The sequence below is a fragment of the Hippocampus bargibanti genome, linkage group LG05, assembly GCF_051943395.1.
Source record: "Hippocampus bargibanti isolate YZ-2025 linkage group LG05, ASM5194339v1, whole genome shotgun sequence".
In the NCBI taxonomy this organism is placed as follows: domain Eukaryota; kingdom Metazoa; phylum Chordata; class Actinopteri; order Syngnathiformes; family Syngnathidae; genus Hippocampus; species Hippocampus bargibanti.
This window is the reverse complement of record NC_142738.1, coordinates 15,845,103-15,917,191: the sequence shown is the minus strand read 5'-3', so window position 1 is coordinate 15,917,191 and position 72,089 is coordinate 15,845,103. Positions and strand designations below refer to the sequence as shown.

General features: G+C 40.5%; 2 protein-coding genes and 1 long non-coding RNA gene across 10 annotated transcripts in view; 1 reads left to right on the top strand and 2 right to left on the bottom strand.

The window, feature by feature from the left end:
* The window catches only part of magi2b (membrane associated guanylate kinase, WW and PDZ domain containing 2b), a 150,614-nt gene extending 122,649 nt beyond the window's left edge, over positions 1-27,965 (bottom strand). For 3 of the 7 annotated variants that reach the window (XM_088996905.1, XM_088996907.1, XM_088996906.1), the window contains exon 1: positions 27,348-27,963. In XM_088996905.1, the coding sequence (XP_088853031.1) occupies positions 27,348-27,645 (298 nt within the window). In that variant the 5' untranslated portion in view covers positions 27,646-27,963. Of the gene's footprint in view, positions 50-27,347 lie in introns of those variants that run through there. The other 4 variants (XM_088996911.1, XM_088996908.1, XM_088996910.1 and 1 more) reach the window with 2 other exon arrangements.
* Positions 27,966-37,030: 9,065 nt separating this feature from the next.
* On the bottom strand, positions 37,031-65,711 carry LOC148898057 (guanine nucleotide-binding protein G(i) subunit alpha-1). Of its 2 annotated transcripts, XM_088996904.1 has the most exons (9): positions 65,448-65,711; positions 55,028-55,070; positions 52,511-52,652; positions 43,418-43,575; positions 43,205-43,333; positions 41,846-41,975; positions 40,514-40,667; positions 39,890-40,082; positions 37,031-37,814 (listed from the first exon to the last, which is right to left on the bottom strand). In XM_088996904.1, the coding sequence occupies exons 1-8, from the start codon at positions 65,563-65,565 to the stop codon at positions 39,892-39,894; spliced, it is 1,065 nt and encodes a 354-aa protein (XP_088853030.1). In that variant the 5' UTR covers positions 65,566-65,711; the 3' UTR covers positions 37,031-37,814; positions 39,890-39,891. The 2 variants fall into 2 exon arrangements, with proteins under 2 accessions (XP_088853030.1, XP_088853028.1); XM_088996902.1 differs by lacking the exons at positions 52,511-52,652; positions 55,028-55,070; positions 65,448-65,711 and adding an exon at positions 49,070-49,237.
* On the top strand, positions 56,185-57,834 carry LOC148898058 (uncharacterized). The gene is made up of 2 exons (XR_016114958.1): positions 56,185-56,552; positions 56,822-57,834. It is a non-coding gene; the product is annotated as an uncharacterized LOC148898058 (long non-coding RNA).
* Positions 65,712-72,089: the final 6,378 nt, after the last annotated feature.

The window sequence follows — 72,089 nt, the reverse complement described above, 5'->3', positions numbered from 1 at the left end:
AACGATGGAAACCGAGGAAGTGGGGGGAAGGGGGTCATATTGCAGTGAGGGGTTGTGGGGGATGTGGATGGAGGGGAGAGGGGACGGATGCGGAGAGACGATGGCCATAAGGAAGAGGAGCGGGGAGAAAAGAGGGTGAAGAGGAGGAGCGGGAGATGGGCCAGTGGGAGGCCGGCGAGTCAAATGAGACGAGAGCACCACCAGTCTGATCCTGCGGCTATTGCAGTTTTAAAATATGCATCCAAAACTAATGTATTAAAAAAAAAATATTGTATATCATTCTAAGCGTGTATAACATTACACACACTCTAAACATTCTGCTTCAATGTAGAAAGATAAAGAACTGCACATAAATGATTCTATTATAATGTACTGTATATAAAATGCAAATGGTAATTGGCCTCAAATAAACATTGAAGCAAAGCATATTTTAAAAATAAAATGACATTATATTGAAGTTGTGCTGATGGCCATTTTGTGTTTGGGAGCCTTTTGCTGAGTGAGTTGCTTGTTCTGTAGCCACAAAGGGGATGTTTTAGGTGCCTTTGATGAAGTACTTTAATGAAGTACTTTTGTACATCAGTTCTCTGCTCCTTTTTGGCTGCTTGTCTTGAACAATGAACTTCTGAACATTCCAAAAACATTTATAGCAGGCTGATCAAACACACGGCAATTCATCGGTGTGTGCCCTCCGATTCACACAGTTCAGGGTGTCCCCCACCTACTGCCTGAAGATGGCTGGGATAGGCTCCAGCAGCCCCCTGCGACCCGTGTTCATTTTTGTAAAATAATATACAGTGATATATCGGTTTACGAACGATTTAGCTAACAAACTTTTCGCCTTACGAACGTTAAATTCACGAGAATATAATCTTGGCATACAAACTATTTTTCGGGAAACACACGGAGCGCTAAAATGAGTGATGTGTTGTTTGCAAAAAAGCCAGTTCTTGGAGATCCTGAAAGGGCAGCCGGATTTTTTTCCCTCTATTCCCCGCCCCCAGATTTCAATAAAAAGTCACATAATTGCACCAAAAACAAATTAAAATTAACTATAGTGAGAACAATGAAATACAAAAGCAACAGAAATCCCAAATAAGCAGAACTCTGCTAACCAGTAGTTCACCTTGCTGCATTGAATTACATACCCAAGTCAAATTAGTGTACTAGCATAATAAACAGTTTTACACACAAAGAAACATCTATGTATTATAAATTCTACTAAAATACAGTAAAGTCTCGTTATATCGATATTCAAGGGAGTCCGAAAAAATATCGATATAACCGGGACTATCGATATATCCGACCCTGTTTGCATGTAATTTTCTCCGTGCGTGCATAGAAATAGTATCGATATAACCGGGACTATCGATATATCCGATAACGATATAACGAGACTTTACTGTAGCTAATTTCTATTTCTGTGAGTGAATGACCCCAGATGCTCCCTGATGTTCCTCAAATGCTCAGAATTACGCCAGCCATATGCTCCCCCTGTACAACCTTGAGGAGATGTCACCAACAAGAGATCAAAATTAAAGAAAAAAAAATATAGAAAAAATATAGCCCGGTGAGGATGAGCTCACAGCTGCAGACACCAGCAAGGACGCATCAAGCACCGATTTGGTCTAAATACAAAGACGTAAACAAACAACAGCAAGGAAAAAAATGAGCATTCTAAGCGCCCCTGTCGACGTTAGGTGGCTGCCGGTACTTTGACGCCGAGCACTTCCCAAGGACGCTATGTAGCACACTGCGACAAGAGGGGAACAGATGACAGCCGCACTCCATCACAAAGTCATCAAGGCAGACGGCAATCGGCTCTCGCCTTCTGCTCATTGAAGCAGTACGCCAGACCACATGGCCTCTTGTCCGTCAATTGATCCCGCTCAAAGGCAATTAAAAAGGAAAAACAAAAATACAAAAATCCTAACTTAGATTGACAGTCTGTGATCCCTGCCTGCTGTCGACAAGTCTACTTGCCTTGTATATATATTACACTTTATAGACTGTTGATAATCTACATACCTACAGGTGGCAAAACCTCAAACAATCTTTCATTACGGCACGAGCAAGCAAGTCCCTAAGATGTCATTGGACCAAGGTAGAGTTATTGAAAAAAGTCACAATTCTGTAAAACGTGCAAAAATTCAATGACATACGTACTCCTCAGGTATGGAGCTAGTGCAGGGGTGGGCAAACTTTTTGACTCGCGGGCCGCATTGGGTTCTAAAATTTGACAGAGGGGCCGGGCCAGGAGCATTTGGAGGGAGTGTTTGGGCCGGAAATACTCCGAACAAGTTATGTCCATAATTTATAAAATCACTTCAAATGACTTCGACTGAGCGTATTTTACAAAGATTCCACAGCATATAGCTATATTTTACGTTTTAAGACTTGCGCTGAATATATGAAGTCTTGTTTTCGAGTTGATGACGATCCCCATGTGACGTCACGTTTGGACCGCCCTGACCGAGAAAGCGACATACAATGCATTTTGGGTACTTTGTTTAGTCTGAAAACTTCGTGTTAATCCGTGTTGATGGCGAAATTAGAAGGAAAACACATAAATAACGCCATGGTGAATCGTTGTGTGTTGCACCAAGACAACTATTTGATATTCGCTGACACAAATTCCCAGCTGACAAATCAGCCCATTTCCAACGGAGCTTGGGCGCAATCTTCTGCTTTTTCTGGGTGCTACATTGCTGTCATTGACGGCTCGAATTGATATGGGAGGACTCCTAGAATCAATTGCAAACATTTATGCTTTCCTCTTCAGAAGAACAAGAACAAGAAAACATCTTCTCCGAATCTGAAGCCATTGTTTTGATTCTCGAGCAACCTTCTGAAACTGGCCATTTCCGGATTCATTTTGAAGTCATTTTTATTGGTGTTTTTCATTTAACTAAAAATATCAGCCTGCCTGATTTGGGTATTTTAGATGCTATAAAACGTTTTTCTGATGTCAGTGGGAAACAAAAACAAAAAATGGTGCCGGTTGTCCTTTAAATGTAGTATGTACAAACCTCATAGCACAGTAAAAACACTACAACCCAATTTATTAACTGTCTTTCAAATGTGAAAAATATCCCTGATCAGTTAATAAATTTGTCTCAAGGAATATGCAAGATATGGCATTTACAAACTATTTCGCAGATACTTGGAGGAGGAAATGGAAATAGATTAAAATAACATATGCACTGTGATTTATCAAGATTGCGTCTGTTTTTAAGTTTCCATCGAAGGGGCAAAGAAATCAACATTTATTGAAAAATGGAATCACTTTCAACATTCAAAACATATTATTACACAACGAAATATTCAAGCTCAATAATACCTACTTGTGTTAAATTCCGCCAAATCATAGATGGTTTGTCCTGACCGCGCGCTCAACAAACTCCTCACTGACGCTCTCGCCTTCACGCGCTAACAAAACACGTGTACCGTCGCCGAGCACACAAACATAGACTACCTGCAGTCGAAATTTGCATACTCGGCTCGGCAGCCAATCAGAAGCCTGCTTCTTTCTTCCGGACTTTCGCAAGCGTTACAAAGTCGTGCAATTGCATGTCATTTTCCAAAATAGATGCACAGAACCTCAAACTAGAAGAAAGATTCAAAAGAAGCTAACAACATATGTGACGCTACAAAACGTAAATTTACATTAAACCGTGACTGTAAAGTGTACATGAGACTTATGAAAGGGGCTTAGTGGCTCGTAGGAATCAATGCAAACGTTGCATTGTGCACCACAATGACAATCGACTACTGTAGCAAAATTTACAGCCATGCGCATTTGCCGTAAATTAAGCAAGGTAGCATTTGTAGTTGGTGCATTCTTGATTAAAAAAAAAACTTTATACTTTGCGACAATGTTTCTTAATGGGATTGGTCTCATTTTGCTTCAAGTTGGGAAAAATGGGGCAGGCAACTTTTCAGTTATCTGCCCTGTTGTTCGCTAGCTTTTTGTCATGAGTTTTAGACACTGTTTGTACTATAATTTGGGCAAGTTCGGCGGGCCGGATTGAAAAGCCTAACGGGCCGTATGTGGCCCGCGGGCCGTAGTTTGCCCATGCCTGAGCTAGTGCGATAAAATGCTATTCACCATTTTAATTTTACTGTTTTTTTTCTTGGGGGTGGGGAGAGGCCATGCACAACAATCAAAATCATTTTGATTGCCCATGTCATATGAGTAGTACACTAATACCAGCCTTCTCCTTTTCCAACACTTGTTAAATATTCACATCCGTGCATTTTGTGTAGTAACTGTCTTCAATCGGGTCACTGGTGAGCTGGAGGCTATCCCAGCTCGAGGGGGAGTGTGTGTAAACATCCTGGACTGGTTACCAGCCAATCGCACGGCACAATAGTGTTTTAATATAATTCGTCAAGGTGTGTGTGTGTGTGCGTGCGTGTGTAAAAACATAGGCATGCTTGGGGGATATGTAACAGCATATGTTTATGTATGGACAGAGGTCACAGTACTTAGAGCTGCATTTTTATGTATGAAAAGTGCTATAAATACAAAATAAAGTTTGATTGACTGATTGAAAGAGACAAACAAGCATTTACACTCATTTACATTGGTGCACAATTTGACATTGTGTTTTTGGAATGCAGGCGGATGCCAGAATACACAGAGAACACCCACGCAAGCACTGGGAGAACATTCAAACTCCAAGGAGCACGGTTCCAACCGAGAATCAAACCCTGTACCTGCTTGTGAGGCTACGTGACCACTGTGCTGCCAAATGACCCCAAATGTTCTTCTCTCACCTTGACAATTGTTTGTTTGTTTGTTTTTTTATCACAATACTTGGCACATAATCATGCACGAATGGTTCACTGACAACATGAGCATATATATATATATATATATGTGACGGGTGTCACAACAGTGACTGTCTTCATCTCCACGATGCTGCTGTATTAATGAAGACGAGACGCGTGGATGTGTCTTTTTATTTCTTTTATTTCTGCAACACAGTATGGCAGAAGGGATGGGTGAAGTCGCATGGGTTTCGTCTTGTGATTAACCTGAATCTCCTCGAGATTGTTCTGGAAACTATGGGCGGGACATAGTGCCACACTGTGCGCCGTTGCGTCACTTCCTTCATAATTTAATAACCTAAGTGTACAACTCCGTTACATACACCCCCCTTAAATTATGCAGAAGTGAGGCAACATACACACGGAAGACAACAGAAAGACCAACAGGCAAAATAGACAAGGTTATCGGGCAAGGATGTACAAAAATGCTGTCTAATTATGTCGCTCATCTGACCAACTACGTCAGGTGACTGGAGTAAGGGATCTGTCGCCGGTGTGTCAGGGTCTGTGCGCTCGTCGGAGATGCACTGTACTGGGTCTGGGAAGGAACTCTGTCCCCACTAACATAAGTGGCCTCAGCTCGCACCTGCCCATTCCCCTCTGTACAAACTACATCACCCTGCATAGCACTACATAACTGTGACAGACTGGAGAAAGGGATCTGTTGCTGGTGTATCAGTTGTCTGTGCGCTCGTCGTAGATGCACTGCACTGGGTCTGGGAAGGAACTCTGTCCCCACTAACATAAGTGGCCTCAGCTTGAACCTGCCCATTCCCCTCTGTACAACCTACACCACTCTGGATTGCACTATACAACTGTTACACGGTTGGGAAGCCTCTACCTCTACCAACACACTCATTCAACGGTGTGCTACTTGTTACTTCTAAGGAGCTCATTCTTAGACTTAACACACAAAAACACGTACATGAAAAAAAAGTACACCAATTGCAAAACAGCAGGTAGACAATTAACACTCTACATGTATTTCCAAAACGGGGGTCGACACACCGTCCACCGAGTGATGGGACTGCACAGCGTCTTCATTGTGCAGCATCGCGGTCCCGGTCCGAAGTGGAGAGTCACTTGTGAATCCGGGTCACGGCACCAATGTGACGGGTGTCACAACAGTGACTGTCTTCATCTCCACGATGCTGCTGTATTAATGAAGACGAGACGCGTGGATGTGTCTTTTTATTTCTTTTATTTCTGCAACACAGTATGGCAGAAGGGATGGGTGAAGTCGCATGGGTTTCGTCTTGTGATTAACCTGAATCTCCTCGAGATTGTTCTGGAAACTATGGGCGGGACATAGTGCCACACTGTGCGCCGTTGCGTCACTTCCTTCATAATTTAATAACCTAAGTGTACAACTCCGTTACATATATATATATATATATATATATATATATATATATATATACAGTAAAGTCTCGTTATATCGATATTCAAGGGAGTCCGAAAAAATATCGATATAACCGGGACTATCGATATATCCGATATCGATATAACGAGACTTTACTGTAGCTAATTTCTATTTCTGTGAGTGAATGACCCCAGATGCTCCCTGATGTTCCTCAAATGCTCAGAATTACGCCAGCCATATGCTCCCCCTGTACAACCTTGAGGAGATGTCACCAACAAGAGATCAAAATTAAAGAAAAAAAAATATAGAAAAAATATAGCCCGGTGAGGATGAGCTCACAGCTGCAGACACCAGCAAGGACGCATCAAGCACCGATTTGGTCTAAATACAAAGACGTAAACAAACAACAGCAAGGAAAAAAATGAGCATTCTAAGCGCCCCTGTCGACGTTAGGTGGCTGCCGGTACTTTGACGCCGAGCACTTCCCAAGGACGCTATGTAGCACACTGCGACAAGAGGGGAACAGATGACAGCCGCACTCCATCATAAAGTCATCAAGGCAGACGGCAATCGGCTCTCGCCTTCTGCTCATTGAAGCAGTACGCCAGACCACATGGCCTCTTGTCCGTCAATTGATCCCGCTCAAAGGCAATTAAAAAGGAAAAACAAAAATACAAAAATCCTAACTTAGATTGACAGTCTGTGATCCCTGCCTGCTGTCGACAAGTCTACTTGCCTTGTATATATATTACACTTTATAGACTGTTGATATTCTACATACCTACAGGTGGCAAAACCTCAAACAATCTTTCATTACGGCACGAGCAAGCAAGTCCCTCAGATGTCATTGGACCAAGGTAGAGTTATTGAAAAAAGTCACAATTCTGTAAAACGTGCAAAAATTCAATGACATACGTACTCCTCAGGTATGGAGCTAGTGCAGGGGTGGGCAAACTTTTTGACTCGCGGGCCGCATTGGGTTCTAAAATTTGACAGAGGGGCCGGGCCAGGAGCATTTGGAGGGAGTGTTTGGGCCGGAAATACTCCGAACAAGTTATGTCCATAATTTATAAAATCACTTCAAATGACTTCGACTGAGCGTATTTTACAAAGATTCCACAGCATATAGCTATATTTTACGTTTTAAGACTTGCGCTGAATATATGAAGTCTTGTTTTCGAGTTGATGACGATCCCCATGTGACGTCACGTTTGGACCGCCCTGACCGAGAAAGCGACATACAATGCATTTTGGGTACTTTGTTTAGTCTGAAAACTTCGTGTTAATCCGTGTTGATGGCGAAATTAGAAGGAAAACACATAAATAACGCCATGGTGAATCGTTGTGTGTTGCACCAAGACAACTATTTGATATTCGCTGACACAAATTCCCAGCTGACAAATCAGCCCATTTCCAACGGAGCTTGGGCGCAATCTTCTGCTTTTTCTGGGTGCTACATTGCTGTCATTGACGGCTCGAATTGATATGGGAGGACTCCTAGAATCAATTGCAAACATTTATGCTTTCCTCTTCAGAAGAACAAGAACAAGAAAACATCTTCTCCGAATCTGAAGCCATTGTTTTGATTCTCGAGCAACCTTCTGAAACTGGCCATTTCCGGATTCATTTTGAAGTCATTTTTATTGGTGTTTTTCATTTAACTAAAAATATCAGCCTGCCTGATTTGGGTATTTTAGATGCTATAAAACGTTTTTCTGATGTCAGTGGGAAACAAAAACAAAAAATGGTGCCGGTTGTCCTTTAAATGTAGTATGTACAAACCTCATAGCACAGTAAAAACACTACAACCCAATTTATTAACTGTCTTTCAAATGTGAAAAATATCCCTGATCAGTTAATAAATTTGTCTCAAGGAATATGCAAGATATGGCATTTACAAACTATTTCGCAGATACTTGGAGGAGGAAATGGAAATAGATTAAAATAACATATGCACTGTGATTTATCAAGATTGCGTCTGTTTTTAAGTTTCCATCGAAGGGGCAAAGAAATCAACATTTATTGAAAAATGGAATCACTTTCAACATTCAAAACATATTATTACACAACGAAATATTCAAGCTCAATAATACCTACTTGTGTTAAATTCCGCCAAATCATAGATGGTTTGTCCTGACCGCGCGCTCAACAAACTCCTCACTGACGCTCTCGCCTTCACGCGCTAACAAAACACGTGTACCGTCGCCGAGCACACAAACATAGACTACCTGCAGTCGAAATTTGCATACTCGGCTCGGCAGCCAATCAGAAGCCTGCTTCTTTCTTCCGGACTTTCGCAAGCGTTACAAAGTCGTGCAATTGCATGTCATTTTCCAAAATAGATGCACAGAACCTCAAACTAGAAGAAAGATTCAAAAGAAGCTAACAACATATGTGACGCTACAAAACGTAAATTTACATTAAACCGTGACTGTAAAGTGTACATGAGACTTATGAAAGGGGCTTAGTGGCTCGTAGGAATCAATGCAAACGTTGCATTGTGCACCACAATGACAATCGACTACTGTAGCAAAATTTACAGCCATGCGCATTTGCCGTAAATTAAGCAAGGTAGCATTTGTAGTTGGTGCATTCTTGATTAAAAAAAAAACTTTATACTTTGCGACAATGTTTCTTAATGGGATTGGTCTCATTTTGCTTCAAGTTGGGAAAAATGGGGCAGGCAACTTTTCAGTTATCTGCCCTGTTGTTCGCTAGCTTTTTGTCATGAGTTTTAGACACTGTTTGTACTATAATTTGGGCAAGTTCGGCGGGCCGGATTGAAAAGCCTAACGGGCCGTATGTGGCCCGCGGGCCGTAGTTTGCCCATGCCTGAGCTAGTGCGATAAAATGCTATTCACCATTTTAATTTTACTGTTTTTTTTCTTGGGGGTGGGGAGAGGCCATGCACAACAATCAAAATCATTTTGATTGCCCATGTCATATGAGTAGTACACTAATACCAGCCTTCTCCTTTTCCAACACTTGTTAAATATTCACATCCGTGCATTTTGTGTAGTAACTGTCTTCAATCGGGTCACTGGTGAGCTGGAGGCTATCCCAGCTCGAGGGGGAGTGTGTGTAAACATCCTGGACTGGTTACCAGCCAATCGCACGGCACAATAGTGTTTTAATATAATTCGTCAAGGTGTGTGTGTGTGTGCGTGCGTGTGTAAAAACATAGGCATGCTTGGGGGATATGTAACAGCATATGTTTATGTATGGACAGAGGTCACAGTACTTAGAGCTGCATTTTTATGTATGAAAAGTGCTATAAATACAAAATAAAGTTTGATTGACTGATTGAAAGAGACAAACAAGCATTTACACTCATTTACATTGGTGCACAATTTGACATTGTGTTTTTGGAATGCAGGCGGATGCCAGAATACACAGAGAACACCCACGCAAGCACTGGGAGAACATTCAAACTCCAAGGAGCACGGTTCCAACCGAGAATCAAACCCTGTACCTGCTTGTGAGGCTACGTGACCACTGTGCTGCCAAATGACCCCAAATGTTCTTCTCTCACCTTGACAATTGTTTGTTTGTTTGTTTTTTTATCACAATACTTGGCACATAATCATGCACGAATGGTTCACTGACAACATGAGCATATATATATATATATATATGTGACGGGTGTCACAACAGTGACTGTCTTCATCTCCACGATGCTGCTGTATTAATGAAGACGAGACGCGTGGATGTGTCTTTTTATTTCTTTTATTTCTGCAACACAGTATGGCAGAAGGGATGGGTGAAGTCGCATGGGTTTCGTCTTGTGATTAACCTGAATCTCCTCGAGATTGTTCTGGAAACTATGGGCGGGACATAGTGCCACACTGTGCGCCGTTGCGTCACTTCCTTCATAATTTAATAACCTAAGTGTACAACTCCGTTACATACACCCCCCTTAAATTATGCAGAAGTGAGGCAACATACACACGGAAGACAACAGAAAGACCAACAGGCAAAATAGACAAGGTTATCGGGCAAGGATGTACAAAAATGCTGTCTAATTATGTCGCTCATCTGACCAACTACGTCAGGTGACTGGAGTAAGGGATCTGTCGCCGGTGTGTCAGGGTCTGTGCGCTCGTCGGAGATGCACTGTACTGGGTCTGGGAAGGAACTCTGTCCCCACTAACATAAGTGGCCTCAGCTCGCACCTGCCCATTCCCCTCTGTACAAACTACATCACCCTGCATAGCACTACATAACTGTGACAGACTGGAGAAAGGGATCTGTTGCTGGTGTATCAGTTGTCTGTGCGCTCGTCGTAGATGCACTGCACTGGGTCTGGGAAGGAACTCTGTCCCCACTAACATAAGTGGCCTCAGCTTGAACCTGCCCATTCCCCTCTGTACAACCTACACCACTCTGGATTGCACTATACAACTGTTACACGGTTAAAACATATATACACCAATTGCAAAACAGCATATATATATATCGACACACCGTCCACCGAGTGATATATATATATATACAGTAAAGTCTCGTTATATCGATATTCAAGGGAGTCCGAAAAAATATCGATATAACCGGGACTATCGATATATCCGATATCGATAAAACGAGACTTTACTGTGTGTGTATATATATATATATATATATATATATATATATATATATATATATATATATATATATATATATATATATATATATAGGGTTAGGGTTTATGAACACAAACGTTATGGGAATTAGAGAAAGGCCTATCTAGAGGCAAAACAGGAACCTTAAGTATATTTCTGCAGGGATTCAAAGCAAACAGTACAGAAACAGTCACTACTGACCTGAACATGAACGCTAACATTGTTACTTTCTTCTCTTGTGCTGTGAGCATCCTGGTCCTTGACGTGGTGCCTCACCTTCCGAGGATTTGCATATTCTTCTCCTCATTTAACAGACCATTTTGTTTCATTAACTTCTTTCAACCACATTTTATCTAAATCCGGATATACTGTAAGTGACTTCTTCTATACCTCGTCCTGTCCTTCTTGATAGAAGCGTGGGGTTATTTTTTGACATGCAGTATATATACATTGGACCTCAAAATTATTAAACGTTTGATCATATTGATTTTTTTTGGTGAAGAATGCAGAGCACGAGTTCTGCACTTAACAATGCTTTCTTGTTCAACTGTTTTGTGCCGTCCTTCAAGGTTATTTTATGCAAGAGAGCCCTTTGCACCGGAGAGAGGACAAAAATCAGTCTTTTGGGATTTACTTCACAATATTTGTTCTAGAGTAAGTTGGGTGGAGTTTTTTTATCCGTGCAAATGTATTATGAAAATTTTAATATAATAAGAGCTTGTATTTTACGTAGATGCTTGTATTTTCGTCCACATTTAAAATGGTACATGTATCAATGTGGCAGGAAGTGTGCATGTGACCACCAGGTTTACACGGATGGGAAACTTAAGTTGCCCATTTATGATCCAAGCAAGGTGTCCTTTGGTGTGAATGTGTCCTTTGGTCTGAAAGTGAGAGTGAATGTTTGTTTGTCTGTCTACGCATTGCAACCCTCACCCAAAATGAAATGTGAGTGCCAACTGTACCTACATTCCTATCTACAATTACTGTACATACAACTCTAAACAGTAATGTTAGCACTAATGTAATGACGACACTAGACACGTCCTGGCTGATCCCCCAATTTTTAAAGCCCAACAGAGTGGATGGTATCGTGGATAAATGACATTGAAAACAACTGAAATACATCCTACGGTTGTTTGTGGTTTCTGTACTTTTTTCTCAACTTGCTGTTCGACCAAAGGGCAAAATTCACAACAGTCTTTGATCTCTGACAGCTTCCACTTAAAAGCTTTTTCCGAGACTCTTCTCAGTCTCTCTGTTGCAACCTGCTGATGACATTCTATGATAATCTGGGCTTTGATCCATGAATCAGACAACAAATCTTATTCTTCAAAAGAGTTCTCTTTATCCCGCCGTTCACATTTTGAAATCATGAGACCGCAGCAAAGAACTGGTTAAAAAAATCTCACCATTGTGAGGCTTTAAACAGGATGTTGTAAAAGGGAAGCAGCCACTGAGTTTCAAGTGTTCCCAGTGTTTTCCTGGAGAGCAAAATCTCTGGGATCGCTTGCCTGTACTCCCGTGGGAAGAGAAACAGGAATAGGGGCGGGCCCGGTTCTGGGGAACGTTCAAATAAACCACTCAGTGAAACCCATTGCAGCAAAATTATTTCTGTAAGTGTTTGACAGGAATTCGAGCACACATCAGTTTCTTCATGATAGCCCTCAGGAAAAAAGGTGGTGAAGAAAAGGTTTTCCATGGAGCTATTGTAAATGATGTGCATGTGAAGCTAATGACTTAATGATTGTTCATGAAGTCTGTGCTTCTTATTATATGCTTTCTTATTATAGATTATGATTTCCTTGCTAAAACAGGGTGCAAATTAATTCAATTGTTATTGATTTGAATCTAATGTGTGGGCTTCCGCACAGGCAATTTAAGGAATCATATTTTCATAGTGAGCGCTTTAATAATTAACTCATTCACTGCCATTCCCAAATTTATTCGGGAATTGAAAATATGACGTGCTGTGCCATTCCCGAATTATTTTCAGGTTTTGGTTTTTCTTGCGTGGGGTGTCGGCAAAGTACTGGCTAAACCTCTGGCAATGTTTTTTCCTTCTATCAGGGGGCAGCATTTGTCTTCTGTACAGCCGCCCCCACTTGCACCTTATATTATTTCAGACCCATATAATTTAGGAATTAACTCATTTTTTTTCTGATGAAAGAAGAGAGACTAAGGTTTCCTACGCTGCATTGATTGTTTATGTAGTCCTAAATCTCAATACAATTCTGTGGGTCCTAGAATTTGAGTGAACATGACAAAAACCTTGACACTGGAGCGGACACATTTTTGTACATGTCTGGTATGGCAGTAAATGTGTTAATCAATAAAGAAAAAAAATATAGAGGAGGCAATGTTCCCCATTTTGAGAGTCTCTGCGGTGCTTCAACACATGAAGACATAATTAATCAACAAACTGTTCCGCGCAACTGACCCACTTTAACGGTCACTTAATCAATGAATCAAATCTTGTGGCCGTGCCTACTCCCTGGCGGATATTGATGGAAATTGTGGTATCAAGTTAAAATCGATTTGGACAAAAGCTTGACATCAATAAATTACTTGATTACTTTACCCGTCCGTCTCAGGAGAGTAAAATTGGAGATGTAAATATGGTTGAACTGTGGCTCTACCATCTCTTTTTGAGCCTCACCGCCTGAACGTGCATGGTCAGTGAAACAACACTGTAAAACACACAGGGTATAAAACAATGACAGCAGGCTCATGGCTATAGGGGAACCTGTGGGCAGTGGAGCCAAATAAATAAATAAATAAAATACAGTAAAGCAAATACAATAAAACAAATACAGTAAAATAACTGAATACATAAATTGTGGATATTTGAATCCACGCTGGAGCTCCGAGGAAGAATCCACGCAAATATGTGACCACCTGACCACTGTTACGACTGACAAATGGGCCCTTAAAGGACAACCGACACCTCCCAACAACTTGCGTCCATAATTTGTAAAATCACTTCAAATGATTTCTACTGAGCGCATTTCACAAAGATTCCACCGCATATAGCTATATTTTACATTTTAAGACTTGCGCTGAATATTCATGAAGTCTTGTTTTCGAGTTGCTGATGATGCCGGAAGTGACGTCACATTCAGAACGCCCCTGACTGAGAAAGCGACACACAATGTATTTGGGTCCTTTTTTTCGTCTGTAAATAGCGAGTTGATCGCGAAATTGGAAGGAAACTACATAAATAACGTGATCGTCAATCGTTGTGTGTCGCAACCAATTGCGGTGACACGCATAAAGAAGGTGTAAGTTCACACAAATTCCCAGCTGACAAATCAACCCATTTCCAAGCGAGCTTGTGCACCATCTTGTGCATTTTCTGGGCGCTACATGGGAGTCCAGATCTTCACCGGTTTCATCGCTTGCAGACGGCTCGAATTGATACGGAAGGACTTCTTTAATCGATTGCAAACATCTATGCTTTCCTCTATTTGAATCATATTCATAACTGGATGAGGAACAAGAAAGCATCTTCTCTGAATCTGAACTCTCTGAAGCCTATGTTTTGATTCTGGAGTGTGTGGCCCACAGTGACGTCACAAACAAGGGGGCGGGACTTTCTGAATCTTCCCAGTTTCGAGCTCATTTGTGGCAGTTTTGGGACACTCATTTTTATTGGTGTTTTGCATTTGACTAAAAATATCAGCCTGCATATTTTGGGTATTTTAGATGCTATAAAACGTTCTTCTGATGTCAGCTAGGAAACAAAAAAAAATGTGTCAGTTGTCCTTTAAACGACTATAAATAACATTGTTACACAGTTACAAACACACACAGGTACAAATTATGGGTACAATCTGAATGTACACACAGGCACACGCGCACACACACACACACACACACACACACACGCGCACACAGAAAAGAATTACTGGTAACATGGAGGTAGCTTGCACACAGATGCCGTCCGTCTCTGGCATTTTCATTGCAGAGCAGTAATGCTGGAGTGGTCAGCAATTATACCTCTGCATGAGGGAAAGAAGAACCTCAGTCCCTGATGCACTTTTCATCTCTTTATTGAACACCAGGAGCTGCTGTAGGCCACAGCTGACACCCAGAGACTCACACATACACTCACTGATTTCATACCACCAGGACCTTCCTCTCAAAGGCACAACATTGTACACACATTGCAATACGTAGTTTTTTTTCCATACACGAACGATATGATTGCAATTAGGTATTTTGGTGGTCAAATATGTTGACAATGTTTAAAATGTGAGTTTCATAAAGCTTAAAAGAACAGCGCAGAGAGGATTGGACATTTTTGTTTCACTCCCAAAACAAAAGAAGAAGACAAATCTGAAAAATGACAGAAACTTGCATTTTGATTTTTAACAATTCATTTTGGAGAAACACAGAACTACCGTATTTTCCAGTGTATAAGGCATACCGGAGTATAAGGCGCACCTTCAAAGAATGAAAAGCGTTTTCCAAATATAATATATAAATATACAAGAGTTTTCCAAATATAAGTCACACCACATTATAAGGTGCTACAGTAGGGGCTGGGGTTTCGTACTACTTCTTCTATGGAGTCAGTGGCTGCTGACAGTAGTTGCCAGACCTGTTGTGGCTCAATATGACTTCACATATAAGGCGCACCAACGAATAAGATGCAGGGTCATTTTTTTAAGAAAATCAAGGCTTTTGGGTGCACCTTATACACCGGAACATACGGCAGTCTTATAACGCCCTTTTCACATCTGTGATCTACCCACAGCACCTCTATGCGCGACATTGCTTACACCTTCTGGGCAAAACCCAAAGTTAGCTTGACCATTTGGCACTGTTTAGCATCAGTCACACAATCCGAGACTTTTGTTGACATGAGAAAGAAAATGTTGCGCATAAGATCCAGGCGTAAATATCGCGAACACAAGACCTAAATTTCATTTGACCACGACTACTTCTTCCCATGTCCTACTTTGACAACACCAAGTTTGAGCTTCGTGCCCTAAAAAGCCTGCGTGGGCCCTGCGTGTGGGCGATCATTGAAATGTATGTGTACAGTTTGTGTTCTTAAGCTGCGAATGGACAATCTTCTTCCAGTACTCCTAATGGGGCTATTACGGCAAGCAGCCGGGGTCCATTATTAATAGTAAATGACACAGTAAAGGTCTTCATATTGATCTTCCTCCACACACACACCCCCTCCCGCACGCTGAGACTGATCGTAATGATGATGCTTGTCCATGTGTTGTTCTCGACGGCGGCGTAATCGAGAACAGACGCATATTTACGACGGCCGAGCCACTGCAACAACAAAAGATTGCCGCAAGCCAAACTTAAAGGGTGGGGTGGTTACAGGAATGGCCGGCCTAATATTCTTGATAATGTTCTCCTCTGTTGGCCGGCCAATAAAAACTCTCCCGTCACTCCCTTAATGTATGAGCTCAGGAGACAAATTCAGTAGGAGGTGGCTATCTATGACGTTTGGCTTTCCAAGCACCTTCACAGAGATCAACACTGATAGTTTTAATCAACACTCCTCACAGGCGATGGAGCCATGTGTTCCTGAAAACAATGACTCGCCCAACATTTGCAAATCATGCAATCATCATCAAACGAGAACTATTTTGTTTGTGTTTTTTTTTTCAAATACTTATCTTCATTATTTTTGATGCAACAAGTGTGTTGCTTAATAATAATAATAATAATAATAATAATACATTTAATTACAAGCATCTTTTAGAACACCCAAGTACACTTTACAATTAAACTTCAGTCATTCACAAATTTATTTGGGAATTGAAAATATGACGTCGAGCGCCAAGACCGAATTTGTTCTGTTTTTTTTTTTTTTTTTTTTTTTTTTTTTTTTTTTTTTTTTGCTTGGGTGCTGATAAAGCGCTGGCCATGGCCTCTGGCAATGTTTTTATTTTCCACAAGGGGGAGGCATTTCCCTTTTTTCCATGTTAGCACTTTGTTCCAGCTTCAGTTGTTGTTAAAGCGCTATATAAACCAATATGTATGTACAGTATTGCATTGTATTTTGGACATCCACCATTATTTCAAGCTCATATAACTCCAGACCCATATAATTTATGAATCAACTCTTTCTGATGAAAGAAGTCTAAGGTTTCTAACGCTGTATTGAATGTTTATGTAGTCCCAAAACTAAATATTCTGTGGTTCCTGGAATTAACATGACAATGACAAAAACCCTGGCACTGAAGTCGACACATTTTTGCACGGCTGGCAGTGAAGGAGTTAACTAACAAAAAATGTGTTCTTATGATGTCAAAAGTAAAGAGAATTCGATGTAACTCAAATATAACTTTGGATGTCGTTATTAAAACAAAATATGTTCTGTGCCCTTTGGTGCTGTTTTTTAGGAACAGAAATCTGCCAAAATCTGTGGGAAAATGCAGGCATGGACAAAGACGTAATCTGTTTTGTTGTCTCAAAACAATATATTTTGCTTTTGCTCCTTTTAACAGGACTGTTTTTTCACCTTTTGAATTTCATTAAAAATATACTGAGTGAATATGGGGAAGAGTGCAAACGACAAAAGTACTCAAGGAATCAATCAAAAAATGGTTCCTCACTCAAAAAAAGTCTGTTCAGACACTATTGTTAAGATTTTAGTTTTTGATAAAAAAAAATCTCCCAAAAAATGGACACTGTGCTGGCAAAAGAAATGTAAAAAATTAGATTTTCATTGGCTTGTAAAAAATAAAAATAATAATAGAAAAGCCAATTTCTACAATCTTATTTTTACCCAATGAGCCTGCAAATGTGAGGAAAATCTGCAAATAAATGACACTGCCATGGTGGCGAAAGAGGGTACATTTTAGAGATGACCTAAATATAATTGCAAGTCCATCTTAAGGAGAGCCACACTGATTCAACTTTGCGATGCCTCATTGAGTTGCTATGGTCCAGATTGTCTCATCAAGTCTGTCCGTTGAGATTAAGCCCCCGTTGACGCATCTGAGTCCAAACTCCAATGACTCGATATTTGAGTCCACTGTGCCGACCCATCGCCTCCTTTCTACCCTGCATCAATTACATGAGCTTGAATGCGACAGTCAGCAGATAATGTCCGGAAGGGGAGACGACAGATTAGTTCGTAACAAATCAAGCAGAACCTTTTACTGGAGAACACAATGTGACAGTCGTTTCTTTCTAACATATATATTATATGTTACATTATATGGACCAATGTGCTTATTGTGTTTCACATTCAAAGTTCGCAATAAAAGGAGAGTTACGAGTTGAGATTTACACACGATGACAGGGCACGGTGTCATAGGAGAACACATTCCTTTGAAGAATCGTTTCTGCTTCACAGTTAGTTGCGACTGAATACTTTTTGTGAAACCTGTTGCTTTTGTTGAACTGCACTCCAAATACGTAAAGTCTCGTTATATCGATATTCTCGGCAGTCGGAAAAAATATTGATATAACCGGACTATCGATATATCCGATCCTGCGGCATGTAAATTTTCTCCTTGCGTTCATAGAAATAGTATCGTAATAAGCAGTACTATGGATATAACCGATATTGATATAACGAGACTTTACTGTATCTGAGGAGAAAAAAAACATAGTGTATTTTTATAATGTTGTCAAAAGAGAAGCAGGGGCTAGCGAGCCCATTGCCAACATTTGTTGAACAGTTAGTCGAGACAGATTCTCTTTTTTGCATGATTGGCATGATTTTTGAAAGTTTGACAAATCTACACAAAACAGGAAAATTATGCTGGAACACACTTTAAAGTACGACACGATGATGAGTGTTAATAGTTTCCTCATGACTCAGCATTACAACATTTGTATTGTGAGGTAATGTGAGTTAATTTCATCTCTACATCTCTTCAACTACTACATGGACACATTTTACATTTCCTGAAGTGTGCCCAGACAGACAGCATAAGGTAAAAACCGCGTTTCGACGGCCCGACGGGCCATCAGTTTGGCCTGCTACTGTCCTCTGCTGGTGAGAACTATCATCTGCAGATGCATATGCAGATGTGTTCAGAGTCCATTTAAGAGTGGAGGTCGGTTTTTGGCACTGAGAAATGAACACAGATTTAGTGAATGTTTCTAGCAAACTGTACATCATCTTCAGCACAAAATCTGAACACATTTCAAATCCAGAGATGCTAGTAATGGATCCTTTAAGGAAGGTATTTTATATACATTTGATGCTTTCCTGTTTTTTTTGGGGTGAGAGTTGAAATAAGCATATAATGTGTTTAATAACTGTGCTTTGTATTTCACAGTATATATCACCTGAGCAGAAATCCTCACATCTACAAAATCGTTATTTTTCAGGGGGAAAAAAGGCCAATATTGCTTGAACTGCCAAACCCCGCACTGTTGGTAATCTACTTCATCGGGTTACTTTATTGTTATTTACCATTACAGGCGAATATCAACACAACACCAACCAAAAATCATGTGTACTTAGCGTATTTTCCAGTGTATAAGGCGCACCCAAAAGCCTTTTCTTCCAAAGATGACCCTGCATCTTATATGCAGATGCTCCTTAGATGTGAAGTAATATCGAGCCACAACAGGTCTCGCAACTCGGGTCAGCAGCCACTGACTCCCTTTCCCCTTGTAGAAGAAGTTGGGCAAATATAATTCCTAATTCATGACAGTGTCTTTGACACAAAACGGTACAAACACATCGCTTCACCAGCAATCCATGTCAAATTCTTCGCACACAAAGACCATCAAACCAGACAAAGAACCTTTACTACTTAACAGAAGCAAATAACAGCGGTTGCATCGTCTTTGCAACACAACATGGGGTATGCGATAAATGAAACGGCAAAATGACTTCATTGCGTTTGAGGCAGAAATTAAATTGCATTGATACTTGCCTTCATGGCTCACCAGTTCCTTATGCACTGAAGCATGAGAATGATCCATTTAAACATAACATATGGACACAAATGTACAGTCAAGTCTCGTTATATCGATATTCACGGGAGTGGGAAAAAATATCGATATAACCGGACTATCGATATATCCGATCCTGTGGCATGTAAATTTTCTCCTTGCGTTCATAGAAATAGTATCGTAATAAGCAGTACTATCGATATAACGAGGCTTTACTGCATATCAACAAACAACATGTCATTCGTTATTGTCTAAAAAGAAAACAAAACTTAGACTCATCTTGAGGCGACATAACACTCCACGACTCGCACAAAGTGACAGATGATTAGATGCCGCACATCAAAGATGCTTCAAGAGAGTTGATAGATTTGTCCTTTTCTGCGTATTTTATATTCATTCCCATGGTGACTCCATCGCCACCTCTGAAGCACATGGCGGTCATCCCAGCAGCGTTGACACTTGCGCTGACCCAATTCTCTCAACCGGACCACTTGGACGTTTGCTGGCAGGCTGGCTTAGATGTCAAGCTTGATCCTCCGGGCTGAGCCATTATACGTTAAGCTTCAATTATTCTTATTATTATGATTTTGTACGGCATATATTTGTTAAAAATAAAGTCAAATCTTCCTCTCATAGCTGGGTGGGTTATTAATACGAGCAGAGTCGACAGGATGTTCTGCACTGATTCGCGGGACTGCTTAGCATTACCAGAGTGAAACGTGAAGGGAGGGAGGTGGCCTCCCTTCAATTCCATCTGTTCCTCCATCACATTAAGAAAGCCTTGGAAATATATGCAAAGCATTTTTCACCCGAAATAGTTGATATCCAACATTGACTCCATGTACTAATCGGCTCTTTGTCCTCACTAGGAAGACAATTCAATTCACTAGAAAACATTTTCCATGACTGCCTCTTTGCACTGACCAATATGCAATTAGCCGGACAAGCAAATAAATGTGTGATTTTAGTGACACTACTAGATCCAAATAGTGGGCATATATCCTGAACTGACAGCCTTTTGGACACTATTAGTAGCACTGAAACGAGCACAAGTAGTTTTGCCTCGCTCGTAACATGTGCTACTCATATTCCAAAGCCATGCCGCAAGTGTGCAGAAATGTCATTGTGTAGTGGGAGGGTAAATGTTTATATTAACTCATTGCCATTCACGAATTTATTTGGGAATTGAAAATATGATGTAGAGCGCCATGCCCGAATTTGTTTCAGTTTTGTTTTTTCATGCTTGGGTGCCGAAAAAGTGCTGGCCAGAACTCTGGCGATGTTTTCCCTTCCACAAGGGGGCAGCATTTCCCCTTTTCCATGTTTGCTTTTTGTTCTAGCTTCAGCTGTTGTTAAAGCGCTATATAAACCAATACGTAAATGCAAATGTCCCCATTGTGGGACGATTAAAGGCTTTCTGATTCTGATACATGTATTGCATTGTATTTTGGACAGTCACCCTCATTTCAAGCTCATATAACTCCAGACCCATATAATTTAGGAAATAACTTTTTTTTCTGATGAAAGAAGAGAGTCTAAGCCTTAGACTCTAAGGTTTCCTATGCTGCATTGAATCTTGGTCCTAAAACTGTGGGTCCTAGAATTACAGTGTTAATGACGAAAACCTTGACACTGGATTGATGAGAAGGTTTCTTCAGCCGTCATCTGTACAAAAGTGAAGGTTTCGGACGTTTCGCCTCCTATCCAAGAGGCTTCGTCAGCGAACTAAAGTCTGACTGGTCGTATCGGCCCCATTTATATATCCCTAATGTCCAGACCTGGTGACGCCGGACACAGCTATGATAGGTCCCTACTCTCAGGTTGGGGGGGGCGCGGGACCCCCCCCTGTGGCCCCACTGATTGTTCCTACATTCCTGACTAACGATTGGCCTATTACCCCCACTCCCCCCGGTATCACCTCATCAGCATAACGACCCTCATCAGCATTGCGAAAGTTGCCTAACCTGTTTTGCCTGAGCAGGCTATTGTATGAACGATCCAAATTGAACCTCACACCACCAGACCGGTTTAATGAAGGATTTTGTTGTTTTATAAGAATCGCCTCTTTTACCCCCCTTTCAAACCATCTATGTTCTTTCGCTAAGATTTTAACCTCATTGTCGTCAAATGAGTGGTTGCTAGCTTTTAGGTGCAAATGTACTGCCGATTGAGGCCCACTAGTATTATCCCTGCGATGTTGATAAAGTCTTTTTTTGAGAATTTGTTGAGTCTCCCCAATGTACTGCTCTTTACAATTTTCATTCTTACAATGTATGGAATAAACTACATTACTTTGTTTTTCATTTGGTAGCCTATCTTTTGGATGCACTAATTTTTGCCTTAACGTGTTTATCGGTTTGAAATAAGTAGGAATTTTATGTTGCCAAAGGACTCTTTGTAATTTTTCAGAAACTCCTGCAATGTACGGAACTGCTACTCCTCTCCTTTTAGAATCTTGAGAATTATTGGTTTCGTTCGCTATTCTTTCTTTCTGATATTTGTTGAATGACCACTGAGGGTACCCACAGTTAGTGAGTGCTCTCCTGATATGTTTTGACTCCTTTTCTCTACCTTCAGTGCTAGTTGGTATTAGTTTAGCCCTATGCTGGAGGGTTCTGATAACTCCTAGTTTATGTTGTAAAGGGTGGTTAGAGTCAAAAAGTAAGTATTGGTCAGTGTGCGTAGCCTTCCTAAAGACTTCTGTTTTTAGCGCTCTGTCCTCTTTTATAATTACTTTACAATCCAAGAAGGCTAGTTGGTTCTCTTGAATGTCCTCACGAGTAAATTTAATGTTGAAGTCTACAGAGTTGAGATGATCTGTGAAGGATTGAATTTCTTGTTTCTTAATTATGACAAAAGTATCGTCCACATATCTAAACCAGTGTCTAGGTTTTGTCCCTGGGAAGGATGTGAGGGCCTGTTTCTCCATCTCTTCCATGTAAAGATTAGCCACTATGGGTGAAACTGGTGAGCCCATAGCACAACCATGGATTTGTTTATAAAATTTTTCCCGAAATTGAACATACGTAGTATTAAGGCAGATTTCTAATAATTGGCAGATGTGATCCGGTTTCAGTTTGGTTCTTTCATGCAGAGCAACATCCGCCAGCAGCCTCGTCCTCACCACTGAGACTGCTGCTGGGGTTGGGACAGATGTAAAGAGAGAAGTCACATCGTATGATGCCAAAGTTTCCTCAGGTTCCAATATGAGGTCTTTGATCCTCTCTACAAACCCTGTGGTGTTCTCTACGTGGTATTCTGTGTTACCAACCAACGGAGCTAAAATAGTTTTTAAATATTTGGCTACATTGTATGTAGAGGAGTCAATGCTACAAACAATGGGTCGGAGGGGGAACCCTTCTTTATGTATTTTTGGCAGGCCATAGATACATGGCGTGGCCTCTCCAGATGTATTTTAGATTATACCCGGGAGAGGCCACGCCATGTATCTATGGCCTGCCAAAAATACATAAAGAAGGGTTCCCCCTCCGACCCATTGTTTGTAGCATTGACTCCTCTACATACAATGTAGCCAAATATTTAAAAACTATTTTACGACCAGTCAGACTTTAGTTCGCTGACGAAGCCTCTTGGATAGGAGGCGAAACGTCCGAAACCTTCACTTTTGTACAGATGACGGCTGAAGAAACCTTCTCATCGATGGACCACTCCTGTACGACTGAGAGCTTAGACAGACGTATTGACACTGGATTGGAAACATTTTTTGCACATGTCTCGTGCAATTTTAGAACAAATGAGATTATTGTGATAGGATTAGAATTGTTTTATTCATGAAAAGATAGAGTGGTCTAGTCTATGTACATTTAGTAGGATATAAAAGAAGCAAAATTTAAAAACATGAAAAGGCTTTTCACACTGCTGTTTGAGGTCCACGAAACTCGAATGCTTTGTCTCCACCAGTAGAACTATGATGTGAGTAGTGAGGCCAAATTGCATACAAACGGACATGTGTGATATTGGTGACATGATAACATTCTATGTGATTAGCATGTCACGAGTAATACTAGTATAGCGCCGTTGTCAACAAGTGCAAAATTTTGCTTCAAGAGTGACAGGTCGTTCTTAGGCGAAAGTTGTCTTACTCTGAAGAAAAAGTGCCTAAGAGTGCAGGGAGAGCATTGGTGGTGTTCATCCAATGTTTATGATATACAGCCTTTTCAAACTGATTTAACGAATAACAAGTAAAATATGACATAAACAATAAAGCAATAGCCATCTTAGATGTAAATGATATTTAAATGAGTCACCATTTTTAGGCTGTGGCCCCCCTTAAGACGCGACAGCTGGCATTTCCAAATCAGTTCGTTTCTTCTCTTTAATCAGCACATACATAGTTTACTTACAAAAAACCTCGACGCCAAAACGTAAATTAAATGAGGGGAAGAAAAACTGACAATTTGCCATATGGTGTGCTTTTTCTCCACACTTTGAAAGCGAAGTGGATCAATGTTACCGCATGATGTTAAGATTGCTAAGAAATGTGACTGCGTTTGGCAATGAAAGGTCCAAGAATAATTGGAATAAAAAAAATTAAAAAACAAAGAAACACCAAAATAGCTAGGAATTTATTTTTATCACTCAGGCTATTTGCGAAGGAGAGAAATGGCTGTTTTAAGTCGTTTTTCATTAAATTAAACTCATTTTTCTCAGAAAATCCCTGCAATATGAATACACAGCAATTCTTCCCAACTTTCAGAAGCAGCTATCACAATTTATAGTACTTTTGTTCATCTTAAATGTAAAATATCCCAAAGGTGATGTGTCCTTGCTCTCACGTTTCTCACCACCTCCTTCACACCATCTCCATCTATAGTGCAGGAGTGGGAAGTGTGTTTGTGTGCGCGTGCGTGTCCGTGTGCGTGTGTTCTGCATGTGTGTGTATGTGTATGTACGTGTATATACTGTATATGCTCAGATTTGAACTATAATTTGAAAGGAAAGAACCAAAGGGAGAGAACCCACAACAACCCCTGCACCAAAATATGTTGTGATACCTCAAAGACATTTTAACTGTGTATTGTTTTACATTTCTTTCTTTATTTGTACAAGAGCTGTATTTGAACAGTAGCAATTTGCTGTTAGTATCTATCGTACCTTATAGCTTGCTCTGTCCAAAAATGATTTGACAATACTGTGTGAAATGATGTTGGGCTACATTACAATGCTTAAGCAACGGAAGTCTCGCTTTCCTTTAACCAAGCACCCTCTGTATTGATCAGGTTTACCTCGTGAAATGTTCAGTGAGAGTAGGTACCATCAAGCTCAAAGAAGAGCAGAGAGTATGAGGAGGCAAGTTCAATAAACACATCATGGTTAACTGGCTAAGAAAAGGAGGTGAGAGGGAGGAGAAAATAGACCTGTGTGAGATAGATGCGTATTAGCATTTAACCCCTTCGTGTACGGCAGGCCGCTCTTGCTGTCAGCAGCTCCAACTCAATAATCAATCATACGGAGGCGAGCGGCGCAAACAGCCCGCGAAGGCAAATCCTTGGCTCGCTCCAAAAATAACCGGCCTGAGTGTTTGATTTGTGCTTTTCTCGTGTCCCAGAAAACAACACGCTGTCGGAATGCTGCTTTCATTCCACAGACGAGGACACATCTTCACCATCACCAAATCATACTTTTAGCCCTGTTTGGAATCGATTGTGTCTTGATAGCAAGTTTACACGAACCAGCCATCACATTAGGTACGCCTCGTCATCAGATGACAGCCAAAACTAACATGCTTCCCTATATAAGGGAAATATTGCTCAATGTCACAGTGGTGTTAATTAGGTGAACGCAAAAGAGCTTCACACCATAAAATAATGGAATTCAAGGGGAAAAAAGTTCTATATAACCATGGTTCATTCAAACTTCCATCCATTCTGTTCGAGTTTGAGTGTTAAACCGACAAGCCCATCCATTCCTTTATCCATATATCCAAATACCCCTTTATTGATTCATCAATCCACCATACATCAATTAATCGATTATCTAGCCATCTACCAAAAAAAAACCCTCCTTAAGTTGTCAGATAGAAAAAACATCAAAATGTTAGTTGTATGACTTTTCTTAATAGCTTCAATGTTATGGCACACAGCTGTTTCCAGGTGATTGATTGGACAACACACAGAAGTGAATCAATACAAAGTCATCATACAATTCAAATGTGCAGTTGAAAATTTAATCTAACAGTCATGAAAATATATAAAGTGGGTGAATGCAAATAAGAAACACTAGTAGTTTGTGAAATAAATCAATCAATAATAACAAACCTGTAAGTATAACTATTTACATGAATGAAGCGCCTTGAATGTCTGCTGGGTCCTCCTCTGAACTACAAAAGGCTCACACAGCAGTTTGCATTTTGAGTCACATCAAAACCCAAACAATAGGAAATTTAATAAGTGTCTGGAGAGAAAATTACTCGAAATGATTGTTTTGGCATCCCGTACGTCAGCTGAGAGGAGTTGCCGAGAAGATTAAAAGTATACCTGTATTCATATTGAGAATAAGTTACTAAGAACGTTTATGGACTTAATAGATACAATTTTACAAAAGGGATTAATTCATTCATTTTTCTGAACTGCCTTATCCTCACAAGGGTCGTGAGGGTGCTGAAGCCTATCCCAGATGTCTTCGGGTAGTCGGTCGGTTGTCAACCAATTGCGGGCAAATGGGATTTGTTTCCAGTACATCATGCAGAATTTTGAGTTTAACTTTTAAGATCTGCCCAATGTTCTGAAATGTGCATTAGAGTGGAGATCATCTTCTTATGTTGAACCATTATTTTTGTATGGTTCTTATTCAGAATGATATACATTTGTACAAAATGCGGAGGCTATTTTGCTACAATTTGATACAGTAGCGCTACTGGACGCAATTCTCATCTGACTGTCAGCTTTGATGCCAGTTGAAAATTAAGTGAGAAAATGGAAGCAGGAGTAGTGGGTTGTATTTTGGGAGGATGGGGGGATATGCTGTTTTAAATGGTCCCGTGTACTGTTTATATCATAATATTATTTGCCTATCACTCAGCAAGACTCCAGTTAGACTATTCACAACATCTTTCAATCCATCCATCCAGCTATCCACCCATCCATGCATCTTTCCACCTATCATCCATCGATCGAATACCCATGCACCAATCGGTCTGTTTAGCTTGTGTTTGTGTTAAATTTGGAGTTTCCTTGAAGCTACATTCACTTCAGCTGCAACACTCAATAAGACTCAGGCCCTGCGCTAATTAGACAGCTCTATGCTTGCAACAACCCTTTAATGGCAGCCATATGTCTCTCTGTCTGTCTGTCTGTTTGCAGCAGAAGTCAGTGACTGCCTCCTCTTGCATGGCCATCCGGAGCAAGCCACAAACACGCCGGAGACAGACACGCCCCCTCAGGATTGATCTCCACAACTGTGGTCCGTTCTACTGGTTCCGGTTCTGGAGGTCTAGTCATCAGGCCCGACTAGCATCTGTGTGTGCTTTGCGAATCCCCCCACAGGGGATAAACAACGCTCAGTTCCTTTCTCTAAATTGTGACAATAATCAATAATCGACTAAAAGTGCAGATCACGTAATTCACGTAAATCCACACATGCACACTTATGCGTACACACATCCGCGTAAATACGTCAGCTGCGGATGGCTCACTCACCTTGTTTGACACATTTGAAACGGACCGGGTCCTTGCAGTGCTTGATGACGGCCAGCACGTCCCGGCTGGTGAGGCCGGCGACGGGCATGTCGTTGACTTCCAGGAGCAGTTCATCCTCAGCCAGTTTGCCGCTCTGAACGAGACCCTTCCCCGCCTTTACCTCGCCCAAGTAGGGGAACTGGCCGAGCTCGGCGCCCCCTTTCAGCTCGAAGCCAAGCTCGCCGTCCTTGCCTCGGCTGATCACCGCTTCGTGGACTTTGTTGGTCCAGTGGTTTTTCTTCTTGAGGCTTTTCGACATCGTTATAAGGGGAGAGTCGGTTCACCGCAAACTGGCCAGCTGGCTCGCTACGATCACCACCAACGACACCACCACCAACGTCTCATGCCCGCCTCAGTGCAACTCGCTGCAGCTGGGCGACATCATCGACTCACGCCAGGAGCTGTGTCCACTCTGCGAGACGTCGGGTCGGGCGAGAGGTTGCCGCACGTCGCGGTGCTCGTTTCTGTTCGAGAGAAATGATTCCAGCCACACAGACGTAGGAGACAAACACTGGCGCGTAACCCGGATGTGAAACCCGAAGGAGGGGAGAGATGAATGGTTCTGGTTCGGTCTTCGGAAGACGAGGGGAGGGGACAACATTTTTACTACTCGGTTTGCCGGGGGCTTCGCTTCCCACCCCCGTCATCGAGCCTGGATCGGGGAGGGAGGAGGCCATGAAGACACCACAGGCACCAAACTGCATTCAAATGGGAAACTTTTGTTTTCCCACCATTTCCTCAAAGGTAATAATAATTATTTGTTTCATGCAGTGTCTGGAACTCATGACAAAACGTTAGCGGACACCAGGGCAGACTTGCCTGCCCGGCCATAAAGTTGCCTGCCCCATTTTTCACAACTTGAAACACATGAAGACGACTAATCGCAAAAAAAAAACACCACTATTGCAAATTATAAAGGATTTTTAATTAAGGATGTACCTACCACAAATGCTCCCTTGCTTAATATATGGCAAATAACCCTTGCTGAAGATTTTGTTCCAGTTGTCGTTTGTCCATACACTGTCATGGTGCGCAATGCAATGTCTGCGTTGGGTTGTCTGCTACAAGCAACCTAAACTCCTCTTTCAAATCGCTTTTCAAAACTCTCAAGTACACTTTATAGTCACTGGATAATATAAGTTTACGTTTGTAGCGTCATAAATTTTGTTAGCTTCTTTTGAATCTTTCTTCTGGGGCTGAGGTTCTGTGCATTTACTTTTGGAAATGATATGCAAATGCACAACCTTATAACGCTCGGGAATGTTCGAAGCACAAAACAGACTTCTGATTGGCTGCCGTGCCGAGTATGGAAATTGCCAATCGAACCGTGGTTTGTATACCTTTAATTTTCGGTTTTGATGAATGAAAGTACAGGTATTTGTGTTTTAGTACGATGGTGATATCGTGTATGGTTGTTGGCTGTATGAACCGTTTTGTGAAAGGATCCGGGTTGAAATTTCACAGAATACCGAGATCGCTGAACGAAAACAGGTTAGTTTGGCAATTTGCATACTCGGCACGGCAGCCAATCAGAAGCCTGCTTCGTGCTTCAGACTTTCACGAGCGTTATAAGGTCATGCATTTGCGTATCATTTTCCAAAGTAGATGCACAGAACCTCAGCCCCAGAAGAAAGATTCAAAAGAAGCTAACAAAATGTATGACGCTACAAAACGTAAACGTACATTATCCCGTGAGTGTGAATTGCACTTGAGAGTTTTGAAAGGCGCTTAGAAAGAGGAGGTGTGTAGCAGTTTTTTTGTAGCATTTGCAAAAGTCGTCGGCCATCCGGGCGGAGACCCCCCCGGCGGAGATGCCCCGGGCAGACGCTAAATTAGACACCCATCTACAAAAATAGCTTCCCGCTGATGGGACATTGTGATATTCTCAGTTGACACGATTGTTTGGGGGAATATGAATGTGCAAGGTAAGTCAAGCATTATAAAAATGTTTGGATTTCTGAGAAAAATAACACCATCAAGGGAAAAAAAGACAACTTTACCACATGCTCTATTGTTATGACTGGGGCCAAATGGAGCAAAAATTAAACATAAAACATAAACTACTGTATATGCCTTAAAATTGAGTGTGTATCCAAAGTTTGACAGAAACACATAACTACATGCACAATCACATCTTGAATAAAAGAATTAAACTTGGCCTTTTAAATTCTTTGCTACCATGATTTGGGTAATACTATCTAACTGACTAGCTCAAATTGTTGTCATGAATTCTTTTGCACCTTTCTGCATCATCCAAGTCGCTTTTCAGAGGTTCAATCAAACTAACAAAGCAACAAAAATACAAAAAGATATATATTGAAAAAAGTGTATAAGGTCACTAAGCACTTGTGTGTATCACACCATCAAATGAGGTACTGTCTAGTCAAGTGTCTTTACGATAAATCACAATTCTGCTCATGAGTGATCAAATTTAGCACGTGACGTGAATGACGTGCACATTCCACCATGATGTCCCTGATCCACTGGTGGAAAGACACTTTGATCCTTTCCTCTTTCATCTAGAACTGCTTCATGTCATCACAAAGAGGGTACAGCAAGTCCTAAAGAATGAATGTCTCTCTGTGTCTTTGATTTGTCATATTGTCGGCGCCGCGAGAGTGGCTGCCTTTCCAGCAGCTCATGTATTTTGTTTTTCTACTTTCATTCCTTTCATCACTTTGCTGCTGTGAAATGTAAATTTCTCCACTGTGAGACTAATAAAGGCAAATCCAATCCAATCCAATCCAAATTTAGGCAAATGTAATGTAGTGAAGTGGGGAGGAAAAGATGAGAAAGGAGAATATGGGAAGGTCCACAGCGTATGTTATATTTCATATATCAAAGTAAACGGCTTTCATATTGACTGACTTGGCAGGCTTTTTAAAGTTGGGCTTGTAGCTAGTACTAAATGTTCATACTCCTAGGGAAATAGTGTTTGCGATCTAATCAGAATCAGAATCAGAATACCTTTATTCGTCCCGCAATGGGTAATGGGGAATCGTGTTTGGCAAATGCACTGTCCACACTCAGCGGTTAACCACATAAACAACAACAACATATTTTTAAAAATCCATTTCTGACCGTCAATCAAATAGCAACTTTTTTCTCACCGGTAAATCACACACATTCCAACCCTCAAGAAATTTGTTGACATGAGTGTGGGAGACAATCGTGTTTGGTGGTGTCATCTCCGAAAAAGACTAAATTAAATCACAAAGTTTAATTTGGTGAATTGGTGACAACGTGGTACATTCATAAATGGAAACAAAATAAAATCTGCATTTGTGCTAATTTTATGGTGCTGTAAATATGGTTTTAGTGCTAGCAATAGCAACAACTTCAGAAGTAATGTTTGCATTGTCTGCTACAAGCCACGTGAACTCCTCTTTCCGTTATGCTTTTAGTAATAATAGTGATACATTAATTTCTAAGCGCCTTTCACAACTCTCAAGGACACTTTAGGGTCACAAGATAATGTACGTTTAGGTTTTGTAGCGTCATACATTTTGTTAGCTTCTTTTGAATCTTTCTTCTGGGGCTGAAGTTCTGTACATTTGCTTTGGAAAATGACATGCAAATGCACAACCTTATAACGCTCGGGAAAGACAGAAGCACGAAACAGGCTTCTGATTGGCTGCCGTGCCGAGTATGCAAATTGCTAAATGAACCGAAATTCCAAAATTTCCAAACCGAACGTAGATTTCAAAATCAGAATAATTTATTCCGATTTTGAAATCTTCGTTCAAATGTCGTCCGGGCAGACATTATTTCAGACGCTGCTGATGTTCAAAAGTTCAATATACTTGGTACAAATAATGTCTTTTGAGATAATTAAAAAAAAAGATGCTTTCCCACCTCCAAGGATAAAATAAGTTAACATTTGGTGGGCAAGCCTCCGTGAGAACAACTATGTTCATAACTATGGCTAAATGGTATCAGGAGATGATAGTATCAGAATAATGAGTGTGTCATAATAGTGTCACCCTTGACTATAACAGTAGATGGTGGGAACAAATAATGAGAAGAAGCGCCATGAGAATGACCGCCACCCGGAGGAGATTCCTGAAAGCATCCTCCAAACTAGTAGTGTCGAGGTTGGGTAGCACCTAAGGATGGCCCAGGTGATTGGCGCCAATAAGGTGCCCCACTCATGCACTGGGACACTGCGTCTTTGAGCAGTCTTTCGCATGAGTGGGACAACCCGGCCACGGGTGGACTTACTTACCCACTCCAGCAGTCGTAGCATTGCTCATCGCTGTGGGCGGTGAGGAGGGGGGTTTGAAGGATCACCTGGGACCACAACAGTGTTGGATAACATTGAAGACATTTCTGACAACGGAAGCACGGTAATGGGAGCAGGATCATCATTCGCCAGGGCAGCAAATTAAAATTTCAGGGCCAACTGGGGGAGCAAAGGGGATGTGGTTCTCTGCTCTTACAGTGAGACACCACCTCAACCCAGCTGGTACCGTGTTGCGGTTTTGACCAGGATAGCCCGGGCAAGGAGCTGGATCCCAACTCACCGTGTCCGTTCGTGGAGTCTTTGTGGTCCTCATTGTTGTCAAGATCCCGCTTGAGTGCCCACACACAATGACAGCGGAGTGTTGGGGGAAACAAGTCGTGAAATAAAAGACAGGACTTTTTAACCATAAGTTCTTCTGACATTTGACAGACATCCTCTCAAAGGTCTAAAATTGTTTTATTTGCAGTTTCCAGCAGGCCTTTCCAGTTGTCACTGTGTTCGGCATCCATTATGATGCGCGAGTCCGGAATCAATTTGGGCCAATGTATACTGGCTGTATGCTAGCTGGCCAGTTCACAGTGGAGAGGGAGTACTTAAAGTCAAAAATCAGTGTGTGCAAAAGTAGAAGTCACAAATCATTCAGTGCAAAAGTGCAAATGTGCACAGTTTGACTGAATTTTAATCATGTGAAAGTGATGTACATATTTGAATCCCACCCCAACCCCATCCCTCTTCAATTGCTGCTGTAGACTGCAAATTTCCCCATTGCGGGACGAATAAAGGTATTCTGATTCTGATTCTGAATAAAGTACTGTCTGTATGGTATGGGAATATTAGATTGATTCATTACAATCAGAGGCTACAGTGGGATGAAACACACACACGCACGCACGCACACACACACACACACACACACACACACACACACACACACACACACACACACACACACACACACACACACACACACAGAGAAATGAAATACAGTAACTGCCTCCAGTGCGACTTTACGAGTACGGGGCCCTTATAGCAGGGGTCGGGAACCTATGGCTCTTTTGATGATTGCATATGGCTCGCCGATAAAACTAAAATATGTATTTACTTTTTCGTTTCGTCGTTTTTTTTCGCCGTTCATTTTTCCCGTTGGGGCTGCAGTTGGCGGAAAGAGCAATTTTGATTGGATGACACTGACCTAGAATGGCCGTCATGTTGAAACGGGTAAACGCCCCTTTAACTGAGCCCAACGAGTGCACTTCAGCGTGAATACACGGTGTGTGTGCGGGGAACCGCATCGGGTGGGAGTGAGCTGGGGGGTGACGCAGCCTCCCTGGAAGTGTGACAGCGGGCGTCTGCGGAGGTCTTCAAGCCGGCTTTCGATCACCGAATGCGGGCGTGCACGGGGGAATCTCGGCCTGTTCCTTTTGAAATATTTTCAAAGTGTTTGAGCTCCAGCAAGACGGCGAGGAGAGAAAATGTTCTGATTCTAATTTGCAATGAAACAATAGCATCGATGAAACAGTCGAATGTCAGTGACATTTTAACAAGCCCCATGTTAACGTTAGCATCGACATACTTCTGCGAGAAGTATATTGCAGATAGCAAGTGTGGAAGCTTATGAGCCGTGTGCAGGCGAGCTAGCAGTAACTTCGCCTCTTGACCGGCAAATTGAATTTCATTCCGATCGTTTTCCGTGAATTTTACCAAACACGAGGAACGGAAAACCATTCATGTTAACGGTGAGTACTATCACAGTTATTTTAAATAATGAATTCTGATATTTTGTTGAAAAGTGTCCGCGCGTGCGCGTGCGTGTGGCTCTCGCTGAAAAACATTTCTAAATATTTTACTTTTATGGCTCTCTTAGTCAAAAAGGTTCCCGACCCCTGCCTTATAGGGACATCGAAGAAAATAAAATAAAAACTTTGCGAGATCTAACTACCTGTGATTGCAACAAGATGGCAGCAACGTTTTACTTTGGTCAAAATCACATCAGCGACATACCGAGGCCACTTGAGGTACGAGCTTACTTTCTTCCTGAATGTGTATATCAAAACAGTCGTATCTCAAAACAGTCGCATCTCAAGTTATCTTTACTTTTAAAATGAATAGAAATGCAATTAATCCGCTCCAGCCAGCTCAGAAACACAAACATTAAATGAAAATACAAGCACAAAACACAATTGTACACAAACTATTGTGCTTCCTTTTTCTTCTTGTTCTTCAGTCGGTTTTGATTTTGCAAACCATTTTACGGACGCGTTACTGTCACCAACTGGTAATGTCCTTCCACTGGGAGCGACACCAATTGCAATCGACAAATCATATATTCATCATTACCGGTACATTAAAAAAATAATCCTCTTCAGTACAAGTCAAGCAGAGACTGACAACCCTTTTGTAGTCATGACTTTTTAATGCCTGACTCTCCAATTCAGCCTGAGAAAAAGTTGAATGTAATATTTATTATGCCTGTCAAGAGCTTGCCCTCTGCATCTAACTAATGATCTCAGCAATGCAGTGTGTATGTGTGTGAGGGAGGGAGAGAGAGAGAGAGAGAGAGAGAGAGGGAGAGGGAGAGGGAGAGGGAGAGAGAGAGAGTTGCTGTGCATAGTTTACCATTGAATGATTGCTATTGTTTTTCCTGCTTGTTTATATTCAGTGACAGCATAAAATAAATATGGCGGGTCAGTGGAACTCTCTAATCTACTGTAAATTGTCCCGATAGGTGTGATTGTGAGGATGGATGATTGTTAATCTTTGTGTGCCCTGCGATTGGCTGGTAACCAATTTCGGGTGTACCCTGCCTGTGCTGCCTGAAGACAGCTCGCGATAGGTTGCCACCCTTTTGACCAGTGGCGGTCCGTGCATTTCACACCTAGGCCTTCAGTGAAGTCCTGCTTAGTCCGACTTGAACAAATATCCCTCGTAATACCATAATTTATGACAATGGCTGGAAATATCATTTACAAAAGCACACGCACGCAGTACTGGGCGTGGCATCACCTTAATCGTCTACAACACAGGCTATTTTCCGGAGCAATTACACACCAATAAATCTGCATCAGCAATTAGAACTTGTCACTATACGTGATATTGCAAACACTTATAAATAAAAGGAAATTTAAAATCATTTGTCCACAAAGTTTTATGAAGTCCACCAAGAATATGCAATTTTTAACAAGATTTTACGCCAAATTACAGAATGTCAGTTTAATATAAGAAAAACAACAAGACGTTCACAAAACGAACTATTTGTTGAAAATAAAAGTAAACAAATCTTTTTCATTTGTTCTTGAGAATAGGCTTACCTACATGCGACAGCGAGTTGTCCTCTCCTTCAGCCATTGTGGGTTAAAAAAGCGAGTAGATATACTTGGTTTTTCTGCTAAAGTTTCCGGGTCTGATCTGTTGTAGCTTGGTTGATTTGCATAGCGCTGCCTCCGCTGAGGGCTGAGGTAAAGTGAGTATCCAATCACAGGACGCGTACATGTCATGTTCAACGCGAGGCCCTCTAGCTGGCCTTACTGTGCCAACTCGTGATCTGATTGGCTATCGCAACTGTATATCAACTACATGTGCCCGTTCATGTACAGCGCACAGACGCCCCTCACTGTTGATTCTGAAGGCGTCTGTCAGATTTCATACAGCCTGGATTAAAAACTCTGACCTAAAACTACAACACTGAAAGGAGCATAACCAAATGGATATAATATAACATCAAGAAAACAGTATGTAGAATAATTATATATATATATTTAGAAAAAATACTTTAATGAAATTGACTTTTATTATAATTATGATAATGATGTCTGATTATGTTAGGCCAGCAGAGAAGGCCTTGTTGGCCCTGACGGCCCACCACTGCTTTTGACAATAAAGCAAATCAGAAAATGGATAAAATTGTGTGGTTGTCTTGATGTGCCTTAATTTAGTGTAGACTCTGGTCAGTAGTTTTGCGTTTGAAGTGGATGATACATCATCCACAAGAGTCCTTTTTCCACCCTATTCTGCTCCTTAAATCCATACCTTGGCTTTGATGAGGCGTCATATGTGCGCGGTTTGATCTGCCTTGCAGGAATTAAAGGATTAGCATGATTGTGCACTTAGCTTTATACATGTCACAATACTACACTAAAAATAGGTCTCCCTGATCATTATGCTTAGACACACTGGGTTTAGCCTCAGCGCATGACACGGCCTTGGTTCTGCTGCAAACAGTTTCTTTAGAACGGTAGGATGGATGGATAAATAAATGCATGGACTTGATGAATGGATTATATATAAATGACATAATAGCACCGGACTTAATTAGGACGGGTTAGTTATTCAACTGAATTTGCGCACATATTGTTGGGAGAAACTAATGGTTTCATGATGAAAATGTGTTATTGCAATTAATTTCGGGAGACCATGATGAAGTGTACTTACTTTTTATGCCACTGGAGATACATACAGTAGTGTATCCCCCCCGCCCCACACACACACACACATTTGAAAATAATTCCCAGCTCTCGGCAAAACACTTTTGTGACATTGTTGGTGTGTACTTTGGCTTTGTATGTTGTGTGTTTTTGTTAGACCTGCCACTTCATGGTATGTTGCACAAGGGCAACTTGACGACAAGAACAATTCTGGTCAACTTGGAAGCCCTGTTTTTTGTTTTGTTTTCGGTCTGCTCCTTGTTAAAGAATGGAGATTTGTGCAAAAAGTAGGGGAAAATATTGAACAGCTGAACATTCAAAAGAGACGTCGCCAACACGTTGCCTGTGGGTACCTGTTCAACCCTAATCTATAAAATATCTCTTTATCCGTGCATTTCCTAGACATGTGGCAGAAGTGATCATGTAAAAAAATATGGTGGTCATGGGAAAAAGTCCAATTTAAATACACAGTAATGTATTTTCTTTTCCATTGAGTGTATCCCTCAAAGAATGTAAAACAGCTGTTTCTTTTGATGACCCCCCCCCCCCCCAAAAAAAAAAAAAAATCAATGTGACTAGTTTGTTGCATAAGTTGCTGTGATTCAACACAGCAGCTCTTTTATTAGCAAAAAAATCATGGAGATTAGTACACAGATGTATCCCATGTTTGTGTGTGCGTGATATATATATATATATATATATATATATATATATATGTGTGTGTGTGTGTGTGTGTGTGTGTGTGTGTATGTGTATGTGTAGGGGGATATGTAACGTCAAATCATCACAGACATTTCGGCCGTGTACCCCGCACACCATCTACATGCGCGTCTGCTTGGTGTGTGCTACAAAGACCTTTCAAAGCTTCTTCCTTCAATCGGGGAATGTTACTCATCGTTGGTCACTTAGAAAAATACAACTTTGAAAGAGGAGGATGAGACGTAGAGGAATAAAGTCCCTTTGTTTAGATATTGTGCATACTCTCACTCTCTCACACACACACACACACACACACACACACACACACACACACACACACACACACACACACACACACACACACACACACACACACACACACACACACACACACACACACACACACACACACACACACACACGCAGGCAGGCTCAAACACACTCACAGGTTTTGGGCCTCAAACACACATGCAAACCGGCTGAAAAGATTAAAATGGCTCTCACAGTATGTCAGAGGGGAATTTGGTCTGTGGAGCGAGTTGGTCGTACTTTGTTCGTCCAAGGAGGAGCATAAGCAAAAAAATAATTAAAAAAAATCCAAGGAGGAGCATAAAAGTTCCCAAACTGAAATAAAATGAACTGCAATGGTAACAACAGCTAGTACATGAAGCTAACATTTAAGTCAACAAAAGGTAACAAAGCCATGCTGAAATGAAGCAATCATACATTCATCCAGAGATGAAGGGGGGAGGAAAAAAACAAACATGTATCCTCCTTTTCATATATGTATGTATATATATGTATAAAATAAAAAACAATGATAGGTCACAGGAGCTCATTTTTAAAAAGATCGAAAAAGCCCCAGCCATAGACAGTTGTACAAATATTTTACACAAAATGTTTCTCGTCTACACGCCGCCATTAAAATATTTGAGAGATGAACATAAGTTAATTAAACGCAAAAAGTGACATTTGTCAGCGCGGGGATGGGGGTGGGGGCGGGTGGTGTCTGTGAAGGCCAGACACTTGTTGAATAGTCAGACGGCAAGAGGACCGCCGGGGTGCCTGGACACAAATAACACCAACGGGCTCAGTTATACCAAAACAATCAGTATTAGGAACACTACAAAAAGACAAAGAAAAAACACTTCAGAGGAGATTTGATTAACTAATCTTATGGAAGAAAAAAAAATTGATACCCCCCCCCCCCCCCCCCCCCAAAAAAAATGCTGTATATCAAAGTTAATTAACAAAAATACAGTAGTGTAATGTAAGGGAATGTCATCATTAAAAATGTATATACAGGGATGATCTGGGAAATTAAAAAAGTGGGCCAGTTGGCCCCCTTGTGTCTGAAAAGGGGGCCAAATTCTAAAATTGATGGGCCGATTTAACTAGATTGTCAAAGTATACAAAACTTGATTGAAATAAACCAAAATACATTGACGGTAGCATATTTCTACATTTCTTATACAAAAAAAAATATTATTTGACAAATCTATTTTTCTAATACATAAACAATTTTAAGTCAAATAATCTATTCATACATACAATATATATATATATATATATATATATATATATATATATATATATATATATATATATATATATATATATATATATATATATATTTTATTTTTTTTTTCTAATCCCATGCTACTTTGATAGTCCATATTACAAAGAAGACAAAGAGAACAGACTTAGCACAAACATTTCTTATTGGTGTCTACTTACACACATGTCTTTGCTTTGAAGATTTCCAATGTGCTGCAACAGCCCTGAAATAATTCCCATTATCCACGAAATTCGAATCATTAACTGCAGTTTGCTGATACGAATTGTTATTACCCTCCGTTGTTCCTTAAAAAACAAAAATATGTTTGTTTGCTGCCCGTTTTTAATGTCTTTTCGAGTTTTACGCTTGTTCTCTCGCTCCATATTGCAACCATCAATGTCGATGTGGTTCAATGCAAATACTGCAAAGCACCATGGGTAAATGAATATTCAATTATCTCTTTCGGCAGTTTCGGGCAGATCACGACAAAACTTAAAACCTCTGAAGAAAAATGACGTTTTCAATTGCCGTTTATCTACATTTGTTTCTTTCGCTATTGAAGGAAATAAACAATTTTAACAAAAGTATGTCATATGTGACAGATCATGTAGCAATATGCGGCAATCATAATAGACGTGCGCTGGTGCTGGCGCAGTGAAGTTACAAAGTTGCACCAGTGGCTGTCAAAATACGTAAATGGCGCAAGGGTGTGGCCCAGAGGCATCCCAGTCTAATTGAGAATCACATTTCTTTTGAGAATTTTACAAATATTTGGAGGTTAAAGTTATACGGTAATATTATTAGAAAGTCAAGTTTGATTAAAAACATATTTTCAGGATAAAAGTAGTACTATACGTGATATTCGTATACTTGTGAAAATGCACCACAACATTTTTAAGTCACAATAATAGACGAATAAAGGTGTATATTTAACAACTATATATTTTATAGATTGATGATGCAAATTTACTGAATTTTCAGGATTTTAAGGTGCACTTAAAGGCCTTAAATTCTCTCGGCATGTGGCGACTAATAATGTGCTGTGTGTATACATCAAGTTCCAAAAATGCTATTGGTTGACTTGAGCACTGCGGTTAACTGACAGATGTAGCCAAAATACTGCGCACTATCGAAGACAAGGGCAGAACTAATTGAACAAAAAAGTTTATTTGTTTGTGTGTTTGTTTAGTTATTTATTTTTGGGATGGGGGGGCAAGTGTTGGGCGTTTTAAATATTGCTGTAATTTGAACCCATTGATATCTCTGAAATTTTGCCCAGTGCAAGCAATTCTACATATTGAACTGAAACTTGACGGCCAATCAGAGAGGAGGGTATAAAAAAAAAGAGTAGAAGGCAATATGAAATGTTTGAGAAGAATGTTTGATAAAAAGTTAAGATGTTTTACTGTAATTTAGAATTTTTGGAGGGACACGAAAATATTAAAAAGGAAACGTACTTAAGTTGAAGTGGCCATTTCAAGCACGAGGCATTCTTGAGATTGTTTCTTTAGGGAAATATTGTCACATCACTATTTTCAGTGCGGCTCTACTTTGTAATCAAGAATGTGAATCATAGGGTCACCTTCAGAAAAGGCCACAGTCCTTCAAGTTGTTTTTGATGATCACGTCGGTGACAGCGTCAAACACAAACTGCACATTCTTGGTGTCGGTGGCGCAGGTGAAGTGGGTGTAGATCTCCTTGGTGTCCTTCCTCTTGTTCAAATCTTCAAACTGACATTGGATGTAGGCTGCCGCTTCCTCGTAGGTGTTTGAGCCTGTGGGCAGGGACAACGTTTGATTTGGGTTTATTTTAGACTACTACTAGCTGAAAAATCGACAGAAAGGCAATTGTATATAATTATATGCCACAGACGGGGTGCAAATGCAGACTATATATAGTACAGAAAAAAAATCCTAATATCATGATTAAGAGGTAAACACACAGGTGAATGATTCCGAACACAGTCAACAACTGCCAGGTGCCGTATTTTTAGGACCATTGGGCGGACCGTTTTATTAGGCGCAAAATTGCTGAGTAGGTATATTTCAAAATATGTTCATGCATAAGGCACTCTGTGTTACAAGGCGCATTATTTTTGTGTGTATGTTGACTAGTTCATTGTAATTGTTTATGAGCCCCAATCAGAGTATACCTCATACAGGATAAATTCATGGTCACTGGCAGAAGTGTGTTTGATATCGTCACCTGCATATTCTGGGTAGCAGATTGTAAGGGTGCTCTTTTTGATCTTTTCCTCAAACAGGTCTTTCTTGTTGAGGAAGAGAATGATGGAGGTGTCTGTGAACCATTTGTTGTTGCAGATGGAGTCGAACAGCTTCATGCTCTCGTGCATTCGGTTCTGTGAGAAAGCAAAGAGACATTAAAACGGGGATGAAGACAACAAACATGTTTCATATAAATTATGGATATTAATTAGACAAGTTGTACAAAAGGCACAGAAATACTAATGTTGGACAACTGTGTTAAAAATTTAGAAAAGGTTGAATGAAGTTCACCTGTACAGATTATAGTTCAGTATTAGGTTCATTCTGTAATTTCACTCGGAAGATCAAATCGAAAGTGCAACCATTATGCTCGCAAATGCTGACATTTTATCAATGTGATAATGCTGATAATATTTCACCCAGTCGCACAGCATGATGTTTTAATCATGTTCCGTGTAGATCTGCTGAGAGGAGGAGGGGGGCTTTAAAAGATTAAAAGTATATTACAGCAACACAATCAATCGTTGATAATATAAAAACCTCAGTCGCACACTGGTGAAATTTTAATTGCTTCAGCTGTAAGACTGGGGACAGGAACTACAGAAACAACATCAACAAAGTACATTACACAACTATCTATGCATTTACTTTCCAATCCATCAGCAAAATTATTATTATTATTATTATTATTATTATTATTATTATTATATTTGAAACACAGCCAGCAGAGAGCCGTGGACTATCCAGTGATGAGGCACGCTTCGCTCGAGTGGTGTGGCTACAAGCAAAACCACAAACATAAATGCGTGTTTGTTTAATGTTGTCAATTAATATCCAGATTAATTTGTCCTTAATTTTCCGGAGGAACTTCCATGAAAATTTTGAATATTCGGAATATAACAGAGTACCTTCCTCGGTACATCATTAATTATCTGATCAATTTGGCTTCACTAATGGGGCACATAGAAAGTGCCAAAGAATGAATGACTCTGTGTCTTTGTTTTGTCATATTATTTGTTATTATTATTTTATTTTTTTACTTGATGTTACTTCCGGGTAGAGTGAACGCTGGCGCGTGTGGCAGCCGCTGCTCACCTGCAGAAAAATATCCTGTGACTGTAAAGTGTCCTTGAGAATTTTGAAAGGCGCTTATAAATGAAATGTATTATTATTATATAGCTAACCTGTTCGGTCATAAATTTTAAATTTGTTATTTAATTCTCTTGATTTTATATTATTATACATGCCATAAAAGGTGCAATTTATACAGTGGATGGATGGATGGACGGACGGCACAGCCCCACATTCTCACCATCTCCTCATCCTCGGCCAGCACAAGGTCGTAGTCGCTGAGAGCTACACAGAAAATAATGGCAGTGACGCCCTCGAAGCAGTGGATCCACTTCTTCCTCTCTGATCTCTGGCCACCAACATCGAACATTCTGTAAAAATCACACCAAAAAAGCCTTGAAAAATTAAAAAACCAACTAAGAAATATGTATGCAATAGTACCACTACTCTTATATTTCTTCATGCACAATTGCCTCAACAGGAAAATATTGCCTCTTGTTATGAAATTAATTTCACAATACAAAAGGTAACAATGCTGAATGGGTTGCTACTTGCAACTCCAAGTTTCCTGTAGGCAACATACTTATAGCGGCTCTGCCATTGACTATTGCCAAGCAACAACTTGGCATCTTATTGGCTAAGAGGGTCCTCCAAATATGTGTTTCTGCAGCGTCTTTATCATTTTCCTTTTGAGAGTTTTACGGAAATGTGAATAACTCAGAAAAAGTGTTCACCAGTCGAGCGATCGCTCACAACGCTGATGTTTGCCAAGGACATTTTCGAAGGATTGTTAAAAGCCATCAAAAACAACCAGGTTTGGAACCATTTTTTCACAAAAAGACAGTTGTACAGGCAAAAACCATTCCTGAGAGAGAACATGAACACATGAGAGCAAAAACAATGATGACACAGGAAAAAGTTAAATGGCTATCATTTTTATTCTTTACTTTTTGCATGATGCACAACTCTAATTTATCGTGCAATAATCTCATTGTAACATGTATTTGTTCCACGTTTTGATGCATTTTTAAGCTTAAGGAATCATTCACGTCTGAATTTTCGGGATCTTGCAACGAATTATTGCATTTACATACGTAGAAAATATGTCCCCTTACAAAATTGTCTAGCTAAAATGTTTCTTTCAGAACTGATTAATTTCTTAAGTAGAGATAGCACTGTATACATATTTTTCCAATATTGTCCTATCTTAATTTAAGAATTGAATTTGTTCCATTACAAAGTTCGAAAATGAGTTAAGCTCCGTTTTCCCCAATGTCATGAAGATAATTGAAGTCATTTTTTGTGTGTATATTTATCGTATATATCTAGATACCGATTGAAATCAAATGCTGATTCTTTGAAGAGAAGAAATTTCACTAATGATAAGAAATGTCACTAAATAAATACGGTGGGATGCAAACATTTTGTCCCATGGGAAATAGTGTTTTAGTTTTCCATAAAATTGGGTTTTAGTCATACTTTTTGTAACCGTTTAATCAGAATGGGTCAATTGGATGCAATTCAGACACCTTCAAGTCTCCGAGGTATTCAATAAAACGACATGATTCAACAAAGGAAGAACTTAAAAAGGCAAACTGACTTGAAATGCAGATCCTTGAAAGTGAAGTGTGTCTCCACTATGCCGGTGGTCTTCACTCGGGTTCTCAGCACGTCTTGCTGGGTGGGCACATAAGCGCCATGTGATATCCTGTCCAGGTCATTCAAATAGCTGTTTAGGAAAAAAAATCGAGAGAGAAATGGGAAGGGGCAGTGGGCCACACCCTCTCTGGAACGTTGCAATACGACTACTCACTATGCCGCGGAGTCGTTGAGTTGGTACTCTCGGGAGCGGCTGAAGCACGCTTGCACTCCTCCGTCCTTCCACAACCGCTGGATGACCCCAGCGAGCTCACCCGTCATGAAGCCCTCCTCAGCGGAGCCGGCCAACACGAACAGCTGCCGTGCGTCATCCTAAAAGGACAAACCTCTCATTTAACTCGCTATAAAGCAGCCGAAAGCAACGCGATTGTGACAGAGTTGCATTTCATAAAAATACTAAAAGTGTAAAGACCGGAACATTTGGCTGGCTGTGACTAGGTTAAGCCATGAGTCATGTGTTTTTAGTACAATAACAGACCAACCTAGGGATACAACAAATTAGCAGGGCGCTATTTCAATTTGATAGCCCCGTGTTGTCATTCACTGCCAGACATGTGCAAAGATGTGTCAACTCCAGTGCATGAATGGCATTCGTGAATGGCAGTGGAGGAGTAATATCCAGTGGAATACTGTATTTCAAACCAATGCCCCAAATTGCTGCAGTCATTATCAATGATGAACAAGACACATTTTTGATATAGAGACCCCGTTACGATGAGGTCAGGAAACTATAGAGCAGGTGTGGGCAAACTTTTGGACTGAGGGGCCACATTCATTTCTAAAATTCCACAGCAAAGCCGGGTCAGCACAAGATACGGGACATATAAAAAACCTGCATGTTTTTTAGTCCATATCAAACATCAACAGAACAAAACCATTAAGGTATAAAAACGTTTTTAATGAGAACATATGAAACTGGTGGGGCTCGGTGCCTCCAACAAGATTAAGAACCACTGTTATAGAGCATATATCCAGTGCCTTGCAAAAGTATTCGCCCCCATTGAATCTTGCAACCTTTCGCCACATTTCAGGCTTCAAACTTAAAGGGCAACCGACGTCTCCGGACAAGTTGTGTACATAATTTGTAAAATGGCTTCAAATGACTTCTACTGAGCGTATTTTACAAAGATTCCACCGCATATAGAGATATTTTACGTTTTGAGACTCGCGCTGAATATTCAGTAAGTCTTGTTTTTGAGTTGGTGACGAGTACTCACCTTACGTCACTGAAGGAACGCCCCTGACCGAAAAAGGACACATTGCAGCAGTCCTTCCATCACGTCAATGCATTTTGCTGTACTCCTTTGGTCTGAAAACTTCGTGTTGCACCAAAAAGAGGCAGAAGAGGGTGACAAACCTCTGTGTAAGGAATTAATCAGCCTGTGGAAACGGGCTGTTTAATTCCTTACACGGAGCTTTGTCGCCCTTTTCTGCCTCTCTTTTAGTGCTACATTTTCCCCCCCTATTGCCTCAAAATGGCACGGAATACATTCTTTAATCGATTGCAAACATGTATGCTTTCCTCTTCAGAACTATTTGAATCATATTCATAACTGGATGAGTAACAAGAAAGCATATTCTACGAATCTGAAGCCATTGTTTTGATTCTCCAGCAAGGCAAGACGTCTTGGGGTGACGCCACGAACAAGGGGGCGGGACCTTCTGAAACTGGCCACTTCCGGGTTCATTTTTTTGGCAGATTTTGGACGCACTAAGTCATTTTTACTGATGTTTTGCATTTTACTAAAAATATCATACTGCATGTTTTGGGTATTTTAGATGCTATAAAACGTTTTTCTGATGTCAGTTAGGAAACAAAAAAGTGATGTCAGTTGTCCTTTAAAAATATGAAGTTTAATTCTTTGGTCAAGAATCAACAAGTGGAACCATCGTGAAGTGGAACAACGTTTATTGGATAATAGTAATTTGTAACAAAGAAAAAACTGAAAAGTGGGGTGTGCAATATTATTCGGCCCCTTTACTTTCAGTGCAGCAAGGAAACTCACTCCAGAAGTTCAGTGAGGATCTCTGAATGATCCAATGTTGTCCTAACTGACTGATGATGATAAATAGAATCCACCTGTGTGTAACCAAGTTTCCGTATAAATTCACATGCCCTGTGATAGTCTCATGGTTCTGTTTGAAGTGCAAAGAGCATCATGAAAACCAAGGAACACACCAGGCAGGTCCGAGATACTGTTGTGGAGAAGTTTAAAGTTGGATTTGGATACAAAAAGATTTCGCAAGCTTTAAACATCTCAAGGAGCACTATGCAAGCCATCATATGGAAATAGGAGGAGCATCAGACCACAGCAAATCTACCAAGACCCGATTGTCCCTCCAAACTTTCTTCTCAAACAAGGAGAAAACAAATCAGAGATGCAGCCAAGAGGCCCATGATCACTCTGCATGAACTACAGAGATTTACAGAAGAGGAGGCAGAGTCTGTCCATAGGACAAAAATCAATCGTACACTGCACAAATTTGGCCTTTATGGAAGAGTGGCAAGAAGAAAGCCATTTCTCAAAGATATCCATAGAAAGACTCATTTAAAGTTTGCCACAAGCCACCTGGGAGACACACCAAACATGTGGAAGAAGGTGCTCTGGTCAGATGAAACCAAACTGAACTTTCTGGCCACAATGCAAAACAATATGTTTGGCGTAAAAAGCAACACAGATCCTCACCATACCCACTGTCAAACATGGTGGGGGCAGCGTCATGGTTTGGGCCTGCTTTTCTTCAGCAGGGACAGGGAAGATGATTAAAATTGACGGGAAGATGGATGGAGCCAAATACAGGAAGATTCTGGAAGAAAACCTGTTGGTATCTGCACAAGACCTAAGACTGGGATGGAGATTTAGCTTCCAACAAGACAATGATCCAAAACATAAAGCCAAATCTACAACGGAACAGTTCAAAAATAAACGAATCCAGGTGTTAGAATGGCCAAGTCTAAGTCCAGACCCGAATCCAATTGAGAATCTGTGGAAAGAGCTGAAGACTGCTGTTCACAAACACTCTCCATCCAACCTCACTGAGCTTGAGCTGATTTGCAAGGAAGAATGGTCAAGAATGTCAGTCTCTCCATGTTCAAAACTGATAGAAACATACCCCAAGTGACTTGCAGCTGTAATTGGAGCAAAAGGTGGCGCTACAAAGTATTAACGCAAGGGGGCCGAATAATATTGCACGTCCCAATTTTCGGTTTTTTATTTGTTAAAAAAGTTTAAATTATCCAATAAATGTTCCACTTCACGATTGTGTCCCACTTGTTGATTCTTGACAAAAAAAAATCATATCTTTATGTTTGAAGCCTAAAATGTGGCGAAAGGTTGCAAGATTCAAAGGAGCTGAATAATTTGCAAGGCACTTTAAACAATACAAAATACATTTATATGTATATATATATTTTATAATAATAATACATTTCATGGACATTCATTTCAAACTGTGAAAAGTGAATACAGGCACGACCCAAGTTACGAACATTCGAGTCACAAACAACGGTACATATGAACATTTTTGCGGGTATATCGAAAAATGTTCAGACAGAGATGCTCTAAGTTCGATTTTGTATTGCGCGCCTTTTTCCGGCCGAAATCGCTTGTGATTGGCTGCGCACTGTACTTCATGCACACACATAGACACAATGGAGGCTTCACGCGCTGGATGTTTATGTTTCGGACACCAAGGCCGACCCATCAGCGCCCGGCTATGCTGAAGTGTTGCCAACGAGTTCAGGCCCCGATCCGCCGAGATCGCTTACGATTGGCTGTGTGGGCGGGGAGGAAATCCCTCTTCCCAGTTGATTCTCCAGGAGGATGTGAGACATGACAAAAAGTAATGGCTGCGGACACGTAATTCAGTAATTATGTGCCAGCAGCTTCAGTAATGGCTTACTGAAGACCCAAGGATATATGTCGCCGTACTACAATCGGTGTGAATTTATTTTACGACTGTTAGAGCGTCTGTGTTTTATGCTTCTCCGTTCAGTGTTTACTTAAAGGAAAACCGACGTCTCCGGACAAGTTGTGTCCATAATTTGTTTCAAATGACTTCTACTGAGTGTATTTTACAAAGATTCCACCGCATATAGCTATATTTTACGTTTTAAGACTCGCGCTGAACATTCCCGAAGTCTTGTTTTTGAGTTTGTGACGAGTCCTAACCCTACGTCACTGAAGGAACGCCCCTAACCGAGAAAGGACATACCTTGCATCACCTCAATGCATTTTGCGGTACTTTGTTTGGTCTGAAAACTTCGTGTTGATCTGTGTTGGTGGCGAAATTAGAAGGAAAACACATAAATAACGCAATGGTGAATCGTATGTTACACCGAGACAACTCTTTGATATTCATTGACAAAAATCCCAAGGTGATGAAAACTATTTCCAACGGAGCTCTGCCGCCATCTTCTGCATTTTCTGTGACCCTACACCTCAGTCTTGATCACTCAAAATGACCCTGAAGACTTTCTTTAATCGATTGCAAACATTTATACTTTCCTCTTACTAACTATTTGAATTATATTCATAACTGGATGTGTAACAAGAAAGCATATTCTCCGAATCTGAAGCCATTGTTTTGATTCTCGAGCAAGGCAAGACGTCTTGGCGTGACGTCACGAACTGGGGGCGGGACTTTCTGAAAATGCCCAATTCGCAGCTCAATTTTTTGCAGATTTTGGACACTTTAAGTCATTTTTGTTGGTGTTTTGCATTTGACTAAAAAAACGTTTTTCTGATGTCAGTTAAGAAACAAAAAAAGTGATGTCGCTTATCCTTTAAACATACATTCCATCCAAAATATAGCACTGAGGCAACTTATGAACAAATTCACCTTACAAAGGACCGCTCGGAACTGACCACATTTGTAAGGTGGGGAGCATCTGTAAACTACAAATACCAGATATATTAGAACTCATGGATGTTCCTGGAATTTATTAATTTTTTTGTGCAAAATAATTGTGGTGAAATTGAGGTAAGTCAATTATAAGGTACTTTTGACTCGATGGGTTTCCCAATCTACTCTCTGTCACTTATATCGTACCTCTAATATAGTAACTAACTCTTGTGAAAGTTAGATGTCATTCTTCTGTTCTCAACTTGATGCAAGACTTATTTTAACATTTTTGTGAATAGCATCAAATATATTTGACCTGGTTCTGCAAAATATAAGCCAGCACAGCAAACTTTGAAACCACCCTGGTCAGGCTGGTTATCCAAATGTATAGAATTAATTGTATAGCTTTATCGTCATTATTGACAACAAAGTGTTTTAGGTGGCCTCGAAGGTGGCCTCGACAGTGGCTGAGCCGCAGTTAGTGTTGCTGATCCTCTGCCTTCTGAAGAATCAATCGATGAAAACCATTCCTAGAAAATGAATTACTGGGATCGGTTAATTACTGCCAGCACGACTTGTATGACACTTAGGTTTGATTAAGACATTGGCAACAGCTCGTTCATTTTTAGGTGGGTGAAATCATTCCTGACTGACTACAGCATGTAAGAGGAAGTTCGATTTGGAAATTAGAACAAAGGTAAAGCCTCTTTCATTTCTTAAATGCACAATTATGTAAGAGTGCCTGAAGGTGATACTCTTCGTGGGGTAAAGGACAAGTACAGAAATAGAAAAGCATCCAGAATGTCATTCGTATAGTGCTTTCCTGCTGAATCACGTAGTTCATCATTCTGGGGTTCCATTTTATATACCCCAGCATTTTGGGTGCGCCTTGTAGACCGGAAAATAGGGTATAGATATAAATATTACGTGGTGGTAGATTGACACTTCAGCAACCACTCACCGCTCTGGCTGAGTCAGCAAAGTCGATCTTGAGGCGTCCCATGGCTCTGATGATGGCAATAATGGACTGTATGGTGTTGCTGTAGACAACCGCCTTGTACTGCTTACACTCCTCCTCCGAGTAGCCTGCTTCGTGGATGATCCTGGGACACATAACTTGAGGTTTACCACGTGTTACAACAGTATCTTAAACTCATGACAAAAAGTTAGCGGACACCAGGGCAGACAACTCTGAAAAGTTGCCTGCCCCATTTTTCACAACTTGAAACACAATAAGACGACTAATCGCAAAAAAAAAAAAAAAAAAAAAAAAAAAAAACATTGTTGTGAAGTTTAAAGGATTTTTTTTTAATTAAGGAAGTACGTACCACAAATGCTCCCTTGCTTAATTTATGGTAAATGTGCCTTGCTGAAGATTTTGCTCCAGTTGTCCTTTGTCGTCATTGTGCACAATGCAATGTTTGCGTTGCGTTGTCTGCTAAATGCCACGTGGACTCCTCTTTCTAAGCGCCTTTCAAAACTCTCAAGCACACTTTACAGTCACGGTATAGTCCGAAGCACGAAACAGGCTTCTGATTGGCTGCCGTGCCGAGTATATGCAAATTGCAACAGTTAATGCAACAGAGGAGTCCATGTGGCCTGTAGCAATTTGCTTGCAGCTTTTGCCTTATTGAATAAAACAAACATTTGATTTGATATTTTTTTTTTTCTTGAAGAAGTTGTCGGCCACTCGAGCCGAGACGTTTTGAAAGTTGTACGCCCAACGAAGTTCTATCTATCTATCTATCTATCTATCTGTCTGTCCATCTATCCACCTACCTACCTACCTACCGGCACTGTATATATGTATATATCTATATCTATATGACAGAAAATCGTAAATGTTCCACTTCACGATTGTGTCCCACTTGTTGATTCTTGACAAAAAAAAATCATATCTTTATGTTTGAAGCCTAAAATGTGGCGAAAGGTTGCAAGATTCAAAGGAGCTGAATAATTTGCAAGGCACTTTAAACAATACAAAATACATTTATATGTATATATATATTTTATAATAATAATACATTTCATGGACATTCATTTCAAACTGTGAAAAGTGAATACAGGCACGACCCAAGTTACGAACATTCGAGTCACAAACAACGGTACATATGAACATTTTTGCGGGTATATCGAAAAATGTTCAGACAGAGATGCTCTAAGTTCGATTTTGTATTGCGCGCCTTTTTCCGGCCGAAATCGCTTGTGATTGGCTGCGCACTGTACTTCATGCACACACATAGACACAATGGAGGCTTCACGCGCTGGATGTTTATGTTTCGGACACCAAGGCCGACCCATCAGCGCCCGGCTATGCTGAAGTGTTGCCAACGAGTTCAGGCCCCGATCCGCCGAGATCGCTTACGATTGGCTGTGTGGGCGGGGAGGAAATCCCTCTTCCCAGTTGATTCTCCAGGAGGATGTGAGACATGACAAAAAGTAATGGCTGCGGACACGTAATTCAGTAATTATGTGCCAGCAGCTTCAGTAATGGCTTACTGAAGACCCAAGGATATATGTCGCCGTACTACAATCGGTGTGAATTTATTTTACGACTGTTAGAGCGTCTGTGTTTTATGCTTCTCCGTTCAGTGTTTACTTAAAGGAAAACCGACGTCTCCGGACAAGTTGTGTCCATAATTTGTTTCAAATGACTTCTACTGAGTGTATTTTACAAAGATTCCACCGCATATAGCTATATTTTACGTTTTAAGACTCGCGCTGAACATTCCCGAAGTCTTGTTTTTGAGTTTGTGACGAGTCCTAACCCTACGTCACTGAAGGAACGCCCCTAACCGAGAAAGGACATACCTTGCATCACCTCAATGCATTTTGCGGTACTTTGTTTGGTCTGAAAACTTCGTGTTGATCTGTGTTGGTGGCGAAATTAGAAGGAAAACACATAAATAACGCAATGGTGAATCGTATGTTACACCGAGACAACTCTTTGATATTCATTGACAAAAATCCCAAGGTGATGAAAACTATTTCCAACGGAGCTCTGCCGCCATCTTCTGCATTTTCTGTGACCCTACACCTCAGTCTTGATCACTCAAAATGACCCTGAAGACTTTCTTTAATCGATTGCAAACATTTATACTTTCCTCTTACTAACTATTTGAATTATATTCATAACTGGATGTGTAACAAGAAAGCATATTCTCCGAATCTGAAGCCATTGTTTTGATTCTCGAGCAAGGCAAGACGTCTTGGCGTGACGTCACGAACTGGGGGCGGGACTTTCTGAAAATGCCCAATTCGCAGCTCAATTTTTTGCAGATTTTGGACACTTTAAGTCATTTTTGTTGGTGTTTTGCATTTGACTAAAAAAACGTTTTTCTGATGTCAGTTAAGAAACAAAAAAAGTGATGTCGCTTATCCTTTAAACATACATTCCATCCAAAATATAGCACTGAGGCAACTTATGAACAAATTCACCTTACAAAGGACCGCTCGGAACTGACCACATTTGTAAGGTGGGGAGCATCTGTAAACTACAAATACCAGATATATTAGAACTCATGGATGTTCCTGGAATTTATTAATTTTTTTGTGCAAAATAATTGTGGTGAAATTGAGGTAAGTCAATTATAAGGTACTTTTGACTCGATGGGTTTCCCAATCTACTCTCTGTCACTTATATCGTACCTCTAATATAGTAACTAACTCTTGTGAAAGTTAGATGTCATTCTTCTGTTCTCAACTTGATGCAAGACTTATTTTAACATTTTTGTGAATAGCATCAAATATATTTGACCTGGTTCTGCAAAATATAAGCCAGCACAGCAAACTTTGAAACCACCCTGGTCAGGCTGGTTATCCAAATGTATAGAATTAATTGTATAGCTTTATCGTCATTATTGACAACAAAGTGTTTTAGGTGGCCTCGAAGGTGGCCTCGACAGTGGCTGAGCCGCAGTTAGTGTTGCTGATCCTCTGCCTTCTGAAGAATCAATCGATGAAAACCATTCCTAGAAAATGAATTACTGGGATCGGTTAATTACTGCCAGCACGACTTGTATGACACTTAGGTTTGATTAAGACATTGGCAACAGCTCGTTCATTTTTAGGTGGGTGAAATCATTCCTGACTGACTACAGCATGTAAGAGGAAGTTCGATTTGGAAATTAGAACAAAGGTAAAGCCTCTTTCATTTCTTAAATGCACAATTATGTAAGAGTGCCTGAAGGTGATACTCTTCGTGGGGTAAAGGACAAGTACAGAAATAGAAAAGCATCCAGAATGTCATTCGTATAGTGCTTTCCTGCTGAATCACGTAGTTCATCATTCTGGGGTTCCATTTTATATACCCCAGCATTTTGGGTGCGCCTTGTAGACCGGAAAATAGGGTATAGATATAAATATTACGTGGTGGTAGATTGACACTTCAGCAACCACTCACCGCTCTGGCTGAGTCAGCAAAGTCGATCTTGAGGCGTCCCATGGCTCTGATGATGGCAATAATGGACTGTATGGTGTTGCTGTAGACAACCGCCTTGTACTGCTTACACTCCTCCTCCGAGTAGCCTGCTTCGTGGATGATCCTGGGACACATAACTTGAGGTTTACCACGTGTTACAACAGTATCTTAAACTCATGACAAAAAGTTAGCGGACACCAGGGCAGACAACTCTGAAAAGTTGCCTGCCCCATTTTTCACAACTTGAAACACAATAAGACGACTAATCGCAAAAAAAAAAAAAAAAAAAAAAAAAAAACATTGTTGTGAAGTGTAAAGGATTTTTTTTTAATTAAGGAAGTACGTACCACAAATGCTCCCTTGCTTAATTTATGGTAAATGTGCCTTGCTGAAGATTTTGCTCCAGTTGTCCTTTGTCGTCATTGTGCACAATGCAATGTTTGCGTTGCGTTGTCTGCTAAATGCCACGTGGACTCCTCTTTCTAAGCGCCTTTCAAAACTCTCAAGCACACTTTACAGTCACGGTATAGTCCGAAGCACGAAACAGGCTTCTGATTGGCTGCCGTGCCGAGTATGCAAATTGCAACAGTTAATGCAACAGAGGAGTCCATGTGGCCTGTAGCAATTTGCTTGCAGCTTTTGCCTTATTGAATAAAACAAACATTTGATTTGATATTTTTTTTTTTTTTCTTGAAGAAGTTGTCGGCCACTCGAGCCGAGACGTTTTGAAAGTTGTACGCCCAACGAAGTTCTATCTATCTATCTATCTATCTATCTGTCTGTCCATCTATCCACCTACCTACCTACCTACCGGCACTGTATATATGTATATATCTATATCTATATGACAGAAAATCGCATCACACCATAAACATTTTAAAAACCATTAATAATAAAGGGAATGAAAGAGGATGTTAAACATCTGAAATTGGTTTTAAATAAATAACGGTGGTGATCAGATGTTCTTAATCTTGTTGAAGGTACTAAAACCCAAACTGTTCATTTGTGAAAAATAAAAATATAATTTTTGATGAACGCATTTATTAAAAACAGAAAAAGTAAACACAGGTTGCATTAACATGATGAGTCCAGTGGTCTTAACCTTCATGGCAGAGGCTCTATTGAACCCCTGAGACTGATTCACCGAACCCCAAGGTTAAACACTGGTGGTAATCAATGGCTTGCACCTTGTTGCGGACTTCTGATGTAACGTCTGTTATTGTCTTCCCTGAATATAGACATTTTATAGTTGCCCATTGTGCCAACTTTGCTTTGTCGTCAAGTAACACTTGGGCTTTGAATATTAATTGTTAGACTACTCTTCTCCAAATCTGAAGCCATTGTTTTGATTCTAGAGCAAGGCAAGACGTGCTGGCGTGACGTCACGAACAAAGGGGCGGGACCTTCTGAAACTCTGCATCTGCGGGTCATTTTGAAGTAGTTTTGGGACACTAACTAATTTTTATTGGTGTTTTGCATTTGACTAAAAATGTCAGCCTGTGTGTTTTGGGTATTTTAGATGCTATAAAACGTTTTTTTTATGTTGCTGTGCCGATCACCATTTTGTGTTTGGGAGCCTTTTACTGAGTGAGTTGCTTGTTCTGTAGCCACAAAGGGACATAAATCTTCTTGTGCCGGTCCCAAGCCCGGATAAATACAGAGGGTTGTGTCAGGAAGGGCATCCGACGTAAAAGCTTGGCCAAAACAAACATCCGAAAGGAAAAGAAGAAGACTACATCAATTATTTGAAAACATGTTTGAGTATGAGTTACACAATATTACTGTTCGAGCTGATTGTGTGACTTTGGTTCATTGTACATTGAATTTGTTGCCGAAGTAAAGATCCTGCTGATTTATACCTTAAGTAATTGTCAGAGATATGACAGACAGACACCGTGGACAGAGACTCAGAACCAGAAAGATTGTCCCCACTGCCGGCAGGAGACGCAGTCATCAGATGACATACGTCTGAATTCTGCGCCCCTCTGCCAAGCTATTTATTGAGAGTATATGTAAATTACAGTGATATATTAGTAAAAAACAGTTTTCTTGATTATAATGCCACGCCTCTGGGCGTTCTGAGCACCAACAGCTGCAAGCAGTAAAACATAAGACATTTTAATTGGTTGTCTTTTCCAAGAACTGATAAGTTTGTAATCTGGCGCTTGTGCAGGATGTTTAAGCCGTAAATAACTTTGGTGGAAAAGGAGTATCTCAAGCCCTAAATTCTGTGCAAGGCCGGACCTTCTAGAATCTTGATGGAGACGACAGTTCACCTTGCCGTGTCTGTTTCACTCAGATTTACTGTGGCCATCTGCGCTTTGACTGTAGGCCCATTGTTTAGTTGGTCAGCAAAGCACGGCACTTTTAAACATGATAAATTATTATTCTCCATCAGTAATGCATTAAGTAATGTTTAATAGCTAATCGTAAGTGAACTGTACCATTTTCTTTTAAACATTTGCATCGATTTAGGATTACGGGGGAATTTTTGCTTACTTCATCTGTTTGACAATTGTACTCTTCCCAGACTCGCCAGCACCTGAAAATGAGAAAAATGTTATATCAGTCACATGATTTGAATCACAGACAAGTGCATGCCGGGTTGAGATGGAGGGAGGAAGATCAAATGGAATCAAATGGAAATTAGATGTTTGGTAAAAAAAATTGTTTCTATGGAAATACCCAGATTACATTAAAGAGTGAAGGTAATGACTGATCATGGCTCAGTTCCAGAAAAAAGATGAGCCGTAATTGTGATTACCTGAGCCTCATTTTGATCCGATACGAAGTGTCAAATTGGCTGCTCCGTGAGATGGTGAAAAATGATGGATTGTATGAAAGTGACATGCAAATTTAGACTCGATATCACTATGTAAAACTACATTTGGCTGCATGTTGTTACTCAGCAAGCATTAAGGTGCCATTTTCTTTTGATAGCCTTCAAAAATGATGGGATTGTTCTTGCAAATAATTTTTCTAAGTAGTAATATTCATTATTTGCATTCACCCACCAAATTATAAGTTGTCATTGACTGTTGAATGTATTGTATAACTGCATATGATTCATTTTCATGTATTATGGTTTAATTGAACATGTAATGATTTGTGGACTAAGCAAGGTGAATGACATTTTTGATGAAAAGTGTATATATATATATATATATATATATATATATATATATATATATATATATATATATATATATACAGTAAAGTCTCGTTATATCGATATTCTCAGGAGTCGGAAAAAATATCGATATAACCGGACTATCGATATATCCGATCCTGCGGCATGTAAATTTTCTCCTTGCGGTCATAGAAATAGTATCGTAATAAGCATATATATCGATATAACCGATATCGATATAACGCTGGGGTGTCAAAGTCATTTTTTGCCGCGGGCCACATTGTCGTTATGGTTTCCTCCCTTATTGTGGTTTACATCCCAAAATATGAAATTTTGGTTAGGATTTTAGCAAGCATCATGGAATTTCCCAAGTTTGATTTGCTTTCGCGGGCCGAAAAAAAAATGATGTGGCGGGCCGGATTTGGCCCCTGGGCCTTGACTTTGACACCATGATATAACGAGACTTTACTGTATGTATATATATATATATATATATATATATATATATATATATATATATATATATATGTAACGGAGTTGTACACTTAGGTTATTAAATTATGAAGGAAGTGACGCAACGGCGCACAGTGTGGCACTGTCCCGCCCATAGTTTCCAGAACAATCTCGAGGAGATTCAGGGTGAGTCGCAATTTTCTGTTGGTCTTGATTAACGCGCATTTTCATGACAATATCTTATTTTGTTTCCCCTTTTGTACTGTCTAGTGTTATCTAATTAGTTCCCTTATTCATTTCGAGTCCAGATTACTTTTTGTGTCATTATTTACTTCACGTTTTGTCGAGTGGAATTTAGGAATATGCGCTTTTCTATCGCAGTTAATCACAAGACGAAACCCATGCGACTTCACCCATCCCTTCTGCCATACTGTGTTGCAGGTAATAATTGTTTCATTTCGTTTTTATTGAACAATATTTAGTTTCTTGTGTCGTGTCTCATTTGCCCGTGAGTGTCCGTGGCTGGTTGAACTGTGCGCCAGCCATTACAAGCGCACCGCGTGTTCTGCTGAGTCTCCGCCCATGATGCGTTCAGGGACATCTTGTAAATAACAGTGAACTTGTGTTGTATTCTCTTTTTCTGTAAATAACCACAATACGATCACATGTTGTTAATTCTGTTTTGTTATCTACAATGTTTTGCATTTGAGAACAATCTCGAGGAGATTCAGGTTAATCACAAGACGAAACCCATGCGACTTCACCCATCCCTTCTGCCATACTGTGTTGCAGAAATAAAAGAAATAAAAAGACACATCCACGCGTCTCGTCTTCATTAATACAGCAGCATCGTGGAGATGAAGACAGTCACTGTTGTGACACCCGTCACATTGGTGCCGTGACCCGGATCACAAGTGACTCTCCACTTCGGACCGGGACCGCGATGCTGCACAATGAAGACGCTGTGCAGTCCCATCACTCGGTGGACGGTGTGTCGACCCCCGTTTTGGAAATACATGTAGTGTGTTAATTGTCTGACCTGCTGTTTTGCAATTAGTGTGTTTTTTTTCATGTACGTGTTTTCGTGTGTTAAGTCTAAGAATGAGCTCCTTACATTTAACCAGTAGCACACCTTTGAATGAGTGTGTTGCTAGAGGTAGAGGCTTCCCAACTGTGTAACAGTTGTATAGTGCAATCCGGAGTGGTGTAGGTTGTACAGAGGGGAATGGGCAGGTTCAAGCTGAGGCCACTTATGTTAGTGGGGACAGAGTTCCTTCCCAGACCCAGTGCAGTGCATCTACGACGAGCGCACAGACAACTGATACACCAGCAACAGATACCTTTCTCCAGTCTGTCACAGTTATGTAGTGCTATGCAGGGTGATGTAGTTTGTACAGAGGGGAATGGGCAGGTGCGAGCTGAGGCCACTTATGTTAGTGGGGACAGAGTTCCTTCCCAGACCCAGTACAGTGCATCTCCGACGAGCGCACAGACCCTGACACACCGGCGACAGATCCCTTACTCCAGTCACCTGACGTAGTTGGTCAGATGAGCGACATAATTAGACAGCATTTTTGTACATCCTTGCCCGATAACCTTGTCTATTTTGCCTGTTGGTCTTTCTGTTGTCTTCCGTGTGTATGTTGCCTCACTTCTGCATAATTTAAGGGGGGTGTATGTAACGGAGTTGTACACTTAGGTTATTAAATTATGAAGGAAGTGACGCAACGGCGCACAGTGTGGCACTGTCCCGCCCATAGTTTCCAGAACAATCTCGAGGAGATTCAGGGTGAGTCGCAATTTTCTGTTGGTCTTGATTAACGCGCATTTTCATGACAATATCTTATTTTGTTTCCCCTTTTGTACTGTCTAGTGTTATCTAATTAGTTCCCTTATTCATTTCGAGTCCAGATTACTTTTTGTGTCATTATTTACTTCACGTTTTGTCTGCGACTTCACCCATCCCTTCTGCCATACTGTGTTGCAGAAATAAAAGAAATAAAAAGACACATCCACGCGTCTCGTCTTCATTAATACAGCAGCATCGTGGAGATGAAGACAGTCACTGTTGTGACACCCGTCACATATATATATATATATATATATATATAGTAAAGTCTCGTTATATCGATATCGGATATATCGATAGTCCCGGTTATATCGATACTATTTCTATGCACGCACGGAGAAAATTACATGCAAACAGGGTCGGATATATCGATAGTCCCGGTTATATCGATATTTTTTCGGACTCCCTTGAATATCGATATAACGAGACTTTACTGTATATATATATATATATATATATATATATATATATATATATATATATATATATATATATATATATATATATATAGTCATTCAAACCAGCTCTAGTCCCTGAGAGTAAAACAGTAATGCAATGACTTAGTATCTGTAACTTTTATTGGTCGCCATCACGAGATCTGATATTAAAAAACAAAACAAAAAAACATTGAACTAATATCTGGTAACGGTACTCTCTTGATTTCAGAGGTCTTTTCACACCTTTCAACTATGAACCCAGAATTATATCATTTTCATTTTCGATCCAGCTCAATGAGAGACACTTACCTTAATTGCACCAGTGTGCAAATTGGGTTCGGCAAACGTTAAGTGTTACTATCTCCAGCTTATCTATCGACATGCGAACAGAATCTTGTTAAAGATGCGATTCAATCCGCACTTGAGCTGTGTCTCTGCACAATTGGATTAATCAACTCGATCCTGTCTTCGAGATTACGCATGGCTCAGGCATCCCCGGGGTTACGATTTAATGCAGGTTGAACTCGCCAGCAAGGTGAACAACACATGTAGTATCCTGATAATCAGGATGAGTTTGGGAATTTTTACAGATTAAAATGAGCAAAGGCCATATTGTCTAAGGTCTCTGAAAGAGCTTCCTAAATAATTATCTTGTGATTTTGGGTGTGTTTATTTTTTTTTTTACACAGTCTGTTAGAAAAGCAGTGGTGACCGACAATTGTAATTGTCACATATGGTCTACAGTAAAACGGCAACACAGAATATGACAGACCAAGCCGAAACGATAGCCAATCAGGAAGCGATACTAAGTTCAAATAGAAGAGCAACTGGTTCTGTTGAATATTTGTTTAACGTGTCTTACAAGTCATTCATCACAATTGAAATGACATAAATAGCTTCCAACCGCAACGTAGTTACCAGACAAGCTAACATTTATCAAGGTAAGCTTCTCCTGCTACGATAGATATTCTTTCGTGTCCTTTGCGTTTTCTGTCTGTCTGGATTCCCTTGTGACACCATGCTGCCTCACAGGTCAGTCTTTGTATGACCTCAGGTATCTGGTTTGGGGGGAGGAGAGATTCAGAATTGCCTGTGGTGATGTCAATTGGCAAATGGTGTGCTACATTGATTACCTTGCGTATAGCACACACACGATGAGGGCAAGAAGCACAGATGAGTTTTCACTTGTCACGTATGGTGTTTGTAATATGTCAAAAACCTGTTAAGATGTTAAAAATCAATATGTGCATACAACCCTTTTGGTCTGAGAGGCAATGACCAAAACACAACTTTTTGTCAGGGGCATCCCAGTACATTCCATACGCCAGGCAGAGCATCCATTGGCCTCTGCATCTGCACCGCACGTGTTTGCAGCTGAGGAAACAGCAATTTAATTATGTTCTCTCTGCTGGGACTCCATATTCCCTGGTGAGATGTGTTCACCAATGTGGAATAAAACACAATGAGCAGACACACACCAAGCTCTTGACACACCGCAAGGAATGGGAAATGTTCATTTTCAAACCCTCCTAAATTTAAGAGGCATTTAAAGTGGGGGGGTAATTCAAAGGTGGATGTGAAGTCCATCATTTTCTTTGCAATATGTTATGTACCCCCACTACACTAACAGTATTCCGATTAATGTCACGCTTATCATATAAGAATAAACCAGAACATATTACTGCTTTTTGCCCATCTCAAGCAGCTTACATTTTGTCCTGTAATGCCACTTCTGTCAAACGAAATTGAGGTCACAATGCCAACAGGATGCCAACAGCACACGGCCATAACCAGAAAAGAGGTGAGCCCTGACGATCACAAGCTGATCCCTTGGGCACTGTGATGTCATTTTCAATGGCGGTACAGGGAAAAAAGGCAGCCCCTCAAAAACTAATTTTATCTGCTTAATTCATATGACACAAATGCAATGCTGATGAGACGACAAAGTTTAGTCTGTTTTGAGAATTGAGAGCATACCAACTCGAAAATGTCGCCTCTCCGTTGACAAGTGTACACGCTTACCCTCACCAAAATGCCGGAACTTTGGCCATACCATGGACAACAATCTCACCGTCTCCCAACATATTAAATAATTGGCAAAAACAGATTTCTATTACCTTAAGATTCTCGCCAGGCTTTGCCCTTCTCTTTCTTTCTCGGCAGCTGAAACCCTTATTCAAACTTCTATCTCATCTCGCGTTGACAACCGAAACAGCATCCCATGTGGTACACTCTCAGGCTGAAATTTCAATACATTCAAATGCCTCCCACGTCCTTATGCATATCCGTTCCTGTGTCCTCCAGAACATTCATCGGCTTCCAATCAAAGTTGAAATTATCTTACTTCACGCTGAAAAATTAACTGCATTTACCAGTGACGTGCGGTGAGGTTCATGGCTGGTGAGGCACTGACGTCATCAATGACGTCACCGCTCGTCTCTACTTAGTATTTGAACGGTAAATGTGAAAATTCAGCGATTTAGAAAAAAATCCTAAAACGGTGAAGTTAAATGGACAAGAACTTTAAAGTACAAATCACTAAATACATCTAACTGTTTAATTTATTTTTTCATTTGATATTTCCATGACAGCTTTCCATGATGACAGGTGAGGCACTGCCTCACCTCCCTCCACTGACTGCACGTCACTGGCATTTACAATATAAAATGCAATCTTGAGGTGAGTATCTGACATGCTTCATCTTTTTCGCCTTGGGAGGGAAAACAAACAAACAAAATCACACCCCGTGCATGCTACAAGAGTGCTAATGATCAAAATGTATCCTCTGGGAAAATTATATGAAAATGGTAGTGCCCTACAAAATTTTCATGGTCACATATGAAGAGGATAATTTGCCTACATGTGGCCAGATGTTTCTTTGTCTGATTTCATGAATAAAGTTGATGACAGATAAAATTATATTTAAATGATCAAGTGCGATCACTTGTAATTTTCTGCTGGCACTGCTCCTTTGAAAATGTTATGTCACATATAATTTTTTTTATGTCATTTTAGCATGTGTCAAAAGAGATCAACAAGCTTTAATTTTTATTTATTTCCCTCCACATGTTTTCTCAGACTCACATTTGAATCTGTTTGATATTAAATATTTGATTATAGAGAAGAGAGAAGATACTTTTTTTCATTTTCATCATTTGCCCGGGGGACCATGGACTGAAAATGAAATCTACTAACACCCTGCAATTTATTTCTGACCTTTGAGCTTTATTCGCGGTAAGGTGCTGTGAGGCAAAACTGAATGATGATCATTCCCTTGATTTTCTGGGACATGACACGTTGATACCTCAGCAAAAAATAAACAGCACTTTGATTCTTCATGCTTTGCATTTTAGGCAATCCACCCACTCAAAACTCTTGCATCCAGTGCTTGTTGGACTCAGACTTTTGTAACTTTATTTGCTCAGACACACTACATATGTGATGCTTCAAGGCTGACTTAATACGTCGTGGTATAAGTGACAAGTCATTTTTTTTTCTTTCAAGTGGCTTAAACAAGATATGTGTCATGTCAATGCAAAGCCAACAAAAAGAATCAAAGCGAGATATCTTCGGATCACACTTGGACTTCTTCATATTAAGTATAAACCTGATGCATAATCAGTGTTAACTCAACCCAGACGTGTCCTTGAGAGTTTTGAAAGGCGCATATAAATCCAATGTATTATTCTTATTATTATTCATCAATATCTGGCGATGTGGGTGTGGCTTAAATGCACATATCAGCCAGAGTATATAAAACAAATACTGTATGTTGTAATCAAACCTCGTGAATCGGTAGCGTCTACACATTTGCATTCACCAAAAGACACATAACATAAATACAAAATTTATTAATTAAAAAAAAAGCCCACACAATGTGTTTAATCCGTTCAACACAAAATCCCCCTTGTTAGACTTCCATTTGATATCTGTATAAATGTTCCCCATTTCCTACTTTGTAGCATCTGTCACCTCACACTAGTTCTTTGGTAATGTAAGGAAAATGTTTCCACATCTCATAACCTTGAATAGATTTCCTAGTTTAAAGCTTGTGGAAGAGGTAAAACTATTTAAAGGTCCCAGCCGGTACATTGTTGTCTCAGGAGACCAAGGTGTAACACTGCCTTGGCCTCCACAGAATGCACCGTGGCCGGCCCAGCCTGAATTTCAACGCAACCAACAAAATGATGAAACATGTTGACCACAAGACAGCCGTGGGGCCTTTACAAACGCTTGTGATGCTCTCCCCACAGTCCAGATATTCACTTATCACAAATGGGTGTGGAATCACGAGTGATAAACATCATTTCAATCTAGCCATGGAATCAGAAATGGCCAATTAAACATCCACACTAAATGATAATCCAGACACTGTTATCATTACTGTTCAATACATTCACATTCCCCATTGTTGTATCACAACTAGGCAAAACAAGATCACATTAGCTGTCACTTAGCTCACACACATACAAACGTGGAACAGCACTTTGGACTACAGAAAAAAAATCCTCCATTAAATAAATTATATTAGATTAGCCTTCATTTGTCTCACAATGGAGAAATGTAAATTTCACAGGAGCAAAAAACAAAAATTGTCGCGTTCACAAGCCCCACTCCACAAGCATGCAGTTAAAGCCACGCACTGGTTCCCTGTTCGCCGTCCAAGATTCGCGTGCATTCACATTACTGTCAGTCAGAGTGCACACAGGTTGCTATGCAACATCTGATACATACATGTGTTTGAAACTCAGACAGCAGGTGCTGGCTGCCAGCTTCCACCAACAATACAGTGTGGGTGAAATAGTCAGTTTTATGTGGGACACGACATTATGTTCACCTGCACAATCGCATAACATCCAATGTGACATCTGATCTTTAAAAAAAAAAAAACATTGGTCGATCTTACAAAAACAATACTCCTAAATGAGAGACAAATATATTATTGTGAAGTTAATCCCACTTGAAACATGAAATAAACAGTCATGGTGATAATAGTAATTCAACCATGCAGGTTCATTTAATTTGTGTGTCATTGATGTAACATCTTTCGTAGATGTCTTCATTAAAAGAAGTTCAGGAGCGTAACGCCCAATGCCTCCAGGTGATATGTACCTCCTGTCGCCTTGCTACTCTTGCGATATGAGACAATAAAAATGAGCCACTACACATTGGACCACACATACTGTATTTCCAGAAACAATGTCCCATGTGACATTTATTTGGGGGGGTTGGGGTGTCGATCAATGTTGTGCTGTGTGCGCATGTGTGTCACATCACGGACACGTTGCGTTCACATGATACATCACGTTTGTTTTTGGAATGTGAATGAGAACATAAAAATATTAAAAAAAAAACAACATTTCCCCTTGCATTGTGATCATAGTCAGAGCATTGACCAGTACTCAAAGTTGAGTGATTGATTTGAAGAAAAAAAAACATGATTACATTTGATAGTAAGATAAGAGAGAACACTTTACATGACCACAGATAAGGGCTGAATCTTTTACCGGACAGCCACAGCTTGGGCAGCTTCAATTAATAGAGTGCTTGTGTGTTAATTTTTTGTTAAAATTGTAAAGGCTCCCAAACAAACACATATTTTAGGGGTTGTATTAAGTTCATCCCGTCTACTTGATGATATCTAATTAAATTACATATTTTAGGGGTTGACAGACATGCAAGCAAAAGATTTTACTTCATTGCTCCTAAAATGTACCAACACACAAACGAACAGTCTTATTCAGATTTAGGCATGACTTTAAAACCAATTCAAATGTCACTTTGTTCCTGTCCAGGGATTTGATACAATTGTGTTATTTACAACAAACGTGGAGCCAGTTCATGTGAGACTGCGGCCAAATTTTGAAGCAAAAAAAAAAAATATGGACTAAAATAAGATTGATCATCATAGCTGGTCCTCATTAGGGGGTGTGGGTCAGCCTAATCCCTGCTGACATTGGTCAGAAGGCGGGGTACACAGGATTTGACGCTAGTCAATCGGACAGCACATCAAAAAGACAAGTATTCAAACTCGCGTATATTCAAACCTACGGACATTTTAGAGCAGTGTACCAAAGAAGCATGTTTTTGCAATTTGTGAGCAACTTGGTAGCTAAATTGAGAAACTCCGCACAAGCATATGCCAAGAGTTGAATCCCACCTCCAAAAATGTGGGGGGAAAAATTGTATAGCACGACTGCATGGAACCGCCCCAAATCTTAATAATCTATTTAAAATTTCATCCTAAACTTGTTTACATGTTTAGTTTTCCACTGACAGAAGAGATTAATTGACTCAGAAAATCTACGTCAATGATCAGCTGTCCGCATGCACAAAAATAAAGTATGAACGAAAACGAGTAAATGTTGGTAAATTCGGTAACTGGTGGAAATTCACGGTCGGGAGTTTCTCGAATTGAGCAAAAGGCCATCCACAGCAAGGGTGATCTGGTTTAATTCGAGAGTCGGTCAACAGACAGGAAGATAAAGTCATCTGATCATAATACTGGAAACAGTGCCGAGGCTGTTGCACACCTGACGTTTTAAAATAATAATAACGGCCCCTAGGCATGGTGTGTGTGTTTTTAAATCTCAGTTTGCAAACTAATCCGGGCTAGCGAAGCTGAGTCGGCTAGCGTTAAGAAGCTAATTGCTAAATTAGCTTAGCGATTAATGCCAGTGTTGGGCAGCAGCGGCTGGCTAAAGTGGTGTTAATCCTCAACCGCAGATACATTTCAAACCATTTAATTACTCCGATTGAGTTAACGAAGTGGTGGTAGTCAACAAGAGTCGAAGTTTTCGGCTATCTCCTCGACGATCCCCCGCGCCATTCAACATGAAACGACAAAATATCCCCACTTGTTGTTTCATCAAACTTAAAATGACGAAAACGGCTTCCTTTTACGTTACGTCGTTAATTAGATCGAGACAGACGATAGATATTATATGGGTGTGGATGAACTACGCAAGGCTTGGGTGTTGGCTTGGGCATGGTCCCCTCGCTTGCTTCAACCCCCCGGCCGACGGATCGGCCCATCCACCTTTCTCTCACCGAGCAGTAACAGCTTCACCTCCCGGGCAGCTTTCTCGCCGTCGTCCCGGAGGTTCCTGTCGATCATCTTGCTGCGCTCCTGCGCGGCCTTGTCGTCCGTGCTCAGAGTACATCCCATTTTTTTGCCTTTGTCACAGTCTGATCTCTCGCAAACGTAATCTTTTTTTTCGTAAAAATGGATGAAACAGAACTTTTGACAGGGAGGGCTACACGACAAGCAAGGGCTACCACGGAGCTAGCATCCAGTATGAGGTGTGGAGGGGTGGGGCGCTTGAGAAGGGTGGGTTTACTGTTTTGATGAAAGCACGCCCTTGTACAACGATCAACGTCGCAGTCACTATAAACGTATATGTTGTGGTATTGGTCGACGTGACGCGCCCAGTTAAAACAGATGTTTGGATCCTTCTTAACAATAATGTCAAATCGAAAACTGCCTCGAACTCTGGTGAAATAGTTCGTTTCCGGGTCTACTCATGTGTCTATATGGTATGCGCATGCGCATAAACGTTCGAATGAACAATCCATACAATCGGGACACTGCACAATCGAATTACAAATAATCATGTCCTGCTCCTGGGCAATGTTGTTTACTTTTTTTAAGTGAACGTACAGATTGATGATTTACCTTTGTGTTTTTAATAACTCAAAGACGGTTGTGTGAATTGTGGCTGTCTTGCAGATGAACCAACTGACAGAGTTTAAAATTATTATTGAATAATTCCTGGTATTAATTGGCTTGGGTGTATTTGTTGAAAAATGTGTATGATGATTATCATAATTGTGTTCTTTTGGGTGTAGTTTTGAGGTGCATAACTGTCGTGCATCAGAATTCAAGGCCATATGTACAATCGATAAGTATTGGTTAACTAAAAACTGGCAAACCTACTTGTTTGTTTCAGCTACTATGAGGTGTCTTCAATTATATTTTAACTTGACTCAACAGTCATATTTCAGTCACCATCTTTTGACACAATATTTTTGGTTCATTTGTCATGGCCTTCATTTTGTGTTTTTCCAAAATCACTCCTGCAGTATTTCACAAGTGAGTAAACAACAACAGTAGGCACTCTAGACAATTACTTTATACTTTAAGCAAATCAGCCGGAACATTGGGAGAAATTTCTGGTGCTGGATTTGCATTGTCGACCTGCTCATGAGCTGCAAATGTCCACGGCCATGTTTGCATGTGGTACTTAGACAGACAGGGGGGATGTTGCGACGCAGAATGAGACAGATTCAAAGAAGACAGATTCAAAGAAGACAGATATACATTCTTTTTGGGTGCAAATATAAGGGAGGCATGTTCAGGGAAATGTTGAACATAAAGCAGTTTGAATTGAAAAATAAGAAAACTGAGGAGAGTTCACATTCTCTGCCTGAGTACAGGTTAAGTTTCTGTTTAAAAATACTGTTAAATGTAGCATCATCTGAAGAGGGTTTGCAGTTTTGAAAGAAAAAAAAAAAATAAAAAAAAAATATATATATATATATATATATATATATATATATATATATATATATATATATATATATATATATATATATATATATATATATATATAGTCTTGGTATATAGAGTCTTGGTTTTAAAATCAGTTTAGAAATACGTATGTAAAATGATCTCTGAATATTGGATTGGATCGGATTGGATGTACCTTTATTTGTCTCGCAGTGGAGACATTTTCATTTCACAGCAGCAAAGTTATGAAAGGAAGGGAAAAGGAAAAAGAGAAGTAGAACAACAAAATACAGAAGCTGCTGGAAAGGCAGCCACTCTCGCAGCGACACTCAGTGTCCTACATCTTCAGAGGTTTGATTCGCATGTTTGTTTTGGCCAAGCTTTTACGTCGGATGCCCTTCACAACCCTCTGTATTTATCCGGGCATGGGAAAGGCACAAGAAGACTTATGTACCCTTGTGGCTACAGAACAAGCAACCCGCTCAGTAAAAGGCTCCCAAACACAAAATGGTCATCGGCACAGCAACATAAAAAAAAGCTAAACTATACTCACCAGTCAAAAGAACAAAAAAAAACTAAATAACAAATAATATGACAAAACAAAGACACATTCTTCAGCACTTGCTGTACCCTTTTTATGAACTGAGTATCAGTTCTAGATGAAAGAGGAGAGGATCAAAGCGTCCTTTTCAGCAGTGGATCAGGGACGTCATGGTGGAATGTGCAAGTCTACTACAAGCTAAATTTTGAAAGCAAACAAAGAAAGAAATCCGCCCTTTGACGCCATCCTGTTCTTCTGATAGAGAATAGACAGAATAGATCCGACCGAATTTATATAGATCCGAGCCAGAATTTATTTTGCAAGAAATCCACAAGATCAAACAATTACCATGAACTTGCAGGCACAGTTCATAGCCAGGACACCACTCCAGCCTTGTACTCGACTGTTTATTCTACCTTGATTGAAGGTGCTTTTCATGAAACGATTTTTGAATACATGTATCCACATCTGGCGACGGTGGAGTTAGTCTTCATTTGCTAAGAACCGCATATTTGCCTTTTAAACAGAAGGAGACCTCAGGCATCTGTGAAGATTCAGAAGTGACACGGAATAAGCAACATCTTCATACATCTCCTACCAGCATTATTTACGTGTTCTCCGTGTCAGAATCAGGTACTTTAATAATCACATTCTATTATGAATGGCCACGTTTGAGATTTGGGTTTCTGTAAGTAAGTAAGTAAGTAAGTAAGTAAGTAAGTAAGTAAGTAAGTAAGTAAGAGTGAGTGAGTGAGTGAGTGAGTGAGTGAGTGAGTGAGTGAGTGAGTGAGTGAGTGAGTGAGTGAGTGAGTGAGTGAGTAAAAAAATAATAATAATAAACACTCATAACCCGTTGAGTGAACGCTGGCGTCACTGTAAAGTGTCCTTGAGAGTTTTGAAAGGCACTTATAAATGAAATGTATCATTATTATTTATTATTATTATTATTATTATTATTATTATTATTATTATTATTATTGTTATTGTTATTATAAATACAGTTCTAAATAAATAAATGAAATCTGAAATACACTTAAAGGACAACCGACATCTGTCACGTCCGCTCGAGGAGTGGTGACAGGACTCGAGGGACGACGTGAAGTAGTAAGGGTTGGATCCGAAATACACGGTGAAGACAGTAACTTCAGAGTCTTTACTGAGACACATAAAGTAATACAGGAAATCAGCCAATGTAGGAGAACAGAGTAACAGACCTGCGCGTGGCTGGGTGACAGGGAACTTCAGAGAATACATCGGCGCAGACCGAACGGTAAGGGTGGCTATTATAGCCAGAAGGCACAATTGAGGAAGTGAGTCCGGAGAGCAGGAAGGGGAGGGGCCCGCTCCAGGAGCAGAGGATAATGAGACAGGAGGGGAGGGGCACACTCCTGGCGCTGACGAGGATGTGACAACATCACTTTTTTGTTTCCTGACATCAGAAAAACGTTTTATAGCATCTAAAATACCCAAAACACGCAGTATGATATTTTTACTCAACTGCAAAACACCAATAAAAATGACTTAAAGTGTCCAAAATCTGCAAAAAAAAGAACACTGGAGTGGCCAGTTTCAGAAGGTCCCGCCCCCTTGTTTGTGGCATCACCCCAAGTCGTTTTGCCTTGCTGGGGAATCAAAACAATGGCTTCAGATTCGGAGAATATGCTTTCTTGTTACTCAACCAGTTATGAATATGATTCAAATAGTTCTGAAGAGGAAAGCATACATGTTTGCAATCGATTAAAGAATTTATTCCGTGTCAGTTTGAGGCAATAGGGAGGGAAAATGTAGCACTAAAAATGAGGCAGGAAATGGCGACAAATGAATTAATCAACCTGTTTCCACAGGCTGATTAATTCCTTACATGGAGCCTTGTCTCCCACTTCTGCCTCTTTTTAGTGCTACATTTTCCCTCCTTATTGCCTCAAAATGGCACGGAATAAATTCTTTACTCAATTGCAAAAATGTATGTTTTCCTCTTCAGAACTATTTGAATTATATTCATAACTGGATGAGTAACAAGAAAGTCCAGCAAAATGCATTGACATGATGGAAGGACTGCTACACTGTGACCTTTTTTCGGTCAGGGGCGTTCCTTTGGTGACATAGGGTGAGGACTTGTCACCAACTTAAAAACAAGACTTTCGGAATATTCAGCGCAAGACTTAAAACGTAAAATATAGCTATATGCGGTGGAATCTTTGTAAAATACGCTCAGTAGAAGTCATTCGAAGCCATTTTACAAATTATGGACACAACTTGTCCGGAGACGTCGGTTGTCCTTTAAGTGCAAAAGTGAAAAATGAATGTTTGAACAAGACCTGTTATAAAAACTAGGTACAGTAAAAAATATATATAACTATACACTCCAAATGGTTTGTCTCTTTTATGACTTTGCATTTTGGTCTTGTTGAGAAGAACATAAAAAGCCAGATTCCTAGCTTGTGTCGTGTCCAGTGAAATGTGATCAAAACACCTTCCTGTAGCTTTGAAAAGATTTCAAACTAACCAAAATAAAAGGCAAATTGGATAATGATAATAACTCTTTATAAAGAGAATAAAACATAATGCCTGCATTAATGGCAACAGCTTTTCTCCCCATGGATGGAAAGATGTGCTGATGTTCACAAATGAGAGCTCCACCCTGTGGTTTCACGTTCTCTGTTAACCACATCCAGCAATTCAAATGACTGTCAGATGACTGTAATGCAGACGGGGAGCGCCTCAACCACTACACCTGAAATGAATGGAAAACAACATAAGTAGGATGCCAAGCAAAGACAGCAAGAATTTGAAAAGTACATTCCAATATCACTGTTTTGTAAACAACACTTGCAGTGTATCTTAATCTAACCAATATGTGAGTGCCAAGAAGAACATCACAAAAAGCAGTTCACTTCAGTCAAATGGTTAAATGTAAATTAGATTTTTTTTCAGACTGCTCTCAGTGGAACAAGACAACACAATTGCAAACTATGAGCATACATGTTCAATGAACATGTATTGTTCATGTGTGATAGGACAATAGTGTTTCACCAAAAGTGGTCCATAGTGTTTGACCGAAAATGCCCCAGTCATATTCTTTGGAGCCTACAGTATTTGTCAAAATGGGATGGAAAAGGACTGAGACACAGTCAGATTACATCTCCTTGCTTTGCATACAATTTCCATTGCAGTTGAAACAACCACGACCGCCTGAAGGGTGAAAGCGCTTTTAAAAAAACTATACAACAATCCTGTTTTGAAATCCTCACAAAAGAAAGATCACATGCACTTTGGGGGTGTTTTGCACAGTGGAATTGGTGTCTGAATGTCACCATGACACAACCACATTACTGCACTTCCAGGCAACCAGAAATGTTTTCAATCATTCAAGCGACTGATCCTAACAAGACTGAGTGTTAATTTAGGACAGACATTCAGCACTTTGTTGTTCAATCAGGCTGCACGGCCTCCGAGTGGGACCTATTATATTGTGTGTTTGTGTGCGTGTGTGTGTGTGCGTATACTGTACTGTACTGTATGTGTCTGTGCACATACACACACACACACACAGGCACACGCACGCACACACCCACGCACACGCGTGCGCACGCACGCACACTCACACCCACACAGAGGCGCACCCACCGCACACACTCATATGCACGCAGAAACACACGCATCTTCTGCCAAAACTATGAAAATAAACTTCGGACAATTCATATTTATTGATTTGAATGTTTTTGTAATTGTTTCAACATTTACAATACAATACAATACATATTGATTTATATCGCGTTTTAACAACAGTGTAGCCGTTGAGGAATGAGCACACATGACTAAATGTGGAGACGTGTTTATTCCAACGGCTAACAAGTGGATCTGAACTGAACAGCAAAGGCAGTGTAATATATGTAACATGAACCGCCCCCTCCTCTGCACCTGCTGGGTGAGATGCCTGGTCCTAGTGCCCGCCACCCAGCCCCCCCCAGAACACCCAGAAGGAAGGTCAAGGTGAAAATTTTGCAGGGGGCTTAACCAGCCTGCCCCAACGACTACGCAGTCCGTCTTTCGGTGGTGAAGGTGATTCGGGCGAGACCTCAGTGGGGGAACGACACTCAACCCTGGCATGCCGCGGTGAGGCTGGAGGTTTCGGAGGGCGTCCGCGACGTGGGGCCTGGGCCGGCGAAACGTCCTCGCCTGCAACTAAATGAGCCGGTTTGAGCCTGTCTATTGAAATGCCCTCCCTCCGCCCACCCATATCGAGCACAAAACTCTTTTCACCGTGTTCGAGCACTCTAAACGGGCCGTCGTACGGCGGTCGGAGGGGAGAGCGGTGGGCATCGTGACGCACAAAGACGAAACGGGCTGACCTAAGAGCAGACGGAACAAATATTTTGGGGACGCAGTGGTGAATTGGTGCTGGAGTCAGGGGCTCTGCTGGCAAAAGGGGGAATGAAGGTGCACCCGAAGCTTCAGGCAGAAATTCACCAGGAACGCGGAGTGGTTGACCGAGCACTAACTCTGCGGGGGCGGCGTTAAGGTCTTCTTTAGGGGCCGAACGTAACCCGAGCAGGACCCACGGAAGCTGGTCGACCCAGTTACCGTCCGACAGCGCGGCCCGTAGCGCGGCTTTCAGTGACCGGTAGAAGCGTTCGCACAT

Excerpts from the sequence above, each read along its gene's own strand:
- LOC148898057 (XM_088996904.1), bottom strand. The coding sequence starts at position 65,565 with ATGGGATGTACTCTGAGCACGGACGACAAGGCCGCGCAGGAGCGCAGC. Across the intron at positions 52,653-55,027 it reads ACAATTGTCAAACAGATGAA|GATCATCCACGAAGCAGGCT; the intron begins GTAAGCAAAAAT and ends TATGTGTCCCAG. Across the intron at positions 43,334-43,417 it reads CTCAACGACTCCGCGGCATA|CTATTTGAATGACCTGGACA; the intron begins GTGAGTAGTCGT and ends TTTCCTAAACAG.